At 44.1% G+C, this 72,089-nt stretch overlaps 1 protein-coding gene across 2 annotated transcripts; it reads left to right on the plus strand.

Moving 5' to 3' along the window:
- Positions 1-24,230: 24,230 nt before the first annotated feature.
- On the plus strand, positions 24,231-54,995 carry PITX2 (paired like homeodomain 2). Of its 2 annotated transcripts, XM_063309806.1 has the most exons (5): positions 24,231-24,464; positions 29,569-29,624; positions 30,259-30,396; positions 49,618-49,823; positions 53,528-54,995. In XM_063309806.1, exons 2-5 carry the CDS (start codon positions 29,579-29,581, stop codon positions 54,089-54,091), a joined length of 954 nt encoding a protein of 317 aa, XP_063165876.1. In that variant the 5' UTR covers positions 24,231-24,464; positions 29,569-29,578; the 3' UTR covers positions 54,092-54,995. The 2 variants fall into 2 exon arrangements, with proteins under 2 accessions (XP_063165876.1, XP_063165875.1); XM_063309805.1 differs by lacking the exons at positions 24,231-24,464; positions 29,569-29,624; positions 30,259-30,396 and adding an exon at positions 46,820-47,281.
- Positions 54,996-72,089: the final 17,094 nt, after the last annotated feature.

Here is a 72,089-nt window from a genome sequence, read left to right on the forward strand (position 1 = left end):
AGTGAAGTGAACCAGTTGATAGGTTAGAGCTTAAAAATCTTGTGGCAAATATAAGGCACAGGTCAGACTGCACAATCACATCTACCATGTGGCAATGGCAGTAGCAAAGAGGGCTTAATTTCCCCCCAACATTGCATTTCTCAATAAATAGCCCAGGAAGGCTTTCTTGGGCAGTGTCTGAGATTTTCTAGACTAGTCCTAAAACAGATTCAGTTAATCACTTGGCAGTGAATTGTTTTGGGAATAGAATAAAAACTCAAGAGTACAATCATTAGCATGTGCTCCAATTTAGACAGCACAATTCCTTCAGATCCTGGTAACTTCATTGGGGTTTCCTGAAAAATAGGACAAGGTTTAAGAGATTAAGCCAGCTCCCTGTTCTCAGAACCTTTGCCCATCATGTCTAATAGTGTGGGAGTTACATTAGGAGCAACAGTTTCTCAGGGCAGAAATGTTGGCTATGTCAATGCCAAAAGTCAGGTATCTCCAAGGTTTAGAAGTGCAAAACTAAAAAGCAGTTAAATAATGGGAAAGGCAATGAATAAATGTCATAGTTCAACAACATGGATATAAGCTGGGTCTCTATTTCATGTTGACAGAGGGCAATCAGTTGCTTAAACTAGCTTCACTATAATGTACAATAAATATTCTCATCTATCTATGCCATGTTGATGTCTGGCCAAGTTTAAGCAAAAGAGCCTGATAGAGAAGACCCTACAAGGAAGGTTGGGTGGATACAAGAACTGAACAATGCCTCTTTACATAATGGAGTTATACTCACCATCTTTAGGATATGAAGCCTCTTCTGAAGAGGGTCTCACTGGACCCTGAGATTTTGGACAATTGTTACCCCATTGCAAATACTCTTTTCTTCAGAGATTGGTGGGCATAAGTTAGAAGCATGTTTCAAAGGAGCCAATTATTTAAATCCATTTCAGTCTGGTTTCAGGTCTAGATATAACAGCTTTGGTTGCCTTCATTGATGACCTTTATTAGGAAAAACATAGGGAGCACTCTTAAGTTGATTCTTTTGACATAGCTGTTTGTAGAATATTGTTGGAGCAGTTCAGTTCAGTTTAGCGGGCTGGGAATTAGAAGAATACTATTACAGTGAGTCCATTCCTACCAGCCAAACTATTTCAAAAGAGTGGCAATGGAGAATTTCCATTCAGTTCTATGACATTTGACTTGTGGGGTCTTATGGGAATCTATTCTTTTGCCCTTGCTGTTCAGTATGAAGCCTCTGGGGGCAATCATCCAGAGATCTGAAGAACAGTGTCATGTCCCTACTTAGGACATTAAACTCTCTCTCTTCTTTCCAGCTTTATTAGAAGAGGTTGTACCAGATATTTGACCATTTGCCTTAAAGCTACACCAGACTGGATGAGGTTAAGAGGTTAGCTGGATCCAGATATGACAGATATCTCTGAATATAAGTGTAAAAATCTTGGTGAGTGTATGTGTGCTTATGTGTTTGTGAGTGTGTTTACCTTTCTCTTCTACTTTAATTAAAGTTGGTCCTGCCAATTTTAATATTCAACCCACTCATTTTTTGAGTAACACTGCCCACTTTTGCCTGTGCAGCCCTAGGCTCACTGGCAGTCAGACACAATGTTCTAGCATTATCTTTATTTCCATGAAGTTTCTGCATCCCACCTATATCTCAGAAGCATTTGTAGTATTAAACTAGGTGATTACAGCCTAGTACTTTGTTTGAAAGTTGGCTCACCTGCTCAGAAAAATGATAAAAAACTAGCTGGTGGCAAGAAGCATGGAGGCTCAGGGAAATGGCAAGAAGAAACTTCGCCAATTCCTTTGGACAAATGGCTGTTTTGTAACTGTCCATCCCCTCCATAGCACCTATTCTCTGAAGGTGCCCATAACATGTTCTCAAAATTCCTGATGTGCCTATTGGTCCTAAAAAACTGGAGACTCCTGAGGTTAGATGTGTGGGCCATATGGCCCAAGGCTTTCATGTTCAAAAATTTAGAACAAAGTCATTAATACCACAAATGTGAAATATGTCTATTCAAACATAAATTCTATTAAGTTCAATAAGACTTCATAGTATAAGCAGGTAAAGAGATAGATATGAGATTATGAAATTCATGGCCTTAATAAGTCACTTTTCCCTCAGCTTCTGCTGTGCTAAAGTCATAAGATTCCTTACGTGCCTTACAAAGTAATGGTAAACGTTATTGTGATCAAGTATTCAAAGCATTACATTAATATTTCTTATTCAACTGACCTGCTCAAATTTTATGGACTTAACTATGAACAGCTGTTTATTCAGAACAAAACCTAGTAACCATTCTTCTTTGATGACAATGCCGGGGGGCTTTTGATCTTATGACCTGCTGTGCAACCACATAAGCTCATTGGATTTGGCAGTAGGGTACCAATATCAGTGCATGGTTACAGCTGCTGGGTTTGCACTGGCATTGGGACTAGGCTGTTGAGCTAATGCTAATTGGCATTCTCTGTACATTCTCTACTTTAGTCTAGTTAGTCCCTACAGCAGTACATATTTGGGTGACTTGGATCAAGTGACTGGATGAGGAACTTGGGGATCCATGGTAAGCTTTGGACCCATTAGAACTGCAGAAGGTGATGGTTCTTCAGCCTAGTACAGGCAATGGTCATTTCATACATTATCCACCAACCTTCAACAAAGACAGCAATAGCAAACCAATTCTGGTTCTCTGTCCATACAAGCTACTGTATAATGCATGCATTTTCAAACCTGTATTGTGCAAAAACAAAAACAAAAAAAACTCTTGTAGAATTGGTAGAAGACAGGCAGAAAATCAGAGCCATTTTAGGTCTAACTTTCTTAGAAAATAAACATTATCTGCTTTCAGTACTGCAGCTACAACTAGAGTAGCCTTAGGGTTGCATAATTTATTTTAGAGCCAGTTCTAATGTGCATCTGGACAGACTCTATGCAATAGGTAGAGGCTCTACAGTGGAAATAACACTTTTGTGCTTTTGGCTCTTGAGTTTTAGTAGGATTGTGTCTTTGACATGTGAAGATAAAGATAGAGAAGTCTAAAATGAAAATCAAGTCCATCTAAGTGTGATATGTAACATGGCCTACTGTCATGCGCTGCCTACCTCTGAATAACACTCAGACACTGGTTTGCGGATCAGGCTCTGGTTTATTGCAGGGCAGGTACAGCGTTGGTAGAAAAAAGCTGAGAGTGACAGGAGCGCGCCGGTGCGGGGTTTAAATACCCCGCGCCGGTCAGCGCCCCCTCGCTCACGGTCACGTCACCCCCCTTTGTCCCATGCGTTGCCCTGCCGGTGGGTGAGGGTTTCCGGGATCGCCCATCATCAGGTTTCCATTCCTCTGCTGATTGCTTTCAGCTGGGCGATCCCCGTTGTATTGCCGCTGATGGCTTGGGTGGCTCCGTGATCCGTTTAGCTATTGTTTGTTGGCCGTTAGTCGTTGTGGGTTGATGGCCACTTAACTTGTACCCCTTCACCTATTTCCTTGTCATTGTCATGTGTGCCATTGCGCTGATGACTTTAGCTCAACGGCACTCATGACACCTACCCTGTTGAAACCAGTGTGGACAACCTTTTGTGGCTGCTCCTCCCATTTTAATATTATTTTTGGTAAGCAGAGTTTGTAGGGGACAGGATAATACTATAGCAACATAATATAAGAGAGAGGAACTGATTTAGACTGTTGGATCCCCATTTCTCCCCCTTGCAATCTAAGGTGCTATAGACTTGTAACACCATGATTATTTTGCTTTCCTACTAGAATTACCCATGAAATCATAAACTTGGTATTTGGTCATTTGCTCCCATATTGTGGCACCACGATGCATGGGGAGGGTGGGATATAGGAGTTAACAAAAAGGATGTCCGGAACTGCATGTGCCTTGCAACTGTAGTTTGTCCACCCTTGTTCTCAGGTAATCTGCAGTCCTTAACAGCAAAGGAGGATACTGATTCTTAAACATTCAATTGCATGTCAGCATGGCTTTTGTGTGTGGAATTGGGGTCATTATCTTGACTTCTCACAGGCAGCTGAATATCTGCTCCCAGATGTGATGTAGATAAATACTTGCCTTGTGTAAAAGGTGAAACCAAGCTCCCAATAAACCACAATATATATGGCCTACACTATCCACCTCTTGCTGAGCTACTGTAAATGGCAGCACCAAACCAACTTTTGCTAAATTTGAAGAGCAATACTGGGTTGAACCTAATGAACACTAGTCTGGGAGAGCATCAGGAAGGTCCAGGGCTGTAGGGTAGACTGGGTCGTTGCAATGTTATTTGGGAATGACCTTGGGAGATAGGAGGGAGAGACACAGACTGGACAACCAGCATGTAAAAGATGGACCTTCCCTAGTTTTCAAGTAAGTAAAAGGAAAGGAGGGGAGAAATTATTTCAGTCTTGCAAGATTCTGTTAATGTAACCTCACAATAAAGATAGTACTCCTGCTTGTGCTTCTTGTCTGGACTACCCTCGCAGGGCTAACACTAGTTGACAAAATATCCTAGAAAAAGGAAGTAGCAAAACACTTCCAGATATGTCCATCAAGTCACCAAGAATCAGGTTCAACTTGGAGACTTAATCTTCTGTGGCACCTTTCATGCTACAGAAAATGGGTTCCTTAACTATTTCAGTATTTAAAGGTGTTTATTTTATTTCAAACCCTTTCTTTATCATTTCTGTAAAGCTATGATAAATATGTTCATTGAACAAGATATCTACTGTTTGTAAACCTATGTAACATGAACAATGTGGCAGTATCAAAACAAGAAAGGTATGTAAACAAAGGTTGGCAGTAGCTAACTGTTATTGGGCATGATACATTTACAGAACAGATATTATTTAGAATGACACAAATCACATTCTTTCCAAAGGACAGCAGATCAGTAGCAGAAGAATCTTTCACAGCATTACCCCAACTCTAAAGTTGTAGCCAAGTTCACAGATGCTGGCAGGCACCTAAGAACAGCCTGGAGCAAAACAACCAATTGTTAAATAAAGCAGTCATACTTGGGTGTGACCATGTGTTCAGCTGTTGAATGGAATACATGGTTTTATATTTTGCTGGGCATTGTCCAGATTTCTATTTAAAACAGGAGGACTCTAAATAGGAACGCACAAAAATACCACCAACAAATACTACAGTTTCTCTTCTGGGCTGTTATTTTTTGCAGTCAGATCCAACTATCATTTAATTGGATCCTGATGTTAAAACCTGAATTCCACTTTGGAAGCTTGAAACTAAAACATACTGAATAATTTGTTCTGCTGAACCATTCATCCCAAATGTCACAGGAAAAAATTAATCTCAGACGAAAAATGACCTACCTTCTGTGAAAGGAGAAAGTTTCTAATGCAAAAAAGCCTTTTTTCGTTTGCAAAGAAAGAAAAGCTTAGTTCATGCACACATCATTAATGTCTCGATTTCTATCTCTTCATGCCTTACTAATGAAGATGTGAACCAACTCTGTACAAATCTACTCTTTGTATCATAAGTTGTAGGAATGATTCCTCATTCACACATGCAAGACAGCAGTTCATTATAAAGTAATGAACCTGCATCTGTGAATCATCGAAGTCCATTAGCATCCCCAAATCGGACAAATCCAAGTGTCATTTAAGTTTATTGATCAGGTCACTTTTTCATGCTTAAATTTGTCCCCCTCCCCCAAATTTGGTATATCCCTTCACACATAAGTTCTGCCTGATTTAGAAAGTAGCTTTGAATGACCACATCACTGTGGATGGATTGGAATCATAACCAGGAAATCTCTATTTCATAACCAGAAATGAGCATCATGTATATGTATCCATAAAGTGTGATAATATGTTTGGAATGCTAAGTGAATCCTCACTTAGGCTATGATTCTGCAAACACTGTAGGTAAGCCCACTAAACCTATTTAGGTTTAACTTAGGGATGAATACCTGTCCAACTTTATACCTGTCCAACTTTATGAATGAAATTTTTGAAATTGCATTTTTTATACAAACGTGTATGTGTTCTTATTAAAAACAAAATTTAAAAATATCTCCCATTTGCACACCATATTCAGTAGATATACTTATTACAAGCATGGAAGGGAGTATGTTGCACCTAACTGTTCAAGGTAAGAGTAGGCTATACTGTATTAATTCATAATCACAAACTGCATAGAGATTCAAATCCAGACTTTGAATAGTTAGCATTTAAAATATCTGCCTATCAGTTTTGCTTTTTGCCACATTCAGACCATTTAAAAACCTCAAATTCTTTCCATCCTGTTTACTTGCTTGGTTTTCAATTTTTCAAAAAAAAAAAAAGGAAAAAAACCCTTGCCTAAATTTGATGAATTTAATAAAATGAAAAGTGCAGTCTTACTGTTTGCCATCTCAGTGGTAGAACAGTCCTTATATTTTCTTCTGTGTATTTATATAAATGTATAAGAACCTCAACAAGAATTAAAAGAAAAACTATGAAAACCAGTTGAAGAAAAAGCTCCTTTGTTGAAGAGAAATGTTTTTGTTGCAGCCTGTTTCCAAGCTGAATTGAAATTCCTAACTATCCATTTAAAGCCTAAATATCTTGGATCTTGGAGAGCTGAGGGATTGTTTCCTTTCACATAAATCTGTTTTTCTCTCTGCATTAAGGGTGCACCTGGACTCCCAAAGCCTCATGCAGCTTCCAAAACTTAGGTGCAGCCCCTAGTGTCCCTTCAAAAGCCAGCTCCAAATGTAATTTTGTAAAACACAAACTTAAGTTATGGATGATGTAAGTTCCATTAAATCCAAATTTGTTTTTGTCTGTGGAGTCCTTGGTGCTCTCTGAGCTTGGTTGTTTACTTGCAAACATTTCATTACCCAACTAGGTAACATCATATTTAATGTGCTTAAATATGGTGCTTAAAGAATATCTAAAGATTCTATTATTTCCTCAAGCCTAATTAGCTAATGACATATCATCTCCCTAATTAGATAATGATGTATCATCTTACTGGACTACTACTGCTGCTGCTGTTGTTTTATTCATTGTATTTTATTGTATTTTACTTTATTAATATTTGCTTTTTTTATTAGCTGGATTTTATTTGAGGAGAAAAAGGCAATGTCCAGCCCCTGTAAGTGGGCAGATAGCAATGTTGTGTTTCAAAAGTGGGGGCAGAGGCAACATGTTCACATTCTCTATCACAGGTAATTTAAACAGGTCTTTATCCAAGTGCTGGCATCCTACAGGCAAAACATTGATATTCTAACCCATACCTCCTCCAAAAGGGTTTTTCAAACAGTATGTGACGAATTAGCACAATCCTTTCCTTTCATTCCAACAAGGATATGCAGACATGCTTTAGTCTCAGAAAAAAGAAAATTGTCAAATACTTAAAATTGATTCAACTTCATAATACCTCCAATAAATACAACAAATCAATGATTTAAAACTCTAAGCTTAAAGAAAGATCTTTTCCAAATCTGAATGCTATTTGAGTCTTACATTGCCATAAAGCTCAGTGATAGACTAAAATTGAGATTTACATTGAACAGAAGCTGTATTTCCTCACATTACCGCAGAAAGCGACATTGGTTTAGCCTTGATGATAGAAGTATTAAAGAGAAACAAAGGGGAATGAAACGTTTGAGATATCAATCCATTGCAAGAATGCAAAGGATGAAGTTTGAGTTACCAGCAGTCTCCAGCTGCAAACCAGCTGACCCATTTGGTGCAATCTACTAGCACTGTTGCTTAGCAAACTGTGTTCCTTACAAGAGGAATATACAGTATGTGGGTTCCTCTTCTGGAACAGCTGGAAATTAAGAGCAACAGTACTTCTGAGATCATCTCCACTGAATTTCATGGAGAAATACATTTGCCAAGATGAGCTCAGTCCCAAGATGTGTGTGCCCACAACACACACATACATACATACATGTAGACACACTCATGTTAGTACTATACATTTCTTCCTTAAAATGTCTTCCTAGCCAAAGCAATGTGTCCTACAATTAATCATATTATGGAGGGGAGCACCCACCGAATTGAAATTGTCACTGTCAGCATGCTACAACATTATAAAATAAGTGAAAGGAGAGCGTAGGATATTTTCATAGGGTGAATGTGAGAAATGGACTTCTCTGGCTCGATGTACAAACAATTCAGCTCACTATAAGACTTTGCAGCTATTTTAAAACACCTGCTACAGTATTAACCCAATGCAAAGAATAGGGTGGCCTTATTCTCTGTTGCATGCTTTAGGGGTAGCAATAGAACAAAGAAAACTTAACTCTAAGGGCATGCATGTCAGTTGAAAAGAGCAGCACAGCATCTACCATGACAGAAATTGGCTAGATTTTCAGTTTAATCACACAAGTACAGATTTTTTTTCCTAAGTCTTAATCATCTCCAACACCAACACCCATTTTCAAAACATTCTGTGTGACATATGCCATGCTCCATTTCCAATAAGGATCTTCCATGGCATAAATGGAGATTGCATGTCTTATAACCAAATAATGACACTTTTGCATTTTCATATAATTGGTGAGTTTCAAACCTTATTCCTCAATGCACACTTCCTTCTTACTTAAGGTAAATGAAAACTTTTATAATAAAAGAGTTTTCAATCCCATTTGAAATTTCAGGTAGGAATCTTCAAGTGGAATTGATGGTTGTTTTTGTTATATAGTCCCCGATAGGTTAGCTTCCTCCTTCTCCTTGTTTCTTTGTTCTGAATGAATGTAACAGACAGAGTTTGTATTGAAACTCCTTGGGCAATAAAAGACTTTGCAACAAAGCAAACTTTGTGGAAATTGGATATTGCTGCTGTTAACCTCTGAGACAGAGAGAGAATTTTCCTTTAAAAAAACAGCTAAACATTGATTTCACTAAATAAATTCAACTTTATTATTTAGAATAGAATTGGGCAAAGCTTTGATGTGTGTTTTGATTTAACAAAGGTTTATGCAATACATCCCTTTAAAACTGCTTCAGAAACAGTGCAGCTGCTTCCAAAAGTGAAATGAAGCCTTTTCCAGCAGTTGCAGTAGCTAACAAAAAAAGGTCTATGCATTTGCTGCATATGAATAGAGGTATCTACCAATGATTGCAACTAGCTTCTGGAAGGACTGGAAGAGCATCTGCACATTCACAGTGAATTCAGAGAAGCTTTTTCCAATTACTGGAACTGCCAGATGAAGCTTTGAGACAATCTGAAGTGTCTGATTTATGAGAACCATGTCATCTCTTTGCACCAACTGATCTGAGGTTGGTGAAGGATGCTGAGAACAACTAAAAAGGTCTTCTTCCAATAAGTTCAAAATATGAAAGAAAAGTATCAGGGTACTGGCTGCTCAATAAATGTGGCAAAATGCTGACAGATAACAAAGGAAAAGCAAACCAATTAACTTCTGTTTTGGTTCAGCCTTCTGTAACAAAAGGTTTGTGTTCCATCAGGCAATTGTGAAGAGCAGGATGAAGTGTCAGGATTGAAGTCTGAGAGTGGTGGAAACATAATTAGGGAATACTTATTTACTTTGAATGAGTTTAAATTTCCAGGCCCAGATGGGTTGCATCTCAGGGTACTGAAAGAATATGATGATGGTTTATGTATTATGTTTGAGAACTTCTGGAAATTTGTTTCCAAATGGTTGTTGTTGTTGTTGTTGTTGTTGTTAGTTGCCGTTGAGTCATTTATGACTCATGGCAACCCTCGGTATAACAGAACGAAATGCTGTTTGGTCTTGCGCCATATGCCTGACTGTTCCAAGTCCGCATTGTTGAGGTAATGGTATCAGTCCATTGCATTGAAGGTCTTCTTCTTTTCCGCTGGCCCTCGACTTTACCAAACATGATATCTTTTTCAAGCAATCACTCTTTCCTGACGATGTGCCCAAAGTATGAGAGTCTAGGCCTAGTTACCTTCGCTTCTAGGGAACAGTCTGGTTGTATTTCTTCAAAAACTGATTTGTTTGTTTTTCTGGCAGTCCATGGTATTTTCAATAATCTTCGCCAACACCACAATTCGAATGCATCAATTCTTCTTCTATCTTTCTTTTTTAATGTCCAACTTTCACAAGCATATATGGCAATTGAGAAGACCATGGTGTGAGTCAGATGCTCCTTTGTTTTTAAACTGACATCTTTATTTCTGAAAACTTTAGATAGGTCTTTGACGGCAGATATTCCCAGTGCGATACGTCGTTTGATTTCTTGATTACTACTTCCCTTGGATTGATTGTTGATCCGAGCAGAATGAAATCGTTGACAACTTCAGTTTCTTCTCCATTTATTGTGACATTGTTTATTGGTCCATTTGTGAGAATCTTCATCTTCTTCACATTCAGGTATAGTCCGTATTGCTGACTATAATCTTTGATCTTCATCAGCAAATACTTCAAGTCTTCTTCATTTTCAGCAATCAAAGTTATAATCTGCATAAATAAGACAGACAGATCCCAGCTGAAGGTTAGGACAGAGTCCTAACACTAAAAATAGTTCATCAGTAGAACTAGTTATTTAGAGAGGAACTGAGCTTGTCTTTGCTGGATGTGCAAGGGGTTAGAAGGTCAAGAGTATAACTTCAGGATTTTTTCCTTTGAAACATCAGAGCAAAGGGAATTTTCCCAAAAGCTGGAGTAGTGAATAATGTTTGGGCTTCCCTTACACAACGAGATATCATCAGTTGTTAAGATATTTCTTAAGATTTAGGCCCCTTCTATCTAATGAACGTTGATTGTTATTATTTTTTTTAAAAAAGCTAAAAACTGAATTTTGTAATCTTATCACAATGTGAAGACCTGCTTTAATAGAGACCAGCAAGAAAATGCTGATCAAGGAAATTGCTCATGACAAAATAATAATAATAATAATAATAATAATAATAAGGAATTCTTTCTTGAAACATTTCAGCCAGTCTAAGAGTAGAAGAAGAGCCCTGTAATGACAATAAAAAATAGAAATATTAAACAAACTAACAAAAAAGCAAACAGCATAAGCCAGATACAACAGTAGGAATAAGATAACTTGAATGTGATCCCCAGAAGTCATAATATGAAGTCTTCATTGGGTAAAAAAAGTTTTAGAATTAAGCCCTGTTGTATTCAATAGATACATGATCACTTTTACACATTACCTGGGAATAAAAATCATTATATTCAATACAACTTTGAAGTATAATAAATGTAAGCATTATAAGCTTCTGGCTATATGATACTCCCCAGATAGTTTTGGACTACAATTCCAATAATTCCATCCAGCATGCCCAATGTAGGGATCATGGAACTTTAGTCCAAAACCTGGAGAGAGCCAGTTTTCCTATCCAATTGAAGCCAAAGGCAAAGTTCATACTAATCTTGTTTTGCATGCTTCATCCCACTGTTCTTGCTACTACAGAACAGCCAAACTATGGTGATTCTATAAAGGAAGAAAGATAATTGTTCCACTCTGCTTTCCCTGAACAAAGAGAGGTATATTGTGATTACAAGTCAACCTTCTCCAACCTGATGTTGCCCTACATACTGTGGTTCACAGCTCCCATAATTTTCACCTGGCTTTGGATTGGATTTGGATGCTAAGCTTGACTACTTAGTAAAATTTTCATATCAGAGTTTGGGAAGTAGGTAGTAGATGCTCCTTTTCAATCTGCTGATCTTTCAGTCTGATGCATTATGTCACCGCAATCCATTTCCAAATATGCTCCATGGTAAAGTCCAAGTGAGCATTCTTATCAGATAACAAACCATGTCATTGAGAGCTATTTTATCTACATTATCACATTAAGTCTTCCATAAATACAAAGATAGCACGTAATAAATTTAATCAGAAAAATGTTTTCTAAAAGCATTTAAGCGTATTGTTTTGACAGATGGTGCCAAAACTGATTCATATAAAGGTAAAAGATTTGGAAGCTATATTCAGCCAGCCAAGTAAATTTACTATTTTGCTGCCAAAAGAAATGTAGTGCGATTTGCAAAGCAGTATTCCACCAGAGCAGCAAATGTACACTTCTGCTTCCAGATGAAACACATGGGGGGGGGGGGAGTTGTATAATAAAAAGCCAATTTTTGACATGGTATATTATAGGGAGTAAAAGAATTTGGCAAATCTCCCAGACAAAAAAACAGTCTACTGCATGCCACTGAATTTGCCCTTAAAAGAGTGCTTTTCTCAACTGACATTTAATGTTTTACCCTTTTCAAGGTACAGTTAACGGGAGAGTTACAGTTCTCTTCTACTGCTGTCCCCGTGAGATAGTGTCAGCTTTTTACAAGTGCAGATATTTTGAATCCAGTCCTGCTCACCGGTCAAGAAAATTGTTCCATTAAAATTATCAATTGACAAGTTACAATCCTGTGGGTGCTTCCTTTCAAGCAAGTCCCACTGGCCACAGTGGAACTTAACTTCCAGCACAATGTGCAGCATCAAATAAAGGCTGGGTCTACGTGATACTCTAGTCCACAAACTAGCCAACCATATTGAAGTTTGGCCTGTTGTGTTAAGTGGACATGTATGATTTAATTCATAGTTCAATGTGAGATGTAAGTCTAGAAAACTGGGTTAATTGATCAAATCATGGTTAAGTAAACCATGGTAAATGCATCATGCAAACCCATTCTATCTGTATTATCTTTTTTAACAGATTAGGATGTGTCCCTTTGCCATAATATATACTTTAATAATGTTTGCCATCATATGGAGGGTAATTTTATTTTTGGTTCATCTTCATGTACTGCTAGTTGCCAGAAAGTCTTGCATTTATTATAATTACAGACAACTTTATCACATACATGACTGTATGTAGTTGAATTCCAACTCTTGTGAGCTCTAATGAGCATGATCAGTGAGGAGTACCAATGAAAAATGGTACTCCTCACTGAGGGTCATTATATCTACCTCTGATAGACATATTTCCCCCACATTAAGTCACAATATATTAAAAAGAAATGACTTCATTGTAAACATATTTAGGAATATAGGTTTAATAACACAATTAGAGCTCATTTATTTATACTATAGATTAAATAACTTTATTTGAAAAAGTAAAACTCAGACAGGATTTCTATTGACTAAGCTACCTGAATTTTAACATACAATAATACTGTTTGAACAGGGGTACCAGATCTGGGTTGCAAAGATTCAGAAGATCACTAGATGGCAGCAAAGATATTTGGTTTCTCTATCTTTTTGCTGCCCTCTGGTGATAGTCTGGATTTTTTGTAGCCCAGATCTGGTAGCCTTAGCTACTGCTCTAATTTCAGGTTAACAAAACAGTTTCCATATTCACACGACGTACAATACCCAAGCAAATCATACCATGATTTAACACATATTTATATATTCATTTATTTTACAGTTTTGGTCTACTGTTCCAATCTAGTAAGATTTTGAGCAGGATACAAGGAAAAACTGTCAACATCAACATAATATTGTATTGTTTTAATTGTTTGACTGTCCTTTATTATTGTTAGCCGCCCAGAGTCACTGGTCTGAGATGGGTGGCTAAATAAATAAATAAATAAATATGCCATAAAACCATATAAATGTAATTAAAAATTAACCCAGCATTCATTCACAATTATACTAAGTGTTGAAGGCCCATTGAAACAAAATATCTTCAAGGTCATGAAAAGAGAGGCGACCTGATGTACCTGCAGGGAAGCATATTTCAGGGTGGGGGTTATTACTGACAAGCCCTGGCACCTAGCCTGCAGCCCCTGCACCTCACATGGAGATGGGACTCTCCAAAAGCCCTCTTTAGATGTTCAGATTGGATGGGTAGGATCATGCATGACAAAGTAGCCTGGATGTATCCATATACCACACTATGTAGAACTTTTTAGATGGTAACCAGCACTTTCCTGGGGACTTGCTGGCAGCCTGATTCATACAATATCATAATACAATGCCTCAGTTTGCATAGCCTGCTGAGTCACCAACTACCCATCTCAAGTTTAATCAAGTTTAGCATGCTGCTGTAAGAACTCATCCAGTGAAATTTAAAACAAGCATATCCTCCCATCAAGTTCAATCCACTGTTACAGCAGGAATAATATATATCAGGTCCTAATTTTTTTATCATTGTGGAAAAAATATACAACCCATGAACTGAAGATATGAATGGGATATAAAAGAATCCCATGTTTTGGCCAGGGCTTCTGTACCTAATCCGTCAGCTTCTAAGACCTTTGCCTGGAAATAGTATAAATAGTATTGGATTAAATGACCAGAGACCTGATGCAACATAAGACTGCATCTGATATATGAACAATAATTTTACAGCATGTACATTCTACTAGAATAATTACCTGTACAATAATTGTATCTGGCTACTTCCAAACTCATAACTGCCAGCAGTAAGGATTGCTATTCCATCCGTCTACCTTTATTAAGATCAAAGCTCCAGCAATTGATTTTTCCACCCTCATGGGCAAACGTGGCTTTATTTTTATCTTATTTTATTTTGAAACTATTCTAGTACAACACCACTAAGAAGGCTGGGAGGAAGGAAGTGTGTGATTGACCAATTTACCTTGTAATTGTATAACAAAAATTTTTTTTACTAGAATTCTACAATTATTGCACTTTGTGAGACAAATATGGAGTCTCATATAATGTTTGGCCCAGACCAGATCTGTATTCATTGTTAATTCTGACTTAACCAAACAAGACATTTTGAAGAGGAAGGAAAGAGAGATAATTTTTATTTTTGTGCAGCATTTAATCCCTTCCTGATTCCAGTCCAAACCATTCCATCCTAATCCAACTTTCCAGTCCTTTTTCTACATCTTTCCTTTTCCATTCTACTACATTCATTCACAATCCTGATCCATCCTCTATAAATTAGTGTGTCTTTGTTACTGCTGTTGTTTTTAGTCTGTCTGTAAAAACAGACTGTGGACAAGTCCTTGGATAGATGCCATGCACTGCCCACAATAGATTACCCACCTCAAAACTGTGAAGACTCTACTTGTATCTTAATGAGTAACATGATCTGTCTGAAATTTTGCAGGCTTAATACCCACAAAGGTGGCAACAATGCTTACAATGTTTCCAGTTCTAACACACACACACACACACACACACACTTTGTCTCTCACTCACACACAAACATATTGGCATTTCCCTTGTTTTAGAAAGCACTACAAAATTAGAGAATCTTAGAACAAAAACATTCCCATCCTTAGTTTTCTGAAATCTTGATTTCACACCCTCAAAAGGATCTAGAGTTAAATGTCATTCTTTTGAATGGCATTTACAATTAATAGGAAGCATGACACTTCAGAGTTTTAAATCTCAGCTCAAATTCATCCCCAAGTCAACTAGGGAAGCATCCATATCAATCTGAGGAGATTTTGACTCTTTTAAAGCTTGTCTTATCTGGGTCAAAACCAAATGTGCTCACTGAAAGCTGCTGGTTCTCAGGACTCACTGACAGAGGTTTTCTAGACACAGATGTCAAGGTGAAGACAATTCCACTGATGGAAATTCCACCAATGGCTTTGGAGTACACCCAAAATCAATCAATCAATAGGAAAAAAAATCTGGGGAAAAGAAAAAAAAATAAATTGTATAGGAATGGAAAATTGAACTCAGATGTAAACACTAATTTAGACAGCCTTTTTTTAAGGTTGGAAAAAACAAATCTGCTGTGGATTCACCACCCAATCCACTGTTTGGAAAGTATACATATATGCTTAAGATGGGTATCATATAGGGATACTTTTAGGGAGAGATCAGAAGTTAGCAGTAGAGAATATACTTTACAACTATCATGTTCCCAGTCAATTCTTAACATCTCAGAATAAGAGGTATCAGATGAACATAATAAAAGTTCTTCCTTACCCAGAGATGACAACGGTGAACTATGCATACCAATGATCTGGCTTTATAAAAGACACTTGCCTTACGAGTGGATGTCTGTTTTTTTTATTTTAATATTAGGTTTGCTACTGTTTAAGAGTACCTATCTAATCTTGACTGAAGGTTGGAGACCACTAGCAGTTAACCCTGAAGCAAGGAAACCAAAAGCAACTGAAAGTGGTCTACCATCCTAGAATCAGCAAGTCTTTCTGACAAACTGGAAATCTACTGGCTTCTGACTTCTGTGGACTTGGTATCTGTAATGCTCTTTTGGACATCTGAAGGACAGCAGAAAGAATACCACTAGTAAGTTCAAGTGTTAAGGTCTAACAAGGATGATGCCCACTTTTTCTGCACATCATCCTATCCACATGGTTTCAGGCTGATTTTGATTTAGCTCTGGTACATTATTATGTAAGACATCTGCTAACGATAATGTTTCACAAGGCACTCTTAGCCACAGGGAATGGTAGAACAACTTGACCAAGAGTGCCACAAAGCAATCTTAGCCTTGCAAAGAGAAAATCTCAGAGATCCACTCATCAAGTTTCTGAAGGGCTCCCCAGCAAATATAGGGCCACTAACTGCTGATAAACTGAAAGGCAAAATCAAGATCACCTCTGAATCCAAAGAGAAATTGTGAAGAGCTTTGCTGGTTCTCCAGACAGATCCTAGCATTACTCTTAGAGCCTGAGAGATCTGTTAAACTTCCATTGGGAATTCTTGCTCAGATGTAAAATTTTCCTGCAAAGTAAAGGCTATATGTTGCAAAAGCTAAATGTAGTATCTGGGACAATGGTTGCTTAAATCCAAGCATTTGGTTAGACCTGGTGAAATTAAAAATAATTTATGACTGTGGCTGTCCGAATGAAATTATGGGGAGAATGAGTTTGTGAGGCTGCTTGTTTTTTCTCATCCCATGGAAATCTACTTTCTATGCTCCATTCCTGGATACTAACAGATACCAAAACCGTTTGACAACTGAACTATTTATAGTTCTGTCCTGGAAGCTGTCGTTTACCATTTCTTCCAAGGTCGAAGGCTGGGCAGGTTCTTCAGATTTGTTCAGTGTTCTTTTCATTTGATTTGTTCTAAATTTGAAAAAGATTCATCTCTTCCAGGCACACAGGTTTGCCTCATCTTCCTCCAGAGCAGAGTCCTGGGGATGACCAAACACTTCCCAAAGTGTGGGGGGGGGGGGCAGGTGGAGGGAGAAGCAGATACTTTGGTTCCAAAAGTTGAGAAGAACTGTCTTCCTCCTCCTTCATCTCTGCTGCTTGACTTTCCTTCTTGCAAAAAAACCCGAGAGTAGTCAAGTGGGCCATTTCCTCCCTGGCTCAGGGGATATGATGCCCACCCTTCTATAATGGTGCTAAAAGAACGCTATAAATCTCTCCTGTGGAAGCTGCAAAGAAAAAAAGACCCCCAAAATGGAAATGAGTAGGCAGTCTGATGCCCCCCAGATCTTTGGAGACTACGGCTCTGATGATTTCTGGCTCTTAACCAGGCTGGTAGGAACTGAAGTTCAAAACAGCTGGAGAACAGCAGAGTGCTTATTTCTGGTAAGGACAGGTAGTTGCCAAAGCAGAAACCTGACTAAATGGCACAATTCCCACGTCATCCCCCAGCCCCTAGTTGAGAGCTGCTGTGATCAACAGCAAAAAAACTTCGCCTGTTTTCAGAAGCACCTTCGCTTCTCATAAACCCGACATTCAGACAAGTTCAGGAGCTGAAACCCGAGGAGCCCTTGGCAGACGGGAACATGGGAACACTTTGCTAATCCTCTTCCCCCACCCCAACCCCGCAAACTTTCTTCCCTTCTCTCATTTCTCACTATTCGAATTCAACTGGTTGGTTCGAGACACCCGAAGCCAGCTTCGAATTCTCTCCTCAGGACAGCTTTCCCCAACCGGGCGCTCGCCGGATGGGTCCGTCTACAGTCAGGACTGGGAAGAACGAGCGCTGAGGCTCGATCGCCGGGAAAGACGCGGCTGGGGAGAGGAGACTGACTGAAGCGGATGGGATCGCCCGGGGAGAGCTCTGGAATAATTAGAGTTGCAAAGTTGCAAATAAGCAAAACCTTTGGCTGTGGACTCTCCCCCCCCCCCACCCCGCTGTCCCCGCTCCCCCAGCCATGGCGGTGGTAATTAAGAATTTGGGGAGAGCGCCAGTCAGGTCACCTCCTCTCTGAGATCAGAAATTCTTTCAAGTGTCCTTCTGCGTCGCCAAAGATGACAACAGCAAATCAATAAGCGCTTGAAATGAAAGGGCGCTGCTGCCTGGCCCCCGAGGCGACAGACTTCCCCACCGCCAGCCTGCCCCGCTTTCCCTCCTCTTCGCCGCCGCCTTCCCTGCAACTTGTGGCATTCCGCTGCTCGCTTCGCCCTGTCCAGGAAGGGCCCCTTTCATGCCTCTTCTCCGGACCCAGGTAAGCTCTCCCGGAGCAGGGTTTCCTCGCGCCGCAGCGGAGCCGCCTGGGTCCCGCCAGGGCTTGCTGGCCTGGGAGGAGGGCGGAGAAGAAGCGGGGAGGAAGCCGAGCGGCCGGGCTAGAGGGCGATCTCGGGTCCGGAGCGGCAGCTCTGACCAGTTGCAAAGGCAGCGACCCGGCTGGCACTGGGACCAGGCGCGGAAAGGGTCTCCCTTCCCCGCTTTTGTACTTCTACTCTCGTTTGCTTTGCTTTGGTTGTTCAAGAAGTCTCCGGAAACGGGGAGGGGGAACATCCCTCTTTTGTGTTTGCATGGATTGTTGCCTTCTGCCCCGAATAGGTCCGGATCTGAACAGTATTTCCGCCTCCACATTGTGTCCCTCTCTACCCCGGTATTTCCTCCTTCCCCATTTCTTTTCCTTTCTTTATTAATTCCGAGCGTCGGGACGGGACGGGACGTTTTAATGAGGTCGTTCATTATTGAGTCAATGCAGACATTTATATATTCTCTTAGCTCAAGTGTTTAAGCGCTCCTTGTTTCGCAATGATAATAAGCCACCGGAACACAGGAGGTAGCAGGATGGGTTTTAATTTATATGCAAATTAATGGGTCCGTTCGAAGGGTTCCCCCCCCCCACCTTTTCTATTTGTATGGAATTGAGATGCCTAGACGAGTAATGCGGAAACAAAATCATAAAAAAAAATATGGAGGAGGAGGAGGAGGAGGAAAGGCAGAAGTCATCAAACAAAACAAAAACGCTGTGTGTGTGTGTGTAAACTTCTACTCGGGTTGCAGAATTGTAGGAAGAAGGGCGAAGACTAGAAAACATAATTCAGCACCGGGGAAAAACTAAATAGGAATTTACCCTTTCACACTGAATAATGTTCACCTGTTTCCAAATGCACCAGTAAAGAAGCCGGCTGCAAGATCAAAGATATACTTTCTCCTTACTGATGAGATTTCTTGTCTGCCCCTTCCCAGTTTTCATATTTATCTTAGTTCCTCGTTGGTAAAATCAGTGTTGGATGTCTGTAAAATAATTCTTATCAGCTATCTTCTTCACTTTTTTTTCATTAGAGTAAGGTGTGAGAATATAATTTTATTATTTAGTAATTAAGCTATTAATTACTATGGCATGGTATATCAAATATTCTTTTTCTGCACTCCCATCCTAAAATGCTTTCTCGGAAATAACGCGTTTTCCCCTTCTCGGACCGCAGTCCTAACCTATAAGCAACATTATTTTCTTTCCAGTATTTGGTATGCCTTAATGGTGATGGATTTTAGACATTCTTACTGGGAAAAATAGATGTTAGAGCAGCATAATTTAAATATCCATAGTCGAACTAACAACTGGGATTTACATTCATTTACTTAAGAGAAATTGATTTCAAAAAGATTTCATTCTTGGCTAAGAGGTAATTGCATTCTTTGCATGTTTGCTTGGGAATCGGTACCTTTGAATTTAGTGCAGTTTACTAAATTTCATAGGATCAGATTCTGGATATGCGGGCTGGATTCCACTTGACGGTCATTCCCACTGAAGTTAATTACTTCCTATGAAGCGAGGTTACTACAGGATGTTGCATTTTCAGGACCTGCATTTTGGTTAAGGAGAGTTTTACGATCGATTTAAATAAGTAGTAATCTATCCGTTAAGAAAATCGTTTCTGGGACCTGAGTTTAAACACAACTGACTTGCGAACAGGTCCACCTGACTCCGGAAGTCAAGGGCTACGCTAAAGCGTGTTATAATCAGATCATCAACTTTGAAAAAATAAAGAATCCTTTTTTAGAATTGCTCCCCGCGATATTAGTAGACTGGTTCTCCGATTTATAGCTAATAGCCAATTAAAATCGGCCTTTAGGAATCTTTCTGCAGGTCCTGTTTTAAAATTGTATCCGTTTGTTTCCTAAATAAGCCAGCAGTGTTTTGATGGAAAATCAAGTGCCCGAAATGAGCATTTGCTGTCAACTTCTCCCGCTCACTCCAAGACTTCAAACCTGCCTTTCCCCAACTCGATTCATGGAAATCGGCAACACAACTTCTTCGCGGCCAAATGACTTCAGGCGAAGCTTTGCAAAAGCCAGACAGGGGGCATTTTTCAAAAGTCCCGTCTCCAGGGTTCCAGTGAGGCTTTCGGAGTGTCCTAGAAAGGAGCCTCAGATAATAATCGTGTTAAAAATGGTCACTGGGAAAGTCATGCACTGGTCATGCAATCGTGTCACCATTGCACCCTTACACAGAAGTAACCTTGAAATAACCCACATGGTCCTCCTAGTTAAGTCGGCCACATACTTTGTTTACGTCTGTCTGCCTGCTCAGAAAAGTGGCTGGTGCTTCCTGGGATCGAAAGAGGCGAGCGTCTTCGCCCTACCCAGGATTGTATTTCATCTACTGGGAGAAAGAGAAAACGTGCTGGGATGGGGGGGGCGGGGGGCGAGGAGGGGGAGAGAGAGATTGAAATCCGTGTATTAAAGCAGCTCCACAGTTTCCAGACAACCTCGCAGAACCCCTGTTTCGAGGCAGCCTGTCTAATATATTCCCTAGCGATTCTGGGCATTAATTAGTTGTTTAATAGGAGTATGACCAAAAATGTAAAAGAAGGATTAGGAGCGTGAAACGTATGTCCAGCTCCTTCCACGCACTCGAGGAGGGAATGAAAATCACTCTGTATCTTATGTTTCTCTACGAGCCATTTGCATTTCCCACCAGCTGCTCACTTCAGCTGCACCCCTTTCTAGCTAGCGATAGAAGTGCCCGGCCCGAGTCGTGCTCCGGCCTGAAGCCCCGGCATTGAAGGGGGCAAGGGAGGCAGCCTGGGGGCCAACGGGGCGGGGGAAGAAAGCCACTGGAGGCCGGCTGGCAGTCTGGCTGGGTAGCGCAGGCGGGGAGCCAGCGAGCGAGGCAGCCAGCGTTGGATGGGGGCGGAGAGGGAGGTCGGTGGAGATCCTAATCTGAAGTCCCTGGAAGAGGCAAGTGGCGAGAAGAGGCGCGCATCTTCCAGGGTTTCTGCTGGGAGGAGCAGGAGAAGGAACAGGCTCCCCGCCCCTCCCCCGGTCCTCAGACGGATTCAAACCAAAGGCAGCCACAACACGGCGGGCCTGTTTACCTTGGTTATTTTACCCAGTACTGTCCGTACATTAATTAGGTACGCGGAAGCATCAGCGTATTCCAAAAGCCGAAGGGCCGTCTGGAAGTTGCTGAGAGCCAAACAAAAGGATTCATTCTCTTTCTGCCTCCACGTTCACGAACACCACCCCCCTTCCACTTCACAGAGCGACTGAAAGAGAGATTTTAGGATTAACCCCCGTGGATTTATTTTTCCTTCACATTCCTTGTTGCGATACAATAACTCGGCCCCCATGTAACCTGCTTGGCTTTTCGCAAGGACACAAATGCGGGTTGGTCTGCTCCGTTTGCACACGTGCAGTTGGGAGTTGGGTATGCCCCACAGTAAATCTGTTCGATTTGTCCAACGTAAGGTGCCTAATATAACATATGGTGCATTCGTAGCATGTTTAGAATTTGCTAAGTATAACTTTTCAAATAGATTACATTTGACGTAGGACAAATTCTAGAAGGATAATTCCAAATGGTCTGCAAGTGGTAACACTGTATTTGATATTTGAACATTCGATGGAATAAGAATTTTCCCACTAAAATAATTCATACGTTTCATAAATTAATCCTTCTCATGTTTATTCAATTATTTGCCTCCAAGCAAGTGGGTTTAGGATTATAGCCATGCTATAGGAAAGGACTCCCTTCCAACAAAATAAATGAAAATGCTTAAACATTAAATACAACTAAATTAGAATCCATTAAGCCACGTGTCTTTAACTTTACGCCCGAGAAGCAGACGCTCCAAAATGGCTCCATTTCTTTGGGTCAGGAACAACCCATTTCCCAGCTTTCAACTAATAGACCCGAACTAAGTGTCAAACTAAGCAACTTTATTTTTTAGAGGGAGAAAGAATTGGCTGTTTCAAGTGGCGTCGGAACTTTTCCTTTCCTTTTTATTAAATGCAAAATACACAATAAAGTCAAATTTAATGGTGATCTGAAAATGATTACTGTGTAAAGATTTAAAAATAGATTTTATTTTAAATGACGTGCTGTGAGTGTGGAACAAATGCAAGAAGGAGGCCACAATTTCTTGGCAGTGTTTTAGGCGTAGTGTCTACAGCCTAATTTTTGCAGTGATTGGCGGACGGGTTTTCTTTTTGTAACTGGTCTGGTAGACTTCCTAGGATTTTTGTCTAGTACTTAAACAATACTCCCGATTCCTTTAACCAATCATCACGATACACGGACATTCTTCTGCATTACTTCATCTTGTTAGGAAGAACGAGCAAAGCAACCGCGCAGGCCGGATCTCTCGACGTCCTTCTCTCCGCCAGACATTTGCTCCCGAGGAACCGCGCCATGCCCTTGGTAGGCCCCCAACTGCCTCTCCAGAAAGCGCGCCAACTGCACGGCAGCCACGCCGTTCGGAAACCGTTATTTCTTCCTTCGCCTCGTCCTTTTAATAAATCAATGATCGGTGACCCCACGTGAACCTGCTGGGGGCAGAGGCAGCCGAGGAAATTCTACACTGCAAGGCGCTTCTGGATCTCGTAGGTAGCGAGCCTTGCCTCGAAAAGGCCCAGAGCGCCTTCCCTTTTGCGCCCCACGGCCGCCGCCGCCCACCTTTCCCAGCTGCAGACCGCAACGCGGAAAGGCTCCGTTTCCTACCGAGTGCAAGGGGGCTTGGATCTTGGGCAGGGCGACCTCCGGGCCCTTTTGCACCGGCTCCACAGCTCGGCCCTGCTCTTGCATTGCACGCTGCCTGCCGCCTCTCCCTGCCGGCCGCGCGGGCCTCGATCCTCCTTTACCTCTTCTTCCTTTCACCGCCGGCTTCAGCACGCTTTCCCTTTGCTCGGTCCCCGGCTCCGACTCCAGAAAAAAGAAAAGCTAGCTTGGTCCACTAAAGGGAGGGCAACCAGGACTCTGCGGGAAGAGTCAGTGTTCTCCCGGCCTCACTCCTTCGCTTTCTCCTCTTGGCTTCCGACTTTTCCTTCTCTCTGTGCATTTTTTGCTGTGTGTCTTTGATCGCTGCCTTTTCGCTCGCCTTCGCCCCGCCATCTCTTTTTGTCGCTGAGGACTATACGCTCCCCCGCACACGCACCCCCCACCCCATATGCTGGTGACACTCGCTCTCTTCCCGGGCACTTCAACTGTTCTCAGTGAAACTTTCAGTAAATAAGAACCCTGGGATCGGGTGCCCCCCCGCACCCCGAGTTCAGTAGCAGGACCTCTTTCCTGCTCCTCTCTCTCCCTCCCTGTTTCGGCGGGTTTTGGTTTTTCCGCCTTCTCTGTCAGCACCTCATTTCTCTCGAGCCCTGGGCTTTTCCTAAACTGGCGCCCTCCAGATATCTTGGACTATGCTTCCCATCATTCCCTGGCCAATAGGCATTGTAGTCCAATACTTCTACAGCGCCTCAGGTTGAGCAGAGGTGGTTCTAACCTGTCTCTCCTTCATCCAGGATCCTTTCGGCCGACTTCGATTTCCTCTGCCCCCACATCCCCTTTCTTCGGCACCAAGTCCTTCCCCAGCAGCAGCGGCAGCAGCAGCAGCAGCTGGGCCGCCCCCTGCCTTCCCCTGCCTTCCCCTCCTCCCCCCGCTGATCACCCCTACCTTTCCCCCTTCCCTCCCTCCCTCCCTCCCTCCGCCTCCCCTCCGCCGCTCGGCTTGGCCGCCGACTTCAGTTTGGTGGAATCTCTGCTGACGTCACGCGGCTCCCCCGGCCAGGCAGAGCGAGGCGAGCGGAGCGGAGTTGAGCGGAACAGGAGCCGCAGGAGAGCCCGCGCCAGGCTGGGGGAGCCGGGTCGCCCGCCGGGAAGCTGCCCGCCGCCGCCGCCGCCGCCAACCCACCCGGGCCCGGCCTTCCCTTCCCTTCCCTCCCCTTCCCTCCCCTTCCCTCCTTTCCAGGGCTGCTCAACGACCCTTTTTCTTCTCCCGGGGATCCTGGCTTGGCTGCCGCCCTCCTCTGACCCAGGCGGGCCTCGGAAGCTGCTGCTCGGAGCGCTGGCGGCGGCGGCGGCGCGATCTCTTCCCAGACCTCTCCTTTCCGCCCGGGGATTTGCTCAGCGCTTCGGGATCCAGGACCCACCCCGGCCGGGCAAGGCAGGAGCCGTCAGAGCTAACTGGAGCCGGTAAGCCGGAGCCCGGAGGTCGGCCGTGCCGTGCCCCTGGGCCGGCGGTGTGAGCAGAGGCGAGTCTGCTGGTTGGTTCCACTTCGGGCGGCTGGTCCCGGCCGGTGATTTGTGGCGCTCGGCTGGATCCGAGACTTCGGCTGTCTGCGCTGGTTTGGGGCAGGGGCTGCCAGTCGGGTGTCAGAGAGGCTCGCTCATTTCCAAGCTCTCCTTTTGGCCAACTTAGACGAGCTCCCTTTCCTTCTTTCTTTATGTCTTTTCTTTTTCTTTTCCGTTGCGGCTGATTAACATGTCTTGGGATCATGGCCTTGTAATCCCCCTGGGAAGAGATGGCGGAAGGAAGGAAGGAAGGAAGGAAGGAACGAAGGGAGGGAGGGAGGGAGGGAGGGAGAGACAGAGAGAGATCAGGTCCTTTTACAGAGTTTTCTCAAGTGGCGTCCTTTGCAAAATCCGATTGGCTCTCCTCGCCCCAATTTCATGTTTTTTATCCAGTCTTGGAAAAAGTAGCGGAGGCCAAGTTGCCAAGGAGTTGCCACAATGAGCTGAGTCCTGCCTACAGGAGTAACATTAGTAAACACATAATTACAATTACTCCTAGGATGGTTTACACTCTACTACTGCTAACCATGTGGTGTATCAGGATTCTAAACTTAGATTACTTAATTATAGTGTGGCCCTCAATATTCTACTTTCCTCTGGTGGTCTTATTTAAAAATTACTTACAATTTTCCAAAAATTGTGCCGGTTTGTTGTTGTTGTTTGTTTGTTTGTTTTTGCCTTCTCACTCCATCACATCCCTATTATTAAGTCTGGTTCATCTTCCAAAGGCAGTATAAAGAGTAATTTGTATTTCTTTTATTCTTTAAGGATCAGTAAAGGACACCTACATTAAGCGAGAGATCAGATAGAAAGTAAGAGGTTGGGAGAAGAGGAGGCTATTTTTCCCTCCTAATTAATTTGGTTGGTTTTGTAAAAGTTCCTTTACATTTCCCCAAGTGAACAGCACACCTGTAGAGAGAAATGTAACACATTCTTGTCTAAATTTTCAAATCTTCCAAACAATGAAAACAAATCCAGCCACCAAGGATTTCTGACTATGCCTTTCGAATCTCATCCACCTCCTCTCTTGACCCAATTTTGCACTTTTTGAGGAAGTCCCAGTTTTGCATCAACAAGCATCAGGTTAAACTTCTATCTAAAATTCCATGGTTTTATGAGTCACTTGATATTGATGAGGGAAGAAAGAAAACCAAGTATTGAATTCTAATCTGCAATGAAACATATTTCATTTTACATCTCATGCACTGTCAGATGTACTTTATTTTATTTTAGCTATTTTTCACAATAATTTTGGTTGAAGTATTTGTGTGTTGCTTATGGAAGCAATGTAAGACTCTTGAATTTAAAACAATAAAATGAATATAAGAGGAAAGTATATTGTATAGAGGATTGGGTCAGGAAAAAAACATGATTCTAGTTGTAATGTTGATTGGCTGACTCCAAAGTATTTGGTAAAGGGTCCCATTTATTCAATCTTATTTGCATATATAGCAGTCTAGCATCTGGGGCTAATACTAATAAAACCTAACAGTCATTCCCAAGATCCTCCCCCCCCATAGATAAAACAAATTTGCACGTTGGATGTTTAAAAATTGATATGGCACGGTCATTTCTTTTTTCTTCGCAAAAATTGTGGTTGTCTCCTTCTTTCTCACACTACAGCTTGCATACTTGCCTGCTTGCTTACTTGCCCAACTAGTCTTAACTTGGTACTGCCTTCTGTATAAATCTGCCTAGACAGCTGCAAATCTCTATTTCTCAACTGCCATTAACACTTGCAATCAAATAAATAATAAGCCAAAAGAAGTAAGAATAGGATTTTAAAACAATGGATAAATAGAGCTCCTGACATCAGACTTTTTTAGAATAACATTTTCTAGTGGTTGAAATTTAGGAACTGAAGGACTTAAAGCAAAAATTAATGCCTTATCTGTCTCCATGTGCTCAATTAATTAGCCAGTAAGGCAAGCAAGAGTCTGAGAGATGGAATTTGTCCTGGGAAACCTGCTTGACAAAAAGCACTTTAAGGACCCTCCAAGAGAAATTAAAAGGGACTCTTAACTTCTGTTCTCTAATAGTTTTGCCACAGATCACAAACCGGGCCTTAATACTGGGAAAAGTGTCTCCTTTGCTTCCTCTGTCCTTCTTGTGGCTCAGAATCTAAACTATCCTGGGCATATTTCATGTCAGACATGACTCCTGAGAAATAAAGATCCTATGCCTATTCCATATGCCCACCTGGCCGTGTACATTTACCTGAAGCAAAATCTCCATTGTATCTATTGCTGGCACCCAGACTACTCCAGATGCTGGCTTGGAGAGAAAGCAGGTGGCTTTTGATCTGACCTGAGATCTTAAGGCCAGCCAGTGTGGGAAGAAGTCAGCAGTCTTGCTAGCTTCTAGGAATTTTCTCCCTGGATCAAGGAAGTGCATCTTCAACTGGAAAACAGTTTTCCTTGTGATCTGTGAGAAAATTTATGCAAGAGAGCAGCTAAAAATTGGATGGAGGGGTATCATCATCATCATCATCAAAGAGAGGGATTATTGTTCATCTTCCAAGCTGTTTCTGATTAGCCAGCTAGACTGAGCTGTCCTGTCCCCCAAGGGTTTCTGAGAAGGCTCAGAAGGATAAGTTGGTTAAGAGTGGGCACCCGTTAACACACTGAAATGGTGGAAGGGGATTTTGGGGAATGGGGATGTTAAATTATCCAACTGAAGAGGACATGCAAATTTTCTATCCAAATTACCATAAGTAAACATTTGAAGCCTGGACTAATAACCTCCCATCTGTGTTACTTCATATCGAGTTAGTTGAGAGCTCTGATAATGATTTTTGTAATATCTCCCAAACAGACATCTCAATCAGGCACTAATCCTGTGCCTTTTTTCCTCCTTATCACCATGTATTTATTTATTTATCTGCACTCCTTGGAAGAGTTAAAATTTGGAGCATCCGGTGTGAAGGTGACATCTGGCATCTCCCAGCCTTCTCACGCCAAAGGAGTGATGGGGGAAAGGTCCACTTCCTTTCTTGCCCATTTCCTCCCCATCCCAAAAAGGCTTCCCCACAAAGGTGCAAGGGAGAAGCTGCCTCCTCTACCTTGAAAGAGGGCTCAGCATCTTCATGTAGGCTTCCCTTCTCTACAAACAAGCCAGAGTCCCTGGAGAGTGCAAACTCAGAACCTGACCTTCCTCTTTTTCAAGGCCAGTCCTCACTAGTGATTTATAGCATTGCCCAGCCATGCCATCGCTGTGGCAATACAAAGGCTGTCTTCATTGCTGTTATGCTGGCATGGCAGTGGCTCAGTGACGTAGTACATCTTTGGGAATGGGTGTCTACAGAGACACACACCTGGCCATGTCTCTTGAAAAGAATGTCCCTTCCCCACATGGTGGGAGGTGACACCCATCAAACCCTTCCTGCTCCATTATGTAAATTACAGCATTTTTTAAGCTGAATATGCTCTCCTGGCTCAAAGATGCCAGCTATTGATTTATTCCAGTAGATTGAGACAAGACTAACATTTCATAGGATCAGGCTGAAAAGTTATTAACTCGCAGCCAGCGTTAGCTTTACTTGGAAGTCAGTTGCACTGAATCCCATAACCTTTGCTTTCAGGTAAATGCCCAGCCTTAAGACCATAATTCTGTAAAGGCAAAGGCAAGCCCCCTTCAAGTCCCCCGGGTTGATTTCCCCACTGAAACCAACTCCACAGAAGATTTGTTGCTTTGAATCAAAATAAAATCAAGCAAGTTTAGACAAGCCCAGTTCTAAACAATAGATTGTAGTAGCTGGGATTCCACAGCACAAATGAATAGATGGAAAAATGTGCCATTTCAAACGTAAGAGGAAAAAGTTCATTTGGGGTAGTTAATTGAAGCAAGCTGTTTATGACACACAGAGGGGTGAATGTAACTTTCATACTAGCGCATTTTTATTCAACTGATTAAAGAGGTGTCTTTACTTTGCTCAGGATCAGATTGTTTTTGCTTTTGGGCCATGCTGCATACAGCCTCCCTATCAAAAACTGTGGGAAAATCCACTTTTCCCTCTCATTATAACTCCTTCAGATCTTTGTGCTTTGAAACGATTCTGTCAGGAAAGAAATATCCTGGGGGCACCGGGCATTTGTCAGATTTCAGGCGTGAAATGTCGCACGTGAATTTACATTAGGTTTGCATCAGTGGACTTGCCGTGTGTGTGTGTGTGTGTGTGTGTGTGTGTGTGAGAGAGAGAGAGAGAGAGAGAGAGAGAGAGAGAGCAAGCTTGTATTTCAAAATTAAGTTTATGCAGAATCAGAATTTAAATTCAATGGAGAAAGCTAGATGGCCTTCAGTTTCTTTAAAAGCCCAAAGCCTAAATCACTGGTCAAGTTGGCTAGCTGGATTTAATACTTCAATTTCTCTTGTTGGAGCATCAGAATTTAAAGCATATGAAGAGTCTGCCTCACTCCCTGCACTGAGCTGCACAGGGAAGAGAGATCTGCAAGTGTCCACATAGAGGGGTGGGGGGAGAGGGAGACAGGAGGCTTCTGACCAGGGTTGCTCATAAGTAAAGACCCCAAAGGAGGGGTATCCACAGGGTGTGGTCAAAAAAGTTGATGCATGCAAAGAACAGGCAGAACTTTGATTGCATGGTTGTGGCCACCATCTTGACTTTTTTGACGTTCTGCGGACGCTCCTGCAGCTGAGTATTGCAGCCTGAAACCAAATGCTGGCTCCTGGGTCTTTATACTAGCCTTTCCTACCTGATAGGTTGGCCTTAAATATCCTTTCCCCCAATTTCCAGACTTCATCATGCTAGCTGGGATTTAAGGGAGCTTAAATCAATGTATTTGGCTGGGAATTATGGGAGCTGAAGTCAACGTGTCTCGAGGGGACAGTTCTCCTCCCCCATCCATTACTGAAAGGATGGGTTGTTTGCCACGCAGCGGATTGTTACGTTTTTCTTTGAAGCATTGTTTTTTCGAGGGCGTTTTGACTTCATGAAGCTGACGTTTATCTTGCAAGTCATCCTAACGCCAATACGTCTGATGTTTTGCAGATAACGGGTTATGGAGTCCAACTGCCGTAAACTTGTGTCGGCTTGCGTCCAGTTAGGTAAGAGAAATGTTTCGCACCGAACTGCTTTTCCATTTCACCAGAACGACTTGCATCCCAACGGCGAAGTTTGCTCGCACGCTGTTTACTTGCTGACCGCTTTCAAAAAGAGGCATTAAAAGTCGGGGGTGGGCACGTGAGCGCATCCACATCTGCACAGGGCGCGCGCCTTGACGGGGAGCCCAGTCGGGGCAAAATTCCGGTTGCACAAGCCCACCAAGAGCCCTGCAGCCCGACTGATCGGGGGAGAATTAAGGCGGCCTCCCTCGGTCAAGACGGGAGCGGACCCGCTTGTTCCTCTCGGGGGTTGTAGCCAAAAGTGACTTCGTGCCTCTCGAAACTGAAAGGCCCGCGTGACTCCCAGCCGGGCAAAGCGCCCTTGCAGGTCGAGGACAAACAGCGCCGCCGGTAATGGGAGGTGGACCGCGCGCAGGTCCAGAGCAGGTCCAGGGAAAGCCTCTCGGGACCCCAAAGAGGACCCAGACCTCCAGCGCCGCGTCGGTGCATCCCAGCCCCCTCGGGCCCCCGTTCCCAACTTCCATCATCCCCAGCTAGCCTAGCCTGGCCAATGCGGACTCCAGATACTCCCGCTCCCTCTGCTGAACAACGAGCCCTCCTCCTCTTTCCCTCCTAGGGGTGCAGCCTTCGGCCGTCGAATGCCTGTTCTCCAAAGACTCCGATATTAAAAAGGGGGAATTCGGTGAGTCTCCGGAAGGAAGGAAAGAGGCTTCGAGCAGCAAAGTCTTCGGCAGGCCCCACCCCAGCGCCAACGGTGAGTCGAGGCGGCCCGCCTCCGCCTGCTCAGCATTCCCGGGGGTCGGCGCCCCCTCCCGTGAAAGCCCCGCAGGGCTCTAAGGAAGGCAGTGGGGCGAGGTCAAGGCGGGCTCTCTGCTGCGCCCAGAAAAGATCCCGGCGGTGGCCGCCGCCGCGGAGGGGGGAATGGTGGGAGAGCCAGAATGGGGTGTCCTCCGCTCTTTCCCAAAGCTTTCTCTAGCAGCTGTTGGCTCCTCTGCGGCGGCACGGGCCAGGGTTGCGCGCTCTCCCAGCCTTCCTCGCGGCGCAGGGCGGCGAGCTGAAGGCGGTGCAAGGGCGCCCTCTGCTGCTAAAGGTCGGTGCGGAGCGGAGAGCCGCTAGGCGAAAGGTGCGGTTTGGCAAAGTGAGTTTGAGTCGAGATTTTTCCTGGGAAGGGGAAATATTTGTACTGGGCACATATATTTGCCGGAATATGCTACTGGCATGCCACCACTGGCGATTTTCTTTTGCAAAAAGAATCGGGTATATTCGTCTATATCCTCACTGAATTCGAAACAGGACTTCATCATCTAAGATACACACTATCCCTACAAGGCTAGCAATATGGTACATGCAGAAACCAGGACCGAGAGGCTGTAGCAGCACCATTAGGTGTTTGCTTTTTGCTATCCTCGGAAAAAGCCAAGTGGCCTTTTTCCTTGTTTTTTCTTTTAAGTATCAATGTTTATTCAACAATATGTCCCCTTATATTCTCCCAAAATTTCTCTGTAGTAAGGTGTGTTTAGCAGCCAGAATTGCTCCCCAATCTAAAATGCACCATAGGAAAATGAAGAGAAAAAAAAGTCCCTTTGTTTTCCAAAATCAGAAACCTTTCTTTCTCACTTTGGGGTAAATGGGGGACCATTTTTTCAGCGGTATGTAATTTGCAGTGGTATATATTACAATCATAAAATGGCTCTGAGTGTTTTTGTTTTAAGAAGGCAGTTGTGTTTTTTTAATTAGCAGAAATGCCATTTCGTTAATACCCCAAGATAATAATGACTTTCTTTGGAGCATTGTTTATGCAGATGGGCATGGTTGTTTATGAGAGATTGCACGAATTGTAAGAGGTGTTTTCTAATTGGAAAAGTTCCACTGAGTTTCAGTGGCACAACCTCCCTCTTAAGAAAATACCGGGCAGAAGTGCCATTCAAGTTGTTTCAAAGGCATCACTATACACAATGCGAAGGAAGGGGATTAGACCTTAGCTCACAATTCACTATCACAGTATAACCCCAGTGGCTTCATCTGGGTGATTTTAGCTCAAACGAATCTCTTTCACACATGCCCGCGGCAGAAAAAGGGATGTTGACGGGGCATGTTTGTGCTGTGGTTGGTCTGAGTGGGGGAAAGCCGCATTCAACATGATCTCCTTCAGCTGAATTGCGGCTCCCATGATTCCCAGCCAGGGGGGCCATTGCCGGGAGCTGGAGTGATGTGCAGTTGGCCGTGCTGATTCGGGATGATCGGAGCGGTAATCTAATAGACCTGATGATCTGGTTGAAAGAAACAGTGTGTGCAATAGAGGTTTACTGAGAAGGAAGTGTATACAAACGTGCACTCTTTCGGGGCAATTCTGCTGAATGGATCGCATCAGGCAAGCTCTTAGCTATTCAAGTGATGGGTAAAATCTTCTGGGGGAGAACCTCACCTTTTCCTGCTAAACATGCAGGAGCGGTGGCATTTACTGCTGTGGAGTTGCACCTGCGCAAGAATTTGCGGCCACCCTTGAAAATCCCTGGTAAGACAATAAAAGCGAATTGGTGGGAAGCCTGTGTCTGTGTCGAGCTCACCAAAGAGACCCTCAGCCTAGAGAGCTTTGACTCCAGACAAGGGGAAATAATTTCCAGGCAAAAGATCCCTCAGTAGGGGAGAAGAGGCTGCCCCACATGCGAAGGGCACCACTCAGGATGTTGAGTTGGGAAATCACGTTTAAAGGTACGTTATCCAGGTGTGAAAATGCACCTTTCTGGGAAAGAACCAAGTGTTGGAGAAAGCCAATTCAGAGATGGGGTTGTCTGCTGTGATCAGACCTTCAACCTTCACAGAAGAAGGCAGCCTTGGCTGAGGAGGGAGAGGGGAGCCTCAGCTGGAAGTAGCTCCTCACCCTGTGGTTGCCCTATGAGTCAAGCGAGCTGGAATCTCCTAGGTCCAGCAGAAGTCATCTTCTCAAGAATGGCTACCGTACTGAACCCAACGAAGATATTGGTTGTAGAGCCACCACTAAATGGGTTGGACTTTTAGCTAAGGAAAAGTTTAGGGTTTTTTTCCCCCATCATGACCTACACCATTCATTCTGCACCCGGAGTTTTGTACCCGCGTGTTTCATTTCCTGCCCTACACAATATCCCACAATGTCTTTTTCACTCCCTTGAATCAGAAAGGAAATGGCTAAATAAACACATAAAGGCTGTTGTTGCTTTTTACAGAAAGAAGAAAAAAAAAGTTTAAATTAAAGGGTGGAATAAAAATGGTTTTGTGCTAAGCTAAGGACCAGATGATACAATATTGGGAAGGGAAGCCAGGACTGAATATATCCTAATAGAGAATGCTGGGATTCGGTGAGGTAGGACTCAACTGTTGGACTTTGTTTAATGGATTCAAAGTGGTGAGTCTTGAAAGGCAGAATTCTGGGGCACCATTGTGGAAAGATCTCATATTCTTAACTAAAGTGAACTATTGTTTTGGGCCTTCAGGTCTGCCCATTATGTTGGACCAAACCACGCCGGCTAGGAACAATCACTATTGTAATTCCAAATATTTAGGAGGCAAGTGATTCAAGAAAGCTGGTGGTGAGAGATTCAAACCTTCAGCTTGTTAAAATTCCAGGGAACGGAATGAGAAAATTAAGAGTATTGCAATCCCACCCATGGAAGGATTGGGGCCTTCAGTTTTGAACAGACTGTGTTTTATATTTTAGAAAATTAACACTTTTGTCAATGCCTTGTGCAGTTTAAAAGATGTAAACCGGTAAGATGCTTCTGTCCCAGTGCCATAGATGTCAAGGAGGAGGGCTTCAGGAAATGTTTAATGCAAGTGCATTTGAAATAAACATGGCTTAAAAGTCTGCCTGTTAGCCTGCATCTTTTGCTGCTTCCTGCTATCCTTCAAATAGTCTATAATGGACTTACTATGTACGAGGATTTAATCTTATTCCTGAGTAAAGTGCATAGGATTGTTGCTCTCAGCCGCTATCCTGCACTTAGCAAGGAGAGCCTGAAAAAAAATTATGGTAAATGCCCAGATGAAAAGAATGGGCACTGCCCCTCAATAAAATGGTCTTAAGGAGGCAGTTAGTTTCAGGGAGACTTTGGCCTCCTTTTTTTTCCCAAGCTCCATTCATTCCAAAACTTACCTTGGGAAAGTGAAGAATTCTCACTTGAGCTGGGTCGATAGCCAGAATATTGGCCATCCACAGATTGTACTAGCAGATTCTTCCATTTGGGCCTGCCCGGCCTCCACTGATGGATTTTAAAAGCCGGCTCCATTGCAATCTCTCATCTGCTTGCATTCCTGGAAGCATCTCCCAAAGTTTCCCTTTTGTTAAAGAAGACACTTTGCATTTGAACTCGTACATCTGAATGGTGGGAGAGGGGCTTCTTTATTTGTTTGCTTGTTTTAAAGGCAATGGGAAAGTTTATGGCTAGCAAAACCTGGAGCAATTTGCAAATATCACAAAAATACTCATATTTTGACTTTACTAACTGAATATTCATCAACCTTCCCATCCCAGTACTTTCCAGATTTGCTGGACAACAAATCCACCAATAGTCTCCAGGTATTATGGCCAGGGATTGAGGATGATGGTCACTGTAGATGATAGGAGCTGTAGTTCAATACATTCTCAACAACTTCACTGGGTTGGGGAAAGCAAGGAGCAGTTTGTAAAACTAGATGGATTCTTCATCCAAGCAGTGGTTCAATGCGCATTTAACTTGGAATAAGTCTTATTAGCTCAGTGTGAAAAATTATGTGTATGATTGTGCTACCAAAATAACTAAATTGCAAATGAAGCGGGCTGGTTTAATTCAATTATTTTGAATATGTTGAGGAGTATCCAGCATATAGCTCTATGATCAGTCGAATGGAATTTGAGAACTCTAACCTTAAGATGTATTTCTTCCAGAGGTCTTGGAAAGACTTTTTGATTTTCTGCAGTCCTTAAAACAAATTCTCCCAAGCGGATTCAGTTCCAGGCAAGGCTTTACCTAGGCAGGAGGGGCTGAATTCACTGTACTGGGCTTTTGTTTTTGTTTTAAAAATACAGACATGGAAGAAGGTCCACTTGGGACAGCCCTGTTTGTCACAAACTGGTTTTTCTAAGTCTGGGTGGGATGTTTGCTAAATAGGCTTCCTAGAAAATAAACTGCACTGAACTCAGGCAAAAAAGTTGGTGCTGCTCTGGGTAGTGCTTAAATTTAAGCTGACAGGCATTTGATTGAGATCTTAATGTCTAGGTAAGGCAGGCAAAGGTGAACATTACTTATTTTAAAAGTTTAATTCAAAGAAGTACAGAGAAAGGTTTAAAAATTAAGTTGCCTATTTATCCTCCTTCCTTCCTTCCTTCCTTCCTTCCTTCCTTCCTTCCTTCCTTCCTTCCTTCCTTCCTTCCTTGGAGACATATTGCTAAGGGGATTAATCCTTCATAGATTTTAAATATGTTAACTGACCCAAAAGCAATGTCTCAGTTAAGTACCGCCTAGCTTAAATTTGGTGTTGCTGTTATTGTCATTTTTAATACATATCTGCAAAGAGGCATTTTGTCTGTAAAGGACAATGAATACTTTTTAAAAGATTATTCCCTTGACTGCCACACAGGTCTAAAATTAAAATATACTTTCTGTCTGTCCATCCATCCATCCATCCATCCATGTATCCATACCAATTTCTTCTTGTTGTATTATTGTTGTTATAGACTATGCAAAGATTTAACTGCTTTGAATTTACGTTTATGTATTCATGTATGCATTGAATTATTTGATTTATGTCCCAATGTACATAGGACTCCCTCCTCAAACTTCCCCCACAACAACCCTGTGAGGTAGGTTAGGCCAAAAGAATGTAACTGGCTCAAAATCACCCATTGAAAATCACCCAATCCAGGGTTGAAGGTCAACTTTCATCTGAGTCTTCCCAGTCCTAGTCCAATACCTTGACCACCATGCCAACAATACAGAATGATTCCAACTGATTCCAACCAGTTTGGAATGTCAAATCATATTAATGTCAGTCCAAATGTCTTCTGACCATTTTGGACTGAAAACACAATACACCAGTGTTTAGCGATCCAAATGAGTCCTAAATCAAATAAAATTGATTTGGGCATTTAAACCAAATCCATTTCCAAATCGGCTCAAACCAGATCAGACCAATTCACAAATTTGTACCATTTATATTCTGCTTTCCAACTAAGGTCAATAGGTGTTAGCATAAGGATATCAGAAGAGCTGACTGAATGAGTCCAAGAGCATCTTTTGTCCACCTTTTGTTTCCTCCAGATGTCAATGGGGTACCTTAGTACAGTGACCCCTTGCAACTCATGCTCAGGGGGAACAGAATATATTTATACACTCATCCTAACTAAAAGTCATTGATAGTCGTATGGTACTCCCCTTCCAAGTCTGTCTATGTCCACTACATCTTTTAGGACTTATTTAATGTTCTCCTGTATAGAAGTTCATATTTTAATGCAAGCACTAAAAAGTGTAATTTATTGAGCAACATTTATTGAGTCAGATAATAAATTTTTTCATTTCAACTCATAAAAAAGCCATAAGACAATGCTCAACATTTCAGAGTGCTGTGTATCTTAGTAGAAGAGTTGAACATCTTCTGAATAGATCTCTCCATTGAACTCAATAGCTGGGACCTAATGATGTTACTGGGAAAGTCAGCCATCTGAGTTGAGTGGAACTTGTTTCCAGAGGGATGTACTGTATGCTGAATTAGGCATCAAGTGAGCTTCAGGATGCTTAAGGGCATAAATCTTATTTCCTGGGAATGAGTCCCATTGAAATCAACATGCTTGCTTTGGATGGACATGTATAGCTGTAAATAAAAAGATGTTGGTTTTATTCTTCAAAGGGCTATTCAGCAATTTCCTTGGGCAGAATGTTCATCTCTGTTCACTGCAGAAATGGCATTCCCATGTCCAGATTTCATCAACTCAGGATTGTCAGTGATGCTCTAGGTCAGTGTTTCTCAACCTTGGCAACTTTAAGACAGGTGGACTTCGATCCCCAGAATTCCCCAGCCAGCCTGGGTAACACAGTTGGGTCCCTTTTTCAGCATTTTGAACTGCCTCAGTCTGCCTGGTTCTGATTCTCAGGCATTTTAGCTTCAGTGTTTTGTTTTAAGAGTGCATTGGATCCTGTAGCACCTTTGGGGGTTTGCTGGTGGGGCCTCTGCCAACCCAACTGAACATTCCATCTATTCCTCAAAAAGCCAGACACCATGCTGCTAATGGAGAAGGAATGTGATGTTGTGATCTTTGATTTTTAAGGGATGGACAGTTGCCATCCCATGAAAAGAACTCAATCCAAAGTTCAATGCGGGATTTGAAATGATCAAATGGATTGATATTTTTCCTTTGGGGCATTAAATCAAATCAGTTAAAACATAATCTTCTTTTAGTATTTTGAATTTTTATACACTCCTACTGGTCAGTTGGCTCCAGTGGAGGAAACAGAATGCACCCTGACTCAGTGATGACAGTAACAAGGACATTGATGACAATGACAAGAAAGGGAGGGAAGCTGTGGTGAATATGCAATCCTGGAAGTTTTAAGAACCCCTGTATCCAGGAAGTCTGTGTTCTCTCCATTTCTTCCATCTATCTCTTCTAGACAGGGAGAATGGGCCAAAATACCATAAACTGCTTTGATCATTATTCTGCAGACTTCTCTAACACCGTTTGACTGCATCTGCCATCATATCTGCTGGCTTAGCCAACCAATACCCAGTGACCATGCTTTGGGCCATGGAACCTTTGGGAGAATGGAAATCGATTGCATGTCAGTTCCTACAGAACTGCAATCTGGACAAACCAGAAAGTAGAAAGCTGCAGCGTGTAAAGATAAGGTGTATTGGCCAATTGTAATTAGCCTCCCTCAATCTGGTGCCTGGATTACAACTCCTATAATTATCAAACAATGTGCCTTTTATATTCAAGAACAACTGGAAAGACATCAGGGTAGGGAAGGCCATTTGCATGCTTTCTCATTCATTGAAATAATTCATGGGCTACATATGAGTGAAACAAGAGTGCTGAGTTTGACCAGGAGAACAAAATTCAAATTCCGGCTCCATTGTTTAGTTGATAAATTGGTCAGTGGTCACGAAGTTAAGACCTTCTTATGTGGCTCACTCCAAAGCATCATTCTTAGCCAACCAGGTAAGACTCAAAGGATCACAAGCAGCCCATGGGACGATTTCCTGTACAGTGTATTGTTGCTGAACGTGGAGCTGTTATCCCACTGTCAGCCTTTTCAGTACTTTGCTTTCTTCAGAGAGAAAGCACGACTGCTGAAGGGCAGGAGCAAATGGCGAAGAGGCAGGGGAGCCAAGGACCTGTTTTCCAAAGCGAGCCACCACCTTAAAGAAGTGGATTTGCCTGACTGCCTCAACCGACGGAGCCAAACCCATCATTCTCCATTGAATCTAGTTGCAGTGTTTCTGCAAACGGTGGCGGCAAGCTACTTTCGGCTCCTGGGGCAGGCACGCATGCACGCATGCACGCAAGCCGGCTCACATCCCGCGGGCCGCGCCTTCGCCCTTCTCCGTTCCTAATTTATGCAGCCTGGTTCGGTCTGCCACGCGGGGAGGGCGCTGCGTAACGAAAGCTTCAGCCGTGAGCACGAATACGCTAATGGAGCAATCTGAGGTCTCCTTAATCCTATGTTTTTTAAAAAAAAAATCCGTCGCCTTCCTAATATTGACTGAATGGGTAATTAATGGCTCTTCATCAAGGCGAATAACCGGTAATCCGAGATAGACGAAAGACGACAAGCTTTCGGGTTTTTTTCGCACTTCTTTTTTTTTTCCATTTTAAAGGCAACAGCTCTTTCCAGAAACGGCGTCCGAACGGCAAGCGAGTCACCGAAATCGAACGAGGGGCGAGCGTCGCCCAGAGGCTTGCAAGATCTAGGGCAACGTTTCTCAACCTTGGCAAGCTTAAGGTGTGTGAACTTCAGCTTCCAGAAGTCCCCAGCCATCTGAAGTCCACCCATCTTAAAAGCTGCCAAGGTTGAAAAACACTGATCTAGAGAGAAGTGAAGGAATAAACCGGAAAGGCTTGAAACCTCACCAGCACCCTAAAAATCAAGGAGACAAAAAAGAAAGACTTCCGGCTCTTTTTTTTTTTTTTTTTGGCTTGGTAGCTAGTTTTTTCTCTATGTTTTTGATATTTATTTATTAATCATATTCATATGGCTGTCCATCTCACACAAATCAACTCTGGGCGGCGTCTCTGCATTTTTTCTCTTCTTTGCCTCCCTCCCTATTTTCCGCTAGCCGCTTCTTTCTTTTCGATCCCTCCCTTTATTCTTCTCTTTCCTGCCCGCTAAATTGGCTCGGCTTCTTCTTACTTTTCTACCTTTCGTTTTCATTTTATTTGCAGTCTTCTTTCTTTGGCTTTCTTCTTGCTCGCCCACCCAACCTAGGTGGGTAGGTGTTGTTTGTTTGCTTTGCGTTTGTCCGTGGAGCTTTTAAGAGAAAATTGGTTCTACGGTGCTGAAGTGGCGACTGTGAAAACAGGAAAGGGAGACCCTGTTTATTTCAGATTGATTAGCGGCCCCGGGAAATGATTTAAGGAACACCCACGAGGGTGCTTTAAAAACCTTTTGCCTCATAAGCTAAAACAACAGGGTCTTGTGGTAATTGAAGAGTAATCATTTTATTGTAGCACAAGCTGGAAATAGACCATAGTCTAGGAGAAAAAACCTGGTAAAAATAATGAATGGTTCCTCTTGAATAATAATAAACAACATGGTTAGTCCTGAAGGAGTCATCATATTCTTTATTGTTTTGACCAACATGCTAACAAGGGTTATCCATCTGGCTTCCATGATGTGATCATAATTAATCGGGGATCTAGTTCCTGACAAAATAGGCTTTATTCAGGAATTGTGGCTCTGGAGAGCAGGAAGGAATGAAATTCAGCTAAAGCTCCAGTTGTAGAAATGAACAAAGAAGAATAACATGGCTTTTATTTCTTCTGATTCTGCTATGGTACAGATTTTATTTTATTTTATTTATTATTTGACAAGGAGAACAGCTTGATCACATTTTTATGGCTGAGGGCAAATCTGAACCAGCCTGTTCTTTGTCCTAATCCAACATTTTGGTGACTACAGCACATTGGCTCTTGATTTCCCTTACCACTTTCTTTGGATGAAGAAAACCTATTAGCAAACCTCATGTGATTTGGGCCAATTCTCACTTCCCTGCCCTGTAGCTAGGATGGGTCATGAAGTGTCCTCAAGTCCACAGAGCATCCCCTGCCCTGATTCACCCTAGTCTATTCTTAGCTCCAAAAATCATGAGGGATGAACCTCTGAAAACTTTTATGAATGTAGAAAACTGAGTAACTTGTAGTAGTGGTGAGGAACATGCTTGCAGATCTATTGAGATACCACCTGAGCAGGCACCACAATTCTTCATTTCATTTCATGAAATGTGTATGTCATTCCTCAAAACAGAGTCTTCAGAATACTTTACAGTTATTTTCTATAGTTCTGAGACCTAATATTGTATAACTGTTCAGGTACCTCATAGAGTTGCATGTGTAATATTGGGCCAGTCAGTCTACCTTGAAAGGTTTTTAAGAAGATAACACAGCATTATAGATGCAGCTTCAAGATAGTTGAAGAAAGGATGTGATAGAAACAAAGGGAATGATAAGAAGGGCATGTTGTATTTTTAATAGCACAATTCTGAGATTTACTGCCCAGAACTAACTACAACTGAATTACCCTTTTAAAATACTAATAACATGATAAATTCCCAAATTCTGATATTTCAACATTTGGTTCCTAATTAAAAGACAGCCATTTGGGGAAATTCTAAGGATTCTCCGAATTGTTCTTTGTCACATAATTCTGCCCACAAGTCAGTTAAGACAAAATATTAGAATTTAATCCAAATCAATGGAACTCATCCTTTTAAAATCCTTACTGCTTATATTTAACTAGGTTGAAAATCAGACTTGCATATCCATTACCCTACCTGAGCATGAGCTCACTACAAAATTATCCGCTGATTCTGGGAGCCACAAGAGTTTTGCAGTGTCTCCTCTTTCTTTGTAGCTTTGTTTCTGCCATATTTAGAATATTAACTATTTCTCATCAGTTATCACTGTCAGTGAACTATGCTATTGATAATCCAAGTTTCTCAGACTATCTAAGCATCCTAGAAATGGCACTGAAGTAATAATACTTGTTTCCCAGAGTGATACGAATGCCAAAGTATAACTCAAAAGAGGGTGTTTATTAATTATCAGTCAATTGTCTGTTTGTTTAATTTTAATATGACAGACTTGCATTTCTAATGCAAGGTTTAGAACTGCTGTGGGGAAAGGTAGTTTCCCTGCCAGTTCTCCAGCTGTTGTTAGCATAACTGCATCTCCTTGTTCTTTCCCTTCGCTGAAGGGGTTGGGGCAGGCACCTTGGAACAGTGGAACCAACTAGGGTGGTGTTAGAGAAGACAAGGAATCATCCCGTGGCACCTTAATCATTGCCTAAGTTTGGGTAGATCCCTCATGAGATGCTTTAAGCAGGCAGTGTTTAGAAGGAATGAGAGGAAACCTGGGCAAGATACCACTGAGATGTTCTTACCTTGTAAATTCATGTAAAAATGTATCCCACACAGATCAATGCAAAGAATGTATCGGATTACAGTTTAAGATGAAATGCAGAAGGAAATTATATGCAAACCTCTTTGAGAAGAACAGTCTTGCCCAAGAGCAAGGGCACTTGAGAAGAACTGCATGCTTCCATGCCATTTACACCACTGGCATTTGAGCAAGAGACCTTCCCCCTGGCTCCAGCCTGTGAGCTCATGCTGGCATTACGCATCTTTCTCATCCTACATTCCCAGTGTCAGAGGCACAAAGCTAGGTCTGGTTAAAAATAAATGTAGATGAGTGGGGAATAAAAGCTACTGAGATGAAGGACAAGAAAGTTATGAACTTCATGCCACACTGTGGACAGGAGCCCACCAAGTTAAGGAATTAGCCCTTTCACTTTCCAAAGCAGAGATTGGTGGCTTTGGTCAGTCTAGTTACAAAAGCCCACCAATCCACACCCTGTTGTGGATCTGGACAAAATAAAGTGGGGGTGGGAAGGGTGAATCTTATGAAACCCCTCTTGCCCATATACAACGCTCCTTTGTCAAGGACAGAGCAGATTCTTAACATACCAAAGGTCCTAAGCCCATCCCTGACATCCAGCTGAAAACCCCCTGCCTTTAATTTAGGAAATACTCAGCTACTGGCTTCGTTTGGCATAAGGCTACTAACTATGAAGGTTGTGTTGGTGTCAGACACTGGACTAACTGAATTCAGACAACATGCTAAAGCGTACTTGTTATACAGTGCAATCTGTCTCTCCATGTCCCATTTTAAGAAAAAATGTGAAACCTTCACTCATTAGCCTTTCCTACTACAGTGGGTATTTTTAGTCTGCTGTGTGGGTTGAATGTTGATGCCGTGTTTTTTCTGCTGTTTTTTTTTTTGGTTTTTTTTTTACTGTGGCTATTTCTTGTTTTATGATGTTACAATGTTTTATGATGTTTGGTATATTTTATTTGGATTTGATGGTTATTTGTAGAATTTTGTTAGAAGTGGCTTGGGAGCATTGCTGGGAGCCTGTGGTATATTAATGTGATTGATTGATAAATAAATAGCCCAAATAAACTACTTAATAGCCTGATTCAAAAACAGGCTAAGGCAATGAACAAATCCCCATGGCACGCTAAACCACCAACCGCTTACAGTCATCTAGCCTTCTGAGAACCCAGAATGTTGGATTAGTTAAGTTCTGTTCACATAAACATGGGCAAATGTGATGTGGGAACCCAGCCACATCATCTAGAATAAATCTCTCTTCTTGTCCAGAAGCAGATCATGTTTATTATCATCATCATCACCACCATCAATTTAAATTTATGCTGTATCAATGCTTCTTTCTGCCATTTGCTGGTCTGTGCCTCAAAACTGGGGACAAGATTTCGAAGCCCTAAGTGGACAGAACAGCCTTTCAGGAAATGTTAATGCCCATTCTCCCACTGCTGGTGTTTTGGAAGCAGACAGCTAAAGTAAATGGTAAAGTGTGGATCCTTTTCTATAGAAGATCCAGGTTCAGCCCTAGTAATCCAATTCAAGATAGGAGAGAGTTTGTGAATGGCTTCTATTTAAGAGTAGCTGCCAGTTAAGAGTAATTAGATTTCATGATCTGGATGATTAGATTAGATTAGATCAGATCCACAATCTCAAGGAGGTTTTCAATCAATCAGGAATCATAGGATGTCAGGCTATCATGCCCCCACTTCAGCTAGACACGGAAATGCCTGCAGGAGCCTTTCCTGACCTGGTACCCTCCAAAAATGTGTTGAAATTGCAATGGGATTGTAAATCCAACACCCCCATGGACACCAGGAAGGGGTCTGCTGCTGCACTATTTCTACTCCAGGTAATGCCCTCCCTCAAACTCCCACCCCCCCTTTCACACCACTCTGTACAGTTAACTGGGCCATATTTTGTAGTATACAGTAGTAAAGCCATTAATTCAACTTTAACCCAGCTTAAACGCCTTGGCTTGAAACTTGTCATTGACTGCATGGGCTAGTCTTCTCAAAATCCATGGGATTTGCCTCTTCCTTCAGAGCAGCAGACATTTTATGCGATGTGTTTCTTTTAAAAAGTACTAACTTGTGTTTCTTATTTTACCCAAAATGTGTCTACTCTACTTAAGCTCTGAACTCAAAAATGCCAAGGTGGTAATCTTATACTCCTTAACTGGAAGTCCCACTGACAGCAGTGGAGCTGGCTTCTGAGTAGATACATTTAGGATTGCAGAGCACAAGTGCTAGTTTCCTACCAGGCAAAGGTGCTAAGCAGGATACCCCTCCGTCTGTGTATCTTACCATAATGGCTCCTTGTAAATACGAAGTCCGTTGGGTTGGTCTCTCCCTCCCTCCGCAGTGGAAGATAGGGTGCGTCTTTAGGACTGCTGTAAATACAAACGTTAGGATGGTCTCGGATTTAGAATGCATCCCCCTGAGCAGAAAGAGGCATTTTCAATCTGACTGGAGAAGGAGTGGTATTCCTTCACCCAGCCTCAACGGGCTGATCTGCCCTAGTCCATTTCCAGCCCCTTGATTTCTTCTATCTACTTCCTTTCTCCCAATTTCCCGAAGTTGGAGGAGAAATTCCTAGCTTCCATTTTGGGGTGCTGGGGAGTGCGGCGTTTTCTGCCCCCAGTTCCCAACCACGCCCGCTGCGGCTAAGTAGTTTCCGCCGCCGCGTCCGTTGCTTTAATAAGGCTTGGAGGTATTTACGTGGCGTGTGTAGCCCCTCGTAGCCCTGGGAGGTTGAGAACCGGGCTATGGTTAGTAAACAAATTGTGGAGAAAAGCTCCGGATTCTTATTGATTTACTTATAGGTCATCTGCTGGCGGTGCTGAGGGAGAAACTGTTTACTTTATACATATACTTTATGATCTTGGGGGAATTAGAAGAAATTCAATAAGAAAAGAGCTAGAATCATTTAAAGACCCTATTTAAAAGACTTAAGCAAATTAGAGTCTTATCAGCTTAAAATCCACTACAAATGTAAGAGAATTGTCTGCATCCAAACGCTGAGGGGTCCTGAGGAGAGGCAAGTCGCTGCCAAATCTCAGGGATAAAGCCTCGTCGTTTACAGAGCGGATAATGAGCATCATGTAAATTAATGTGACCTCTCCTTTTTTTACCAGACTACTAAAATCATACGTGGTTTAGCGGTGAAGGCGAGAAGAAGTCCGTCCGGGCACCGTCTCTCCTTAGAGGGGTGTGTGTGGAAACGGGGCTGGGGTTGACAGAAGCCCGTGCCTTCTTCCCGCGGCAGCGTCCCGGGATTTACAGCGGCTTGCCTGAGTTCATCCCGACCACCGAGGCACGGGGGTCCTGTCCTGCGAGGCTGAGCCCAGCTCTGTTATGCACCAGGACGAGTCAGCCTTGGCAGAGAGGTGCTCCCACCGCTGCAAACTCCCCGGGTTTAATAATTGGGAATCCGGATTGAAGAGGGCATTTTTTCCCGATTATTGAGGGACGAATGCAAGGCGCCCATTTTAAGTAACCGACGGTAACATAGTCGACTGGATCTTGCGGGGCAGAGAGAAAAAAAATCTTGTTTCTGGGCTACTCAACCTGCCCCACACTCTCAAGGGAGAAACTAAAGGATGATCAGTCTTCCAAGCCCGGCTAGAAGCAAAGTCTACCCGAGATTCTCTTCTCCGTTCCCTAAAGATTGTAATATAACACCACCCGTTAAAAAGGAAGAGCGAAGAATAGCCAATTTCACCTGTAGAGAGCGATGGAGTAACGGCGGCATTTCTGTTTTATTTAGTTTTGTTCACTGAAACGCGGAGCTGCTAGTCTATAGGCACGCTGGCTCAACTCCGTGTGTTTTTGTAAGCCCCATTTTTGTCCTATCAAAGTTGTAATGCTGTATTTGCGGGTGGGAAGCATAATCCCATGAGAATAAAGGAACGCCTTGTTAATTTCTGGGAACGGCTAAGCGTATATTCTAAGGTCCTTTCTCTGCGGGCGAGTCTCGTTGACGACGCGCTTACCTGGTTTGTTAGTGCCAAGGCAGACCCAAATTAAACAGAACGTCTTCAGCATATGGTTTATTTCGAGGGATTTTTCATTCCTCTTAGTTTTCATTATTGTAAAAAAAAATAGAAGAAATGATGTTTTTGCCAAGTAACATTTAGGGATTTTTTCAGATGACATTGCGAAAGTATAGTGGCGTATTAAATTAGACAGGCAAAACCTCAATTTTGGTTTTATTGGGGAAAAATGGGTTCAGCCGCCAGTTATGCTTGTTTGTTCCGCGGTCTGATGGATATTACCTTCAAACTCATTCAGTCTTATGCACAAAAGAATGAAATGTGTTTAGGATTAACTGCGAAGACCTTTCAGAGTTTGATGGATAAATGATTATAAAAAAACCATTACGATCAGTGAAAATTATCTGAATTAGTTGAAAGCCACCGGGAATTTCAACCGTATTTGCAACAATTAATCGGGGACATTTCTTACACTGTATATTAATTCAGCGTAATGATAGCGATTGACAGCCGTGTGAACCCCAAAGGTCCTAAGCGGATGACAGCGTTGCTACTCTTTCCTACGGCCATCTTCTAGCAGCTCACCTTTGCTTGCTTTGCCTTTTTTAAAAAGTGCAGTTTGTCTTCTGAGTCACTGAAACAAAGGGTCCGAGGTTACGGCAAAAATTCTCAAGGCTGTGTTTCTCCTCCGGGTTACCTGCTTTCTTTTAATCTAAGGAAAGGTTAAAAGCGTGCTAGGGAGTGATTTGAAGATCTTAGCCGGCTAGCTTGGGTTATTGAGCGGCTCCAAGAGTTCTTTCACGTCCGCTTGCAGGCGTCTCAGAAATAAATGCAGCGGAAAGCATTTTTTGCAGGTTGAAAGCTAGGTAGGAAGAAGATTGCCTCGTCGACGGATTCCTCCCTGTCCCTAGATTTTCCAATTTTCCCTTTGCTGACTTGCAATGCATGGCTTGAAAACTTGACTAGAGGGGAGGGGGGTACAGAGGGACGAACAGTGAAGCGTTCCATAGGCCTTGCCCTAAGTTTCTGATAGGCTGTTCTTATTATAGCTGCGCCAGGGCGTTGCGCTCTCGGATTGGCTGAGGTCTGCGTCAGTCTTGGTCTCAGCAGCGAGTCTCGACAGCGGGGGAAGGATGGAAGGAGGAGAGAGAAGGGGGCAGGGTGATATCACTGCCCCGGGAAGGCGGCCTCTGGGTTTAAGATGTTAGGCAAACAGGGAAGCTAGTGAGGAGCCCTGGTCTCTAAGCGCGCGCCCGGCGCAGAGCTGCACAGAAGGAGACGGAAAGTCGCCGTCGCCGCCGCCGGGCGAGAGCGCCGGGATTGCTTGCTTTTTTGCAGTCGCCCTCGCTTTGGATCTACTGCAGTCGACCTGCGCCTGATCGACTGGCCGGCCCGCGAGCCCGCTCTTGGCCCGGCCGGCAGCCTGGTGATTATTAATGGTCTGCGCCGTCCGCCTTGGGAGTCTACTACGCTCTCCTAGCGGGGGCGCTTCTGCCACGGGAACCTTCGCTTGCAGAGGCGGATGCAGCGGAGCCTGGCGGGGGACTCGGCGGGGGGCGGGTGGGGGGCTCCCCTGCCTTGAGACTCGGACGGGACTGACTGCCTACCTGCTGACCGGCCGGGAAAGAGCGAATTCTGGCTAGGGGGCTTAACCAGCCGCTGCTCCTGGGCCACGGACTGAGGCTGCCTCCGCCCCTCACAGCGGCGCCCTCTCACTCACCGGAGTTCTTCTCCGCCAGCGTGCAGCCCCCGGCCGCCCGGGCTGGCTGGCTGGCTGGCGACGCTCGATGAACTGCCTGAAAGAACCGCTCAGCCTGGAGCGTTTGGGAGCCGGGAATAAGCTTTGCTCCACCTCCCCTTCTTCCTCCTCTTCCTCCTCCGCCTCCTCGTCTTGCCACCACCACCACCACCACCACCACCCGGCCCTGGTTATGGCTTCAGCCCTGACCCCCGGCCAGCCGCGATCGGCCCTGGATTCTGCTAAGCATCGGCTGGAGGTTCACACCATCTCCGATACCTCCAGCCCCGAGGCCGCAGGTAAGGGACTTCCCGCCCCAATCCAGCCACTAACCCTCCCCAGCCCCTCACTTTTGGGAACCTCTTCCCCATTATTCTGCAGAGGCAATGGCGGGACAGTGACCTACGGACATGATCCGTTACTTCCGTAGTTGCAAGTTAGAAAGGTAGAGAATTGTAAACGAACATCAACCGAAAAGCAATTCTCCACTTCTTTTAAGATGGGGAAGGCGAATGAGGACTGGCAGGTATTTTCGGCTTTGGTATAACGGGGGCAAAGAACGGGGGCAATTTTTTATATTTCATCTTCTGGGCCGATATTTGTATATGCAAGGGAGAGATGCTAGCCTGGCAGCAAACCCAGCAGGAGCGTGGGGCACTGAGGAAAAAGCAGTCAGAGCAACAATTTCCAGGGGTGTCACAGTGATTCAGGCAGTTTATGTCTCTGTGTGAAAAATCAACTTGAACTCTTCCTTACTGAAAACTACTTTAAAGCCAAAGGGGGGCTCATGGAATAACGAGATATCCCAGAATCTGAGATTAACATGTTGGGGAAATCAATGGGATCCCAAGAGCAGAATTCAGAAAACAGGAAACCAATTCTCTGTAAGCCCCCATGCAAGTTTCCAAGACAGCATCTTTCCAATAAGCTCCACTGAAGCCAGGGGAAGTTCTGCTGAAACATACATAAGGTACTGCTGGAAGCCAATGCCACTCTGTGTGTGCTTACTCAAGGGTAAGTTCCATTGAGATTAGCTGGAGGTACTTTAGAATTAATGTGCAAAGAGTTGAATTGCAATTGCAGTTCATGTGCAATAGCTCAGAAACCTCTGAGTCAGAATATGCAGTACAGTATTTTAAGCCAGGGAGAAAGAATCACCATCTAAGTCCCAAAGAACTGAATGGGACTTACTTGCAAATAAACATGATCAACTTTATTTCAGGTTCAACCTCCAAGTCTTGGGTTAACACTATATACATTTTATCTGAGACTAAGTCGGCTGATACGGGTCTCTTCTGCTGAGTAGAATAATATAGGTTTTCACTGATATGGACCATGGATTGGAATGACCACTTCACATTATACTTCAGCCAAGCCATTGTTACTCGGAAATAAACACATTTTATTTATATAAATAAAGGTCAGCCTAGAGACCTAAAGAGAGCTGTATATCTTTATGTGAGCTAGATTCATAGATATCTACTGCAGTTCATATTGTTATCTTGCTGCTGTGCCTAGAACAACTGCTTCTGAAAGGATTCTCAGCCTGACTGAATCTCCAAAGACATTTTTGAGACATTTGGCATTTATTCCTTTCAGTAGTTTGTGTCAGTCCTGATCAACTCTCCCATTTACAGTCTACTGTTCAACATAATTTCTGGATGCTGTATTCCTGCATCTGCCCCAAAATGGGCATGTCTAGAAATGTAAGAATATGTAAGGTAATAATGGGTCTTCTCAAAATCTTGATACATGTGTGCGCGCGCATGTGTACACCTTAAACCAATGCAATGGAGCTTATTCTTGTTAGTAGATCCATGATCTGTGTTACAAATTTGTCAGTTCAGACTTGCACTGTCACACTACAATCACGTATGGTTTTATGTTTAATTGCAGTGAAACCGTATGCTTAAAGGCGGGGGGGGGGGAAGGAATGAGCAATCCCCGGAATAGTCACAGTAAACCTGCTTGGACCTGGAAGTTTGACTGTACAGGTTAAGGAGGGAGTGATTGATTTACACAATCGACGTTCGGTCCCAAGTCTAAGCAGGCATTTTTGTAGTGGGAATCCCCTTTTCTTTCCCTCCTTTCCCGTTTTCAGCCTCGGCTTTTGGAAAATCTTTTCCAAAACCTGGGAAACTCCACACGCACGAGGAAGCCACTCTCACCCGTGTGGCATTCATCGCTTAGACGCATTCAAAGGACGAGTAGCACTAGTCCATTCTCAGATGGGTCTGTTTCACTGGGAAGGGAGCGCCTTCATTTCAGCAGCCCTTCGGGGTTCCGCGTCTTCTCCTCTCCAAAGCTCCTGTACCTGACATATTGCGAGTAGGTACACACGTAGTGTTTTTTTTTAAGGGGGTCCTTATTCATTTCAAGCCCTATCGCCTTGGCTCCGACTCGTTCCAGATCGTGCACGCTGAGTCCCCTTGATTTTCTATGGCGCGGGCTGAAACGAAGCGGGCTCGGAACGCAGCCTTTCCCGGAGGCTGGCCTTGCGTCGCTCCCAGTCGCTGGCCTGCGTGCGCCAGCTGCCGGCCGAAGGAACGGGGCGACTCCTTTTCCCTCGTCCTCGCCGCCGCGCCTTTTCTCCTCCCTCCCGTCCCCCTGACCCGAAGCTGCTTTCCTTCCGCAGAGAAAGAGAAAAGCCAGCCGAGCAAGAATGAGGACGCGGGCGCCGAAGATCCGTCCAAGAAGAAGCGACAGCGGCGGCAGCGCACTCACTTCACCAGCCAGCAGCTGCAGGAGCTGGAGGCCACCTTCCAACGAAACCGCTACCCGGACATGTCGACGCGGGAGGAGATCGCCGTCTGGACCAACCTCACCGAGGCCAGAGTCAGGGTAAGGGAGCTCCAAGGCGCGCTGGGGGCCGCTGGGCGGGACTTTGCGGGGAGAGGCGGCGGCGGCCGCTTTCGATTTCGCCTCCAGCGAGGCGGGCTTTGGCCCGGCGCAGCGCCTCGGTTCTGTCAGGCCCTGACGGATTGCCTTCTCCCCTGAAGATGATGGATGGCCACGGCTGTGCAGCGTGTTCTGAACGGGATGCGAAGGAGCAAGGGGACCTGCGCCAAGAAAGCGGCTCAGGGCAGGCTCCGACGTGCGCCCAGCCCAAATGCGCAAAACGCCAGGCCTCGGCCGCCTTCCCAGGCAGCACGACGCGCCCTTCTCTGCATTCTTTGCCCCCCGCCCTCCCTCCTTCCCTTCCACTTTCACAACTCTGGTGGCTTACTCCCCATCCCTCTTCTCGCCTTAGATTTATGGCTCCATCTAAAAGCCCCTAAAATCTGGCGGGATTAGGCAGCTCAGTCGGAGGAAGAAGAAGGGAAAAAAAGCCTCCCCAATGCGCCGGAGAGAAAGGGGAAGGGGGCACTTTTCTACTGAAGTTGTAGCACAAAACCATTCGTTGTAGGAAAATCCGATGCGGCTCGGATTTTCCCTGGATAAACCGAGTTTAAGGTAAATTTAAAGGTAAACTCGGTTAAGTTTAGGCGGCAATTCGTGGGTAGGTGTCTCTAGACTGTAGAATAATTCAATGGGATGACTTTAAAGCTAGGTAGAGTCTGAATAATTACTATGCTTGGAGTCAGGAAAGTTGGTAAGTAACCTTCGGATTTCATTCCAAGGTTTACTTGAAGCCAGTGGAATGAAGAGAGGGAGGAAGACACTCAAAGAAGCAAAGCTCAGCTTGTTTCAGTGTTGTCGCTGCTGTTGTTTCTTTAATACATCCACGCATACGTACAAAAAAAAAAGGAATGCTTTAAAGGGGGGGGGGGGGGTAAACCCCACCGGATATTTTCTTGGAAGAGGGTGAGGAAGACTCTCCAAACCAGTTGCTCTGCAAAGGGATGAGTTTTGATTTCAGCCATACTTACTCCGCTTTTAACTGTGTTTCTTTCTTCTAAGCTTTCGGAACTGAGGTGTAGAGTGGAAAGATACATTGTTTTGTGAGAATTGTTTCCAGCATTATTTTGTGAGAAAGTGACCAATACCTCCGGAAAAAATGTTGCATTTCCAATGTAAAGTCTTTCCTAGATTAAATTAACACAGAATCCATTCCATATTGCCCTTTTGCAGAATCCCTTTAATTGCAATGTTCGGAAAGTACACACATCCCCAAGTTTTGAAATTAAAAATTGGAGAGGTTGGGGCTCAACCTTCAGTGGAAATAAACAACAAGTGACTGGGGAAAATAGGGACAAGTATAAGGAGGAAGCTGATCCTGTTAGCTTCTTCAGGCAGTTCACACGGAATCCCTGTTGTACAATCCATTTAAGCTGAAGTGCTTGCATTTAAGCTGATTTCGGACTGCCGTCCTCCGCTTGGAGAATTTTCCTCTCGGAAACAACGCGGTGTTGAGCAACCTTCCCGGGGCCTTTACGACATTTTGGTTCCTTCTAATAAGATCGTTGCTCTTGAGATTTTGATTTTGCTGCTGTGGTGATTCTAGGCAAGTTTCTTCCGTGTTTTTGTGCTTTCCAGTTGTACTATTATGGTGACTCTAATCAGCAGTAAACCATATCTAGGATGGTTTACTCTGTAATAAGAATATGTTGTCGGACTGTCGCTCTAAACGCCTAAAATGCAGCTTGGACCAAGGAAGTCGGCCTTTACTCAAAACTGAGCAACATCGCTGCGGCAATGGTGTTGCAGTCCGATCCGGGGGTTCAAGAAGCGCGCGGCTCCGCTCTTGGTGCCCTGAAAAGATGCCCTGTCCTCAGTTGTAGATGGCGGAAACATGATCCGCCCCTGCAGGTTGTATGCACTGTGGAGCAGCCGTCTCTGTGTTTGGGCAATGTAGGGCGTTACAAACGCTGCGCTTTGCTTCGACTGGCGCGGGGAGAGCGGAGGGCCCAGCTATGGGCGAGCTTTGTTGCGGGTCAGCAAAAGGGGAGGCGAGCGACAATTCGAATCCACATAATAAGGTCGCAGGAGGCGGGTTGGCAGAGCAGGCCAGCCGGGGATGTGGATTGGAGAAGGACGCGCACGCCTTTCGCCTTTGTCTCGGCGGCGGAGGCTCCCGTCCTTCACATGTTGGGAAAGAGCAAACGTTGCCAACAGCGCTAGAGGAGAACCTGGGTGGACGTGGCTTAGCTCTACTAATGATTAGCACATGAAAGAAAGCCGCTTCTATTACAAGTTGTTAAGGTAAAGATTTATTAGAAGGTTTCCTACCCGATATTTATTTTGACTTTTTTTCTGGGTTGCTAGAGAGAAAAACATTGACCGGATTTAAATTTCATGCTACTCCTGGATTATTAATATAATCACCAGGATCGTTATTCCTCTCCTATGTAGAAATGGATTAACTTCTGTGGTGCGTTAGACTTTTGGAGGTTGGGGAAGGGGAACTTTGAGGTTTGGAGTGGAAAAAATGAGCCCATCCCTTTTGTTCAAGATTAACACTCGGGACAAAATGAATGGACTGCGAAGCAAGGAAGAGATGGCAGAAACTCGGGGCGAAAACCAACCAGTAGATACATAGGACGTTTTCTTGGCTGGGTATCAGAGGTTGTTACGAATTCGCTTCGCCTTCGGACCCCAACAGATCTTTCCTCAGGACTAGGAACAAAGTCATCCTCGTCTCAAAGTCAGCTTCGGATAAGCATTTTTGTCCTTTTTAAGGAGAAAGACTGGCTCCGCTCTGGAGAAGCCTATTCCTTAGAGTCAGCTAGGCGAGCTACTGGAATATAAATGCCAGAGTAAACTGATTTGTTTATGTAACTATTAATATGTTAATGAAGCCAGAGAAACAAAACTCTGTTTACCCCATGGGCCAGCTTGTGTGAAAGGTGTAACATTCTCGGCTAAACCGGGTTTCCGTGCAAGTAAACCTTGCTGACCTCAGCGAAATCCTAGGAAATGGCGTTCAGGCTGACCCAGGGGTAGGTCTCTGCGGACAGAGCCTCCCGCTTTTTAACGGGGCTTGGGCCTTAACCTCGGAGCCCAGCCCGTAAAATTTCCGTGCGGGTTACTCGAGGTTTCCTCGGAAGGGAATCCTGTTGAGAGCAAGAACCAGCTCTTTCGATCGCGGGGCTGCAAAGATGTTCAGTGGTGCCCCTCTCTCGAAAAATGGGAGCGCCAGGAATAACGGTACATTCGGGCAGCTTTTCCAAGTCTTTTTTTTTTCTTCTTCCCTGTAAAGGAGGCTTGAAGGGCTTCAGCGGCCTGGAAAGGGAAGGCAGATTGCCGTTCAATTCGCGTTTATTGTTCGGGCTCAGCTGAAGGGCCTGCATTCTTTTAAGGCGGCCTAAAAATATTTTTGGTAAAATAAAAACCTGGATGAGTGAAGTCCGAGACTGGAGGGGAGGGGAGGGGAGGGGAGGGGAGGGGAGGGCGGCGCCCGAAGGAGTTGCCGGGGGACGGCTTCCTGGTTGGTGGCTGGCTCTCGCTGGCCCCTTCCCTTCGCTTAGGGAGCCCGGAAAGCCCCGTGGTGCGGGGCTCTCGCGGAGGACTGGGGGAGGATGTGGTGTCCTTTGGCTTTCCCCGCACTGACCAGCTTCTCCTTCGCCCTGTGTCCCCCCTCCTCCCATCTCTTCCCTCTCCTTAAGGTTTGGTTCAAGAACCGGCGGGCCAAGTGGCGGAAGCGGGAGCGGAACCAGCAGGCGGAACTCTGTAAGAATGGCTTCGGGCCGCAGTTCAACGGGCTGATGCAGCCCTATGACGACATGTACCCGGGCTATTCCTACAACAACTGGGCCGCAAAGGGGCTGACCTCCGCGTCGCTCTCCACCAAGAGCTTCCCTTTCTTCAACTCCATGAACGTCAACCCGCTGTCCTCGCAGAGCATGTTCTCGCCCCCCAACTCCATCTCGTCCATGAGCATGTCTTCCAGCATGGTGCCCTCCGCGGTCACCGGCGTGCCGGGCTCCGGCCTCAACAGCCTCAATAACTTGAACAACCTGAGCAACCCTTCGCTCAACTCGGCCGTGCCCACGCCCGCCTGCCCCTATGCCCCGCCGACCCCTCCTTACGTTTACCGGGACACGTGTAACTCTAGCTTGGCCAGCCTGAGACTCAAAGCCAAGCAGCACTCCAGCTTCGGCTACGCCAGCGTCCAGACCCCGGCCTCCAATCTGAGCGCCTGCCAGTACGCCGTGGACAGGCCGGTGTGAGAGGAAGGCCAGCCTCTTCGGCCGGGCTTCGGGGCGGCTGCTCTCATTGCTGCGTTCGGAGGGGGGAGGGGCGGGGGAGGAGGGCAGGCAATCGCGCGTGGAAGTCGGAAGGGAGGAGGGAGGCCTCGCCTCGGCATCCAAGGACTTGAACGTTCAATCCAAAGTAAATGGGCACTATGGGGGGCGGGAGGAGCAGCAATTAGGCGGCCAAATTAAATAAACCCAGGCGGAGGGGGAGGGAGAGAAGGAAAACCCTGAAATCACGGCGTTCCTTGATTTTCAAAGGATGTTCTCCGACTCCTTAAAATAAATGGAAAGAGTTTTTAAAAAATGGGGAAGAAGTATTCCCAACAGCGACAAGGACATATATTATAAATATATATAAAAAACGGACAAACGTTTGACTGGATATGGTATGACATTTTAATGTTCCTATAAGCTTGTTATTTTTTATGTTTAGCATTGTTAACATTAAAAAAATGACGGGAAAGGATGTATATATATATCGAAATGTCAAATTAATTTTATAAAAGCAGTTGTTAGTAATATCTCCACAGTGTTTTTAAAAGTTAGGCTTTAAAATAAAGCATGTTACACAAGAGAGTAGGGATTTCTTTTTCTTTCCTTTTTTTTCTTTTTTCCGCTTGCGAGCAAGGGAATGTATATACTAAATGCGACACTGTATGTTTCTAACATATTAATATTATTATTATTATTAAAAAGGAAGTCCCATTGTGTGAATATCGGTTTTAGAATAGTACCTCTGGTGGATGCAATGGTGACTTTTGAAACTGCAATGTAAAACATACCCTGTGTATAACATTTCGTATAATTAGTGTTTTCCTTTTCAGACAACATTGGAAAAATGTGTTTTCTTTCATGGGAGTAAAATATACAGCATACAGTTTGGTCTGGATTTTTTTTGTAAGTTTGAATAAATTAAAGCAGGAGAATTTCCTAAGTACTGATGAAGAATAATACTCAGCTCTTACCCAACCTGTTGTTTAAAAAACAAAGGGCGGGTGTCTATTTCAGGTAAAAAAAATTAAACCTTTATTACGGCCTTTAGGTCTGAGAACTTATCTGAATTTGTCATTTGAGATACATTTCTGGCACAGCAATATGAACGAGGTTTAAAGAGTGCCAGTCCTCATGGAGGGTGTTTCCCGGACCCGGGAGAGTAAGGCCTGTGTTACTTTATGGATCGAAGTAACCAATATCGGAATGGGTACGATCCAGAAGAGGTCTGATTCTCTTGACTTTCCCTGGAGAAATTCAAGCCTTAGAAGGGAGGTTGCTCGGGAGTAACCCTCACTGAAATCCCCGGAATTGACTTCCCAACCCAGGTTTGCTCTTCTACCTCCCATTTAAAACCTTGGGATTTACAGTGCTGAACCTTGGCCGGAGTGTGCCTAATACAAATAACTGAACCAATAAAATGATCAAATAGCCTAACATTTCTCCCTCGCTGTTTCTTTGTCTCTGTCTCCCTCCGCCCCCTTTAACCAAGATTCCTCCGTTGATTAAAGGGGAACAGAGCCCGGCCCCTTCTCTTCCGAACCAAGGCGAGCGCTCTCCAGCGATTCGCGATTCCCTTGTGGACCGGCGGGGTGGGGGGATAAGCGGGCTGGTCTGGGGCGACTGAGCGTCTCCTTTCGGGAGGCTGGTCCTGCAATCTGTTGCAATGTTTGGCTTCCAGCGAGGCGGACCTATTGGTTCTTGAGTTGCTGGTTCTTAAAATCACGCCGGATTATGCTTTGCATGTCTGCGGGAGGATGACGCAAATCAGGATGAATTATCCCGCCAGGTCACCGACCCGGGAGGTTCCGACAGAGGGACCGACAGGAGCTAAAGGTTTTAATACAAAATTTAACAAAAACAGGAAAGTAGAAGAGAGAGGAAAAGTTCCACGCTCATGCATCGGATATGGGCAAAAGACCGGAGAACCCAAATTGAAACGCCTCCCCCGACGCCCAGATTTGGGTGTGTGCTGGGTTTGGATATGTTGTAATTTTACCAACAAGACCAGCACGCAGACGTGCCTTTGTTCTGCTCTGCATCGCGGCCGAAACCCGGGGGGAGAAAGATCCCGGGTAACGTCCCTTGCGGACGGTGGTTAAGCCCGGCAGAGAAAGTTGCCTTTTCTCTCCCTTCTTTGATTTTCTTTGGGAGGAGGAGCAGCAGACTAGACCCCCGCCTGAACACAAAGCCTCTCCTGGTTATCCGGACAGTGGATGAAGGGGAGGGGAACTGAGAGGAGAAAGAATGGAAAAGGGACAGCCGGAAGTGTTCAGCGCCTGAAGTCGTCTCTGCCCAAGCAACCTTGCAATTCGCTTTGCGGCGAAATCCAGCTGCAGGAAATTTACTCTACCGTCTGGCTTAGCAACGACCTATTACGCATCCCATCCACCCACAAAACCCTCGCCACTTAGTAGGATTCAGAGGAGGGGTGGCTTGATAACTCAGAATCTGCGAAGTCAGGCCCTTCGAGCTACCGAGAGACTCGTGGGCTCAGCGTTACGGAGTCCAGATCAAGAAACTGGACTTTGCGAGCAAACCCCAAGCGCTGAAGCCTCCGATCTCACCCGCGAATGGTACTCTGAGACGCTTAGATCATCATCTTCCGGTTCCGGGCAAACGTAAACGCCTATATCTTTCTTTGCTTGCTTAATTTGTGGAAAGAATCAGTACACACACAAGGTGACATTTACTTCTGGGTAAAAATGGCCGGACCCCAGCGGAAAATGCGCTTCTGTCAACTTTCAAGTTTAAATGTTGAGATTCCAAAATCACAACTGGAATCGATCTTTTCTGAATTTTATCTAGGTTCAAATTGATTGTGTATAACCTTGCCCAACCTGGCGCCCTCCCGATGCATCGGACAGCAACTTTCTTCATTCCCAGCTGAGAGTTGGCGTCCAGCACATCTGGAGGGCATGAAGGTGGACGGCCTTAGAGTGGGACGGCTGGGTGGGGAGGTTCAGTGGCCTTTCGCATTCGCCCCTGCTCCAACTTTGCTGAAGGCGGGGCGGGAGCGGGGAGGAGGCCGGAGGCAGCCGGATCAGGAACTTTCTGCCTTATCACCCCGTTCCAGCGTCAGGAGTTTGCTATCGATTGATTCTCTCTTGTCAACACTTCAGATTGGGGAATGAGGAGCCTGGGAGATATTTATTATGGTTGTTGTCCTGTTTGCACTGTGTTTAAATTAATGGTAATTATTAATCCAATTGCGGTCAGCCGGAACCAGCACTTTAAAAAAGAGCAAGAGGAGAATTCCTGGGGACGATTCCTCTTTTTCGCTCATTCTGTTCATGCAAATGTATTTCTATTGATCCCCATTTAATTTGGGATAGACTGGAGGGCCGCAAGCAGGGAATTTCCAGGCCTTCGTATCGAGAAGACTTACTTGGAAACAAGTCTCAGAGAAATAAGTGTTTTTTCTTACCCACCATTCAGGGATTACAGAGTTGCAGGTTTACAGAGCGATCCTATAGACGCCTCAGAATAACCCCATTGCTTTCAATGGGCCCTTCTTCTCACATAACCGGCTTCAGGACGGCAGCCTTAGTTTGTGTCCATAATCTCATTCATGGCAATGGGGCATAAATTCACGGGCATAGGATCCAATGAATCCCCATGCTGGATTCTGACATTGTTAAATCGACTGGGGAGCCCTGCTTGGCTCCCGAGAAACATCTTACATTTCATTGGCTTAAACGGGAGGGGGCCTTCTTTTCAGGCCAGCAGGTATAGGACTGCAGGCAGAGACATTCCCGGCCTCAGTTCCCGCGGCTTTCTTTTTCCTTGGCCCTGCGTGTCCATCATTTCCTTCCCCCCACCCCCAGGAAAGCTTCCCAAGAGTTTTCTGCGCGCCTTGATCCCACTTCTTGGCCAGAAATGGGAATGGGGTGATGAGTAAGTCTCTCCCTCCCTCTCTCTCTCTCTCTCTCGGAGATGAGTCTGTCTGTCTGTCTGTCTCTCTCGCCTGAAGGGAACGCTGAGGGCGCAAAAACAGAAGAGGGGGAAAAAAAGTGCTATTTGGGGTCGTAGTAAATCACACACGTTTGGCAGCGCGGCTCCCCCGACTCTGTTAGAATCGCGGGCGACATTGGGAACAGGTCGAGCTGTTGGTGCAGGGGGAACGAAGAATGCAGAGGGATGGGGTGGGGAGAAGGAGAGAAAGTCTGGACTCCAAAGAAGAAATCCACATTGCTTTTCAAAGTTGCACGTCTTAAGCACCAGGCCATCAATTAAGCGCCTGGAGTTGCGGCTGCTCCCTTGAGGAGTCTATTAAAAACACCAGCGAGATCCCCACGGTTGAGCCCAGGCGTGTGAACAAACAGGGCTGTCTGGCTCGGAATCCACATCGCAATCCACAAAAAAGGAGCGGTGGGGGAGGCAGCGGAGTCCCTGCTCCCCTTTCCCCACCCTTTCGAGTCCGGAGACCAGTTCTCCCACCGCCCTCGCCTCTTCTTTGCCTTTTCGTCGGAGGCCCTTGCAGGCAGGCAAGCAGGCAGGGAGAGCTGGGCGCGTCCCAGCGCGCGTGCAAGGCCTGGAAGAGCTCCAGCCTGCAAGTACAGCCGCTGTTCGGAATCTTCCAATTCCCCGAATCTGTCACCCAGCTATGGAGTGATTCCGAAGGTGCAGCTCGTCTGAATGCGGCAAGACTCTGAACTCAACTGGGGGTGGGTATTGCCAATACCACGTATTGGGGTAAAGAGGGAAAAATACAAGGGTTTGGGGAGCCGTAGATCGATGGAGAGGATAGACTGGGAATTTCTTAGCAGCGGGTGGGAGGGTAACTTTGTCAGGCTTCTGTGATCTTTGACAGAACAGCGGAATTCATAAAGCCTGCAATCTCTTAACACTTTGGAGGTAAGTCTTGCTGTACTCAGTAGGACTTCTTTCTGAGGAAGCTTGCTTAAGATCGCCTCGCATTGCTGGCGGTAAAACACAAACTCAGTGTAATATTCTCCTGTCCCTTAAAAATTGACTATTGAGGTTACATGTTTGGCTTATGCAAGTTCCTTTTGTCCCCAAATAGATAATCTTGGTTCTTCTACATTCTGCAGTTAATTGCAAAGTAAAGACTCAACCTTGGCTGAGTTTGAAGGGCATTTAACATTTTTTTAAAAAACGGTGGGGTGGGGGAAGAATGCCAGGAATTTATTTTAGTAGTGGCAGGATCACACGAGGAATTTCCTACAAAAACAGGATTGGTGGGAAGACGCAATATTTTCATTTAATTTTTAAACTGCTTAATTATGAAAAATACCACTTTGGAACCCAGTATGTGCTTATGAATTTAAACTGCTCATGTGTATATTATGTCAGCGTTTTAATGCATCTAAATTTTGACGAGCACAATATGTATATACCTAGAAAGATAGTTCTAAGCAAATGTTCACCTGGATCCAAACACATAAAGCAGAACAATCAAGTACAGTCTTTAATCCAAGTTCAATATATAGGCATCCAAGCAAAATGCCACTTGACATACAGATATACAGATGCTGCTCTCATTTTTTCCCTAATGAACCAGAACTGCAAGAATTGTGAACTATAAGGATTTTCACCTTCGAACTAGGTAAGAGTGTACTAACTGAATGCTAAAATTAACTTTACACACATGCATACCATACTGTACAGAATAGTGCAAGGGGTGAGCAAATACCCCTTCCCAACAGATACACATGAATTCAGTGAGACTCGCAGGGGAGAAAACATAGACATGATCAGATGGTCCAGCTGCAACGTGTCACCCATTAGCCACAGTATGACCTTCACCATAATTCCCCAGTTTATTCTTGAATTGAATCTGTTTTGCTACTAGACAACCTGACATTCGGATCACCAGATTTTCTTAGATTTCAGTGCAAGCCCTCTTGCTTAAGTGACATGTCCCTTGGTAGTATCTACTCAGTTACAACTGTCTTCCCAGCAAATGAACTGCTGCAGATTTGAAGTGGTAGCTGGGTGAATAGGGCAGTAATAATGTTATCATAATCATGGCTCACCTTCAATCAATATTTACATAATATTTGGAAACTTCCATTGACAGCTGTTTTCAAATCAAACTAAGCACTCAGAGGTTGAGGATTCTACTTCTAGGATCAGTACATGTACATAGCAATAAACTGGTTACTTTCCATGGAATTTTTCAAGTAATGAGTCAAGTAAGGGAGCCAAGATATATGAGATAAGTATTTGGGATATCAAGAGGTAAACTTGAGTCTTCTTCCAGTGGGACGGTTTCATGGACATGTGATAGCTTTCTTGACAGCTATACGAAAGCCCTTGGCCACTGCCTTTTCCCCAGTGGAGCCTATAGTCTTAGTATTTAATCCTGGTCCTAGCTTGGCTAATTTAGGAATAACCAGGTTTATGATGGGGACATATGTCTTGAGGCACCATTATTACCATTATTCCCATTATTAGGCTTCCCCCTTAAAGAGCAAATTCTGCTTAAAACCAAGGCTACCATATCTATCCAGCAGAAATCTGGATGACTGTTAAATACTGTAACAGTATCTCTCTGGTGACCTCCAGTGGTAGTCTGGATTTTTACAGCCCTAACACTTTTTAGAAAGTGTATTTAAGACTGCAGACTTTCTTCCTAGTTGGTGAACCCAGTTCTTAGATGTGCAATTCATCTCTAGACTTGCTTACTAGAATGTAATTCATACAGAGTTTTATTGGGTTCACCATCAGCAAAATGTACATAAGGCTGCACCTCTAAACTGCAATTCTGACAATCCAGACATAAATCCCATTAGACTACATGGTGTTTTCTTACAATATAAAGACAACATGTATAAGATGGGCTATTATTCACTGGAATAAAGGCTAATGAAATTCAGAATGTGCTGTAACTTCACTGAATAAAACAAGAGGTTGGTATGTGCTCATCACTCTATCTAGTTAATAACAAGTAGATACATTAAACCATAGTCTGCCTCACCAGTGTTTGCTGCTACAAACCATCCAACCACATTTTAGCCCAGGATATATACAAAACCGGTTTTCCTAATCTGTTCAGGTTTCAGTGTCCTGGGAACTCAGAAAAGTGTCCTAATCCAAGGAATGGTGACCAAATTGGCTAAAAGGAAGATAACCTTTATTCTTCTCACCCTCCTAAACCTTGCTCAGACCCTTCCCCCCCTCCCCCCCAGCAATTGATCTACCCAATTGGTTCATTTGTAATCAAGAGAACTGTGCCAGGCTCAGCCTAAATTGTCCTCTGGTTCCATATTGTGGCTTTGGTGTTGGACAAATAGGAAGTTTGGCATTCCTGGGCTTCTTAAGCTGTGAAGAAATATCAAGATGCTGGGGACATTGCAGGCAGGAGCCTGGGTAGGATGGAAAGCCCAAATTCTTGTGTTTTATCAGGAAGATTAGACATTGCCCTAGCCAAGCAGGCAAGAAAACTAAGATGTTATTGTGCCCAATAAGCTCACAGGGCATTCCTATCCCAGTCACTACTAGGCCAATGTACATCTCACTGAGTTCAATGAAATGTATTTCCCAGGCTTGGGTTTCCATGGGATGATTTCTGAGCAGACTTGAATGAAATACTATCTTTTAAAGCAACCCACAACTTTGCCAGCCAGCCTGGTCTTTGGATGTGATGGAAGAAGCAGCCCAAAACATCTGGGAGTTATTCAGTTGTAGAAGACAGTACCATACACATCCACCCAAGATAGTTGAGATGCCCTTTGAGTAGACACAATATAGGATCCCAGGATACAGCAATCTTTCACTATATGCATCACTCTATACTTTTGTGGTACAGACACCATTGTTTATGATAATTAGCCATTTCGGTTGGAGTTTAACAAATTGTCTAATTGGTTTTGACTGACACCTCGGTTCTAGTTGCAGACCCCTTATCCTAACCCTGCTGCCCAATATGGGCATAACGATAGCAACAACCTCCCTCCCTCCCTTGCTTCCTTCTTCCACTAATTCTTGAGATTCTAGAAGCTATCTTTAAGGGTCTTCTGTCTGGACCTTGGCTAAAAATCATCCAGAGGTCACAGGTGATCTCAAAGCAGCTGTTCGGAAGAAACAAGAGCCGCAAAACCATGTATCTATGGCTGCCATCTCCAGAGCACTGTTAAACCCATTCTAAACAAACATGTGTCTTTGCCCACCATCTGAACCCAGTCTGCAGCTCTTCTCAGAGCATTTGAGAGACTTTCCAAAGCCCTGCCAGAAATTGGCAGGGACTGAGCCTGAGATTTTTTGCATGAAAGGCATGAACTTTCTTTTTTCCTACAGAGCTACAGGAGCACACATTATAACCGATGAATAACAATCAATCTCCCTGCTATCCTTACAAGAGGTCTCTCATCCTTCTAACTCTTGAGTTCAGTTCTCTGGAACATACCCTTCCCCTCTGGTCATATGTCTTCATCTGTCTTCTTCCCTGAACAATTCCTTGAGCAAAGCTCACAGCACTGACTCACTGAGGTTTGGAAGCCACCCATGTATAGAGTGCAGGCTTAGGGAGCATTGTGTTTACCTTAAGCATTCCAGAAGAACTAGGATTCCCTCTCCCAAAATTTCCAGCCTCCAATGGTCCAACTAGCTGAGAGTTCTGGGGCTGGTCTGCTGGGCAGTAAGTTGGGGAAGTTGTGCTAAGATTTGTTGGTGAAATCCTGGGTACTTTCATCTGGGTAAAGTTCCAATCTTTTTTCTCTATACCTTATTCTCTTTCAGTGTGTGTGTGTACACACACACACCCTTCCAATTTATATAGTTGCCTATCATACACACATACACATACATACACGAACATACATATACAGTGCATACAAATTTATTCATCTTCATCTAGCATCCAGTTCCTGCAAAGTAGCAGGCCTTCCAGGCCTAACTCATTCCTAGTCCTGTTGGTGAGTCTGAAGTACAGGAGAAGTAGGACCCATAATCGATTTCAGGTTTGGGATGTGAGATATGAGTTCTGCAGATCCTTACAAAGAAATGCCAGCTAAAATCCTCTACCTATTCACTCTACACACATTCCCTTGAGTTTTGAGGCAAAGTTTAAATAAAGAAGGAGAAGCAGAAAAGTTGGTGGTTTATTCAGTACGAAACTTGGTTTTCAAACTGGCTCTGTTTGGAAAGGAGGGGGCCGGGCAGGGCAGGGCAGGGCAGGGCAGGGCAATGGCTTACACCCTTTGCCTGTCTTCACCCCACACATTTCTCCTTGGTGAACTAAAGCAGTTTCCTCAATTAACCCCAACTTGTAGGTTGGCAGAAACTTAGATTAACCAAGCAGGCTGTCTTCGCACAACCCTGAGGCTGCAGTGTGCTCAGCTACTTGACTACTCCAAAGTTCAGTGGACTGTGCCAAGACAGGCAGTCTCTGGCAACTAGCTCATTTTGACTCCCAGAAGACAGGCCTTTTTCTGCAGTTGCTTGACTTTATCCCCTCCTCTCCCATGCTTCTTTCAATAGCAGTACAGAAAGCTTTGGGAGGAGATGGGGGGGGGAGAGAAAGTGAGTTTATCAGCCCAATTTGCAAGCTCAGTATACTGAAGTGGTGGAATTTATGGTCCAAGCAGCAGTCCTTTTACTATGAGGGTGCAAAACCTCTGAGTAAATGCATGCTTAGATAGTCTTTTGGCTGCGATCCTAAGATGCTGAGTTCTGTTTTAGTCGGAAGTCAGTGGAAACCAACATTATAGACATCCAAAAGTTTAGGAAGCCACATGATGCTAGGGGAGTAATCCCCAGCTTAGGTCTTTTTACTGGGTTGTGGGATGGAAAATACCTGGGTGTGTCTTTAAAAAGAAGACAGTTTGCAACGGACCTTTTCTCTACGGAGCTCAAGGCCCCATACATGAGGCTAGCTGGCCTTCATTTTTATCCTTGCAACATCTTGTGAGGTAGGTTCAAAAGATCATGGCTAGCCCAGAGTCAGTCAGTAAGCTAGCTTCATGGTCCAATGGAAACTTGAACTGGGGCTATCCAAGGTGAAGAAGGGATAAACCACAAAGAAGCATACTACCTTAGCACATTATGCAAAGCAAGCTGGATGTGGTTTAAGGTTATGCAAACAAGCCATGGCTTTGTGTGTGGTGGGAATTGGAGACCTAAAACTGGAAACTCAAAGGACTGGTTCCAGAGCCAAATGAGACACTGTGTTTTCTTATTTGAATCTGCATTTGTCAAGCCTTCAGGTACACATCCATGTAGTTTTATTGTAAATCTGTTCTCAGTAAAACCAGAAGTGGTCTGTCAATTCCTTCTTTGGGGATGTTTTTCAGCTTCCTAATCTAATTTACAGCTTTGAGGTTTCCTAGTGGTCTCCCATCCAAGTCCTGGCTAGATGCAGCACTGCTTAGCTGCTGGACATCAGCTAAGGTTGTCTAGATGCAGCCATCTAGCTGCATCTGTAACCAGAAATAGCTGCCCCCTGCAGACCCTCTTGTACACTTCCCATTCCTTCAGAAAGGGGCTTCAGCAATGGACTTGAGGGAAGTATTACTCCCTTTATTCTTCATGGTAGTGTATTACCTCAGAATTGTAGTGCTGTGTCTGGGGAATAGTTTAATTCCAGAAAATCCATGTTTTACATGTCTTAATACCAGTAAGCCAAAGTCTAATGTTATTTACTTGACATATTTTCTTAAATGGATCTGGATTCAAATTTACTTTCCCCCTGCACTTTCCTAGGGAACTTACACAACTGCCCCAAGCCAGAAGCAGTAGAGATTTGTGACTGGCAGTGCTAAGCAGCAATGCTCTGTCTACAAATAAACAACATTGGAACTTACTTTAGAGTAAGTATTTGTAAGGTTGGGCTGGAACATGGCAATCCTATCCCACATTTTCTTAGAAATGGGGTCCATAGAATTCAATGGGATCACTCCATGTATTTATTTATTTATTAGACTTATATCCCACCTCCACTCTTTCCCTGTAACAACGATCTTGTGAGGTAAGCTAGGCTGAGAAACAGTGACTAGACTGAAGCCACCCAGCTTGTGAGGTTGGACTTCTGGATCTAGTGCCGGCTGTCCTGGGTCCTGGTTCAACATCTTAAGGAACCTCACCTTAGGATCCCGTTGTGCTAAGAATAAGGCTTAATTCGGATAGCCTACAAGTTCTAACAGGACGTCAATCCCCATTACTGGAATCGAATAAAAGAAGAGCCAGGAAAACCTTCCTCCCTTCCTGGAAGCAAAATTAAAAAGGCAATTGAAATGGGGACAACCAGTTTCTCCATCCTAGAAACTCCACCTTTCTCCATTGTGCTAGTGGGGTCTGGGATCTGAAGACCTGGATTCTACATTTGGGGACTTCGGCTACAACTCCATTTTACTGTTGAATAAAGGTTACAGGCTGAATGAATGAATTCCCCAGATCTTTTCTTTGTACATTTGCTCAGGGAGAGATTCCAATGGAATTTGTTTCCTGCAAATGCAGACAGGACTACAGTCCAAAAACCGGGAAAACGTTGCGCCCTTCTGAGTTACACCTGGAAAGTGGTTTCTTTTCTAGAACTTCTTTTTGGCTGTGCAGTCACCCTGAACCATGAATTTACTAACCACGCTGGGTGCATCCACATGACGCGCCAAGCCACACAGAACGCTACCGCATTTTGCCTAGGATATTGTGTGAACCTGGCCCCTGTCAGTTAGTTAACTGGGCAACCCCCTCCCCCAAATTGGGTTCATTGAGTAAACCATGGTTAGCTCGGAGTAAATCCTTTACTGGAACAGAGCCACTTTTGTCTAAGTGTCTTGTGCGAGCCAGACTATTAGTTAAACCGTGACAAAATTTTCCGTGTTTCCCCCCAGCCTGATATGATCATTTGACTAATCAATAAAGTTATTCATTAATTCATTCCCTAGCCTCCCGTGGAAAAGGATCTGTGCGGTTTGTTAATCAGGGTTCAGTGATGGTGTGAACCCGGGCAAAGGGTAAGCAAGCACGGTGCTTCAGAAGTCGAATTTGCGCCCTTGAATTGAACTCGTTCCTCCAGCGCAAAAGAAAATTCGCTCCACCGGCAAGGAGGCAGGCGGGGAAGGTGGGCCGACACCCTTCTCCTTCGGTCTTCGGTTGAACATTAACCTCTCGGGAGCCTCATAGCGGTGTAAAATATGGCGTATAAAAATGAATAATCTCTTTCAGATTCTTGTAACAAGACCCATAAAATGGCTCTATAAATCCTGGTATGCACTTAAGCCTTTCGACTTGACTTCTTATGTTACCACTGAATATTTGCCCCCGTAAGAACAAGAACCTCGCCGGGGCTGTCGCGGGGCCGCCCAGAGACGGTTGGGTGTGTCTCTCATGGCGCTAAACAAGGCGGTGGAAGAGCCCGCGTTTCAGAGGACAGTAGGCTTCCGAAGAGGCGGCCTTGGCTGGAAGGACCAGGACGAGCAGGAGGAGGAGGCTGCTCCTCGGCCGGGCATCTCCAGCGCCAACAGGGTTCCACTACAACTCCCAGCCTGCACAGCTAACGGGCATTCTGACTAAGGATGATGGCGAGACTTGAAGGCACGCAAGAGGGGAAATCTGCATCGCCGGACTGGAAGATCCGGAGACTTCTTTGCAGGGCATGGATCCTCCTTCCACTCTCTTCAGAGCTGAAGATATTCCTTACTTCTCTTGGACAAATTTCTAGTCAATTTCTCTGGAAAAGCTCTAATACCATATTTCTAGACGAGTCCCTCATAAGATATCAAAGTGAAATAATTACATTAAAAGCGATACATCCTTGGAAGGTTTTAATACAACCTTTTCCGTAGTTATAATCCGGATTAAAGGGGCAGAACTATTAACTTTTATTGCCTACTCTAATCAACGTAGTTTGCCTGCTGCCAGGTACCAGAATAAAGCTACTAGAAAGCCAGTTCTATCCAATTTACTTACCAATAATCCTGAGCAGGATTAAGAAGCGGGATTTCTATTTCTTCCGCACCATTCCCACACCAGCACAAATTATCATTTCCACAGGCGTGATCATCCTCCAAGGAGCAGGAATGTAGGAAGAGATTTAGACCTAGCTGCCTGGGGACTGGGAACCGAGAGTAGAAGAAAGTGCTGCTTTATTATAGAAGGACCATACAATGCACAAGTGGCATTTTTATTTTATGAACGAGTCTCCGGACCCTGAGTGTAAAATTGGCTTTGTAAATAAACAGACTTGGAGCGTAACCTTTGCGCTGCATCTCTGGGGAAATCAAGGCTACATTCAATTAACACCGAACTGGGAACAAGCCATTCCCTCAAACTTTAGGAATGAGTCTAGTGTTCCCGCGAGAGAATTAAGATACATGTCTATTCTACCCTCAAGAGAGCAAAACGCTTCGTTTTCCCCTAGAAACGCGGTTTCTTGAATTCTCGGAGGCATTCACGGACGTGAGGTGTCCCCACCGGGAACCGGGCTGTAATCCCCAAGGAATTACACAGATTCATCTCGTCCAAGCCAGCCTTGCCATGGGATCAGCCTAGACGGGAGAGCACCGCACACTGTAGCATTCACCCCCGCTCCCCATAACACTCACTCACTCTCTCTCTCTCCAGGACGGGTTTGACTCTTTTCGCCCCCCGTGCCTGAGAAAAGCGCGTTTCGAACCGTAAGCAGCCGAGGAGTTTACGAGCCGCCCGTTCCGCCTGCGAGACGCATCCTGCACGAGCGCTGCCGCGTCTGTCTGGCTGAAAGGAAAGCTCAGCCAAACCCCATGACAGCTCCCAATTCGACTCTCGCCCCCAAGAGTTTCGCTGGCTGGCGAGCGCCGCCGCCTTTTGATCCCAAACGTGCGAGCCTGTACCCGCCCAACTTTTAAAGAAAACGCGCAGGAACGAGCCCGTCCTCGAGAGGTATCCTTGTACGCGCCCCTAGTGCCCCCCTTGCTCCAGAGAAATGCAGTCCTGGCGAGGTCCTCCTTCTTCTTTTGTCGGATGGATCACAAGGGGTGCGCTCTCTCGCTCGCTCTCTTTTAAGCTCCCGTTGGACCAGTCCTTCCTGACCGCCGGACGCCCAGGGCAAGTTAGGGGCCACCCACCTGGCTGAGAATGGGCCGAAAGTCTTCCGATGCCAGCTCCTTTGCCTTCTGCATTTGTGGGCACTCGTCTATTTTCGTTACTCGTTCAGCCTCCAAGTTCCAATAAAAGAGAAGGACCTCTGCGTCTTTCTGTTTAAACCGTCATCTGGAGAAGGAAAAACCCATGATGCTGACACCATCTGATGTCCAATTTTCATATCATTACCAGGTTTATAGCAGGTACAGAATGGTTAGAACCAAGAACCCCTCATGGCAAATACAATAACTTCACCTGATGCATTTCTAACTAACAAGAGGGTTTTAAAAGTCCTCCAGCAAGTATCAGAATGTGAGTGCCTGGCTTTCTTTTAGAGAAGTCATCAGCAGTTCACAGCTGATGAGTTAATTTAGGGAGTCTGTGCCTCACCCTTCTTCAGAAAGTTGCCAGAGTGAGGTATAGTAATGCGAAAGGTATAATCAATACAGCAATGCAAGGATTAAAGCAGCATTCTTCAACTTGATGCTCTCTAGAGGTACTGGAGTACAATGTCCGTCACTGCAAGCAGGCATAGCACCAAGTCTGAATTAAAACAATATTATCCTGTCCCACAGACTAAATAATAACTAACCCTTTTCATTTGAACAACTGGTGAGAATAGCAAAGGTGCTTCATGGTGGACAGGAGTGTGGAGTATAGAGCAGTGTTTCTCACTCTTGGCAACTTTAAGATGTGTGGACTTCAACTCTCAGAGTTTCCCAGCCAGCCATGCTCATCATGTTGGCTGGGGAATTCTAGAAGTTGAAGTCCTCACAACTTAAAGTTGCCAAGGTTGAGAAACACTGGTATAAAGTGTAGGGTCTCATCTGGAGTACTCCTTGCTGTTATAACTGTCAGTTATTGTGTTTATAAGTCTAGTGCCTAGTCCTAGCCAACTAGCTACACCGGGTTGCATCTCAGTTTTGAAATACGTAGCAGTCATGTGCTAGTGACCACCCACAGGCCACCCACAGGTAGCAAATCAGAAGGATCTGTTTTCCTAGTTAAAAGTAAGAACCAAAGCACCCTTTGTCCTATTGTTTGTCAGAAGAACATTTCTGCTGAAGTAGTTGTGAAAGGTGGTGCTTGTTCTAATCTCAAATAGCCTAGCAGATTGTTTTAATGTAACTTTCCCCCTGATATTAATATTGTCCAGTATGAGTTACAGTTGCTGTTCCTTTCCTCCTTACTGTAGATTTGAATAAAAGTCAAACGGCTATTTTATTACAAGGTTAATTAGCTCTGGTGGGTTAAATAATGGATATTTGATGCACATTCAGTAATTTAATTATTTGTCTATGGAGGGAAAGGGTTACTGCTCCCTTATTAAAGCATTTAATCCATACTAATCTAAATTAGCCATTCCATTTTAAGATCATATTCAGTCAGTTTGACACTGATCAAAAGTGCCACGAACATGTTATATTTAACTCTTCTTCAAACAAGGTTAAGACTGGCTCAATACCAAGCAAGTTCTTTTAATCCACATTAAGTATATTTTATTTGAGGTCTTAATATGGGGTGATTTACCCTTCAGGGAAACTTTCCAAGGCATAGGCCTTTTAGCTAATATGGACTGTCTAAATGTGGGTTATCCATAATACTTTATTCACCTAGTGCAGCAACATCTTTTTCATTATTGCTAATCTTTGTTGCTATAGTATACAGGTCCTAAAATGGTCTGGGATTTAAGCAAACAATGCTACTGGCAACCTCTCTGCAAAGCAAACAAACTTTAGAAGGTATGTAGCCAGCATATTAAAGGGAAACTCTGGATTGTTTTTGTAAGTACTGCTTCCTAATGACCACTCAAATGGTGCTGGCCCCCAGTCTTAAAGGCCCTGGGGTGCAAGCCATCAAAAAAACTTCATGCAATAGCATGTTCAACTTCGAGTGGCAGTGACATAATGCAATATTTATTTGAATATTGGATCACTTTTTTTTTTTTTTTACTTTAAAGAGCCTTCATGGTGGCTACACATTATTACTGACAATCTCAACAACCATACCTTAAAAACAAACATTTCCATGAAGTGCTGGAGTAGTGAGATTAACACTGATGATGGTGCTAAAGTTAGTTATTTTCAGGCGCAGAAGTAGGACTTTGCAAAGCTTACAATTGTCATCTCAGATATGACTACTGTATTTCAGATGCAGCTTTTCATCATCCCTTCCATAGCCCCATGTTTTGCTCATAGAAGCAAGGAAGGAAGGTTGCCCATCCTAAGCCATATTTTCAGGTGGAGGGAGGCAGTTGGCTTTCATTTTGAGTTCAGAAACACAGGTTTTCATCTATTATACCTTATTCAACAAATTATGGTTAAAACAATCGATTGTTTTGGACAATATGGGGAAGATACAGTAATATAGCTTTGGTTTTACACACACACACATCCTAGAGTGCTATAGCAGTCTCTGTGTGTTTGTAGGTAAATTACAGTGATATATTACACACCAGCTCAGTTTCCTCCCCCCTCCAAAAAAAATTCCTGCAGATGCTGATGTCTACTTATATTAGGCATTAAAATCCAAGTCTTAGCATTCTCAGGATTACGACACTTACATTAAAATAAATCACATCAATGTGTTTGTAATCTTGTGGACTTATATCAACATTTTTTTCCTGTTGTCATCCTACCTGTGATTTTAAGGCAGATGCAGAGTGCTTCCGTCCAGCTCTGGCAAAGATAATTATGTCAGAGGATGGGATTCGCAGAGGAAAAGCTAAATTTCAGGAGCAGCCACACAAATGGCATGCACAACATGATGTTCTGATCTTTCACCAAAGCAGAAAGTACTCTTCCGAAGCATTTTTGATCAGAGAACGTTTCAAAAATCAAGGGTATGCATATGAGTGCATGGGACCGGTGCGCATGCAACCCACATAAAAAAACAAGCAGAACGTCAATTGCTCAGTCACGGCCACCATCTTGGCATTCAAAAACTACCTAAAACACAGATCTTCAGCAATCCTAGCTGGGTTGTTCATGATTTATCAGATATAAAGCTAACACAATGTTGTACAATCCAATTTTCATTATATCCAGTTTCCCCAAGATGCAATTTAAGGCTTTTATTCTAAAAGGATTTTATCCTGGTTGATAAGGAACCTTTAAATTACAATACTGTACCCTAGTTTGGAAGTCATAACAATGGTGGTTTAAGATAAACAAGCAACATGCTTACAATATAACTAGGATACAGTTCATTCCCAGGCCAGTTATTCACATCTGCAGATGCTGGCTTGGTGGACAGAAGCTGAATAAAAGCAGAGTTTATAATTGCCAAACCTGAGGTCAGCTAGGGAGTGCCTTTAGAAGCATAATCTGAATGGTCCGTTTCTGGTTCTTCTCCTGGAGCCATAACACGTTGCCTTTAAATCTTGTTAAACTCAGAACTACAAACGGAGCGGTGGCAGGGAATCAGAGTAGCAGCACTAGTATGTCACCTTCTTTAGATCATGAAGTGACTCAGACTATAGTATTGCTTTGGATGCAGAAATTGTATAATTTCTCATTTTTAATGTCAGGTTTAGATCCCAGAGTTTGAATCAGACCCTAAAAATGAGAAACCATATCCAGACGCTTGAAGCCTGTGTGCCAGGGCCACTCATGAGGAGTCAGTGAATACCACAGAGTGAAAGAAGAAAGGAGCATCATGTCCCCAAATATCCTACCACCAACAGTTCTTCTGATTTGGTCTGGTTACTTAAAAGCTTCCAAGCATGGCTTAGGTATGGCCAATAGTCAGCACTCCAGCCTAGTAGTCTGTTTGCCAGCCAGGTTCCCTTGTCTTCATTTCAACATCTGTCAACTTTTCAGTATTTTTTGTCAGGCTTCTCAGTTCATATCTCAGCCTGGGATCTGCTCTGCCTTGGGAATAGAGCTTCTGGCGCACCTTTTACAGTCCTGCCGGGTCTTGCTTCTGTGTAGCAGCCCAAGATTTGCTCAATTGGCTA

Source organism: Candoia aspera, chromosome 8 (genome assembly GCF_035149785.1).
Source record: "Candoia aspera isolate rCanAsp1 chromosome 8, rCanAsp1.hap2, whole genome shotgun sequence".
Lineage (NCBI taxonomy): Eukaryota > Metazoa > Chordata > Lepidosauria > Squamata > Boidae > Candoia > Candoia aspera.

Excerpts from the sequence above, each read along its gene's own strand:
- PITX2 (XM_063309805.1), top strand. The coding sequence starts at position 47,032 with ATGAACTGCCTGAAAGAACCGCTCAGCCTGGAGCGTTTGGGAGCCGGG. Across the intron at positions 47,282-49,617 it reads CTCCAGCCCCGAGGCCGCAG|AGAAAGAGAAAAGCCAGCCG; the intron begins GTAAGGGACTTC and ends TTCCTTCCGCAG. Across the intron at positions 49,824-53,527 it reads TCACCGAGGCCAGAGTCAGG|GTTTGGTTCAAGAACCGGCG; the intron begins GTAAGGGAGCTC and ends CCTCTCCTTAAG.